Here is a 72089-nt window from a genome sequence, read left to right on the forward strand (position 1 = left end):
CAAGATTTCTACAAAATCATAGCCCCCTCCCATCTTAGGACAAGCCGCCACAGCACTTCCCCTCTTAATGACAGCTACAACATAACCCCAAACATGGCCCAGCTACAGAGAGAAGGCTGCATAAACTTATTTCCAGCACAAAGGTCCAACACCTTCCCTTAATTTTTTATCTCACATATAGAGATTATACACAAAAATGTATATTTTTATTGTCAAATAGGCTGCAGTACCCTTCTTGGCAATATTAAGAAAATAGTTTGCCACTGCTTCTTTGGAGATTCCTTTAAAAAAAGTATTGATTGAATCCTATTAGATTTCCCATGGTCCCTATCCCACTATTAATTAAGTCTAAGCCTGATTAACTATTGGTGAGATAAGGCTTGGAACTGCTACTTATACAGCAGTTTTAGGCACAGTGAGATAAAGATGAACATGATATATTTTTGGTCCTTTCAGCAACTAGCCCTGGAGATAATTATCATCCTGGAAGCTTTTTGATTAGGAAATATATGTGCTTCCCCTTTTTTTCAGTGTCTAAAAAAATAATCATGTCAGATGGGGCAAGGAGCATGGCCAGTCAATAGGACATATCTATGGCCCTAGGGTTACTAAGTCTGAGCACAAGTATAATAAAAGCTGGCATGTTATATCTATCTTAGACGCTGATGTATTGAACACAATAGGATTTTGGAACAAAATAGACAAAACAGTGTAAAATATTAAGATTTCACACAACTACATTTTGATGGCTTTCCCTTTTGTCTCTTCCTGTTCAATATGAAGCTTTAATCATTAATTGACTACAAATATTGCAACCATTTATGAATTCTAAATATTGATTCCTTTTGAAATCAATTGCAGGCCAAATAATTCCAGCTATGGTGGCTCAGTATAGTGTAGTGTAGTATTAGAAGCCAACTCTGCGAACTGCCAGGAGTTCGATCCTGACTGGCTCAAGGTCGACTCTGCATTCCATTCTTCCAAGGTCTGTAAAATAAGGACCCAGATTGTTGGGTCCTATAAAATGAGGAGCCAGATGTTGACTCTAAACCGCTTAGAGAGTGCTGTAAAGAATTATGAAGAAATATATAAGTCTAAGTGCAATTGCTATTGCTACATAAAACAATAATCATCTAAAGTTAAACATTGTAAAATTATATGAAGTTTCAAGAATTTGAAAAAATATAAGAAATACTTTGATGTTTAATAATAAACTTTTAAAAGTGTCAACATTTCTAGTGACATGTAATCTATTTTATTCCCTAAATAAGAAAAAAGGTTTTGTTATGGAATGAGGCTGTGATGACAATATACAAAGTTGTTTTATAGTAGCATTTCTCATCATGGCAGCAAACAGCCAGTATAAAACAACTTTGTATATTAACATCACAACCATATTTCATAACAAAACCTTTTTTTTTTACATCTTAATTCTTGATCACACTTTGGAAATCTTTCATGAAGTATTCCCAGTTGCTCTCAGTATATATTTGTAACATGATTTCTAATCCCTTTTTAGGTGCAAAGTGATCCTGGGTCAGTCATGACTCTCAACCCTAGGAAACCAGCATTGAAAAAGATTTCTGAAAAACCTTGCTAAGAAAACTGTGGGGGACTTGTCCAGACAGTCATTGGGAGTCAATAGTGACTCAAATGCCTGGCCATCCCCCACCTCCCATCCCAACAGGCATACTCACACTCTGAGATAATATAAAGTCCAGGTCAAGGAAAACAGATTAAAGACCAAATAAAATGTTTTAATGAATCACCTAATTTGTTTTTGGCCTTAATCCCACATGCCCTTACAATGGCACAATCATAGCTTGACAACACCAGTTGTTCTCCTTGGCTTCATAACATTAACATCATCAGCAGGAAGTCTTAAATTTTCATTAGTAGTACATGCAGTGTTTTCCCTCTTAAGCCAACATTACACCACCACTGTTACATTGTGTTAAACCTGTAATGATTTTGGAGACATTGGAGACAAAGATAATGTTTTGTGGAGGTGAAGGTGTGCACTTGTAAGCATTGGGAAGCACAGGTATCAGGCTTGACCTTAGGTCACCTGTCATTTTTTGTACTAAATGACTTTACTACAGTCATTTCTCTCCCAACTCCCAGTCTCCATCATCACTTTGTTTTCTAGGTTCCCATACCTGTCAGTTCTGTCCATATTTCTGACAGTTAACTTCTCTCCTGGCACCCCAAAAAATAAGGAAAAGCAGAGGTCTATAATTTTAATCCAGGAATAAGACTGCCTCATTTACATGAACTGTATTATTACAGTAATACCCTGAAATGTACCTTTAAGATGCAGCATCCCTGCATTTCTTCCCTCCAGAGAAGAATGAAGGCTGTTGAAATAGGTTTTGTTTGCGTGTTTGCAGTTTCCCTGTATCTGCCCATTTTAATTCTTCCTCTACCCACCCAGCAGCTATTTGGTTTTAATTATATTTTTCTATCAGTCCCAGCCAGCTGAAGAATTATATCAGGATCTGGTTTCTTCCTTCTGCAACTAATATCACCCTGGTGTTTTCCCATATCCTTCATTTTATTTTATTGGGGAGATGATCAAATAAGATGATTGGTTGTGGGGGGGGAGAAAACAATTCAAAATCCTGAAATAAATCACCACTTAGCTTTGCTGTGATAAAAAGATGAACATTCAACAACTGAAAGAAGCTGTGCTTGACAGGATAGCATGGAGAGCAATTGCCTATAAAATTGCCAAAGAGTTGGACAAGACTGAATGTTGTTGTTTTTTTTTGCTATAGTGTCCTAAATGATGGGTGGTTCTCCCACTGACAGATGTCATGCTGAAAGTGGACCAAAGCAGAACATTCCAGTCACTAATCCTATTATGACTGGCACCCTCAAATCAGGTGATTTGAGCATCATTTGGCAATGCCTAGGAACAGATACAATAAAGTACAATAGGGATTGACATCAGGGTCAGTTGTTGTTATTCTGATGTTGTTAAATGCCAGCTCAAGGGTAGATGGATAGCACTTTAACTCAATGATGGGGAGTGGCCCACAGTAAATAGTGTTTCCAGCTAAGCTCCTTGGATGTTTGCTTTGGGAAGAGAGATTTTCCTACACTTCTAATACTTGCCAATCATTATTGGAATCCCATATACATACAGTTTCTTACTGTAATGTAAACTGTGCTTAATGTTCCTTACAGACTTCATTTGCAAAAAAAAAAATATCATCAATCTATCAACTTATCTTTTCATCACAAAATATCTTTACACTCTGCCACATTTTCCCCACATCAGTTTCTCTTACACAATACAATTCTGTGTATTATCAATGTTCATTTTCTTTTCCTTCTCACTTATAATCTCTACCCTTGCTAACATCTACTGTACCTCTTAACTTCAAAGCAAGACAGACCATAGTCACACTTCCTTATATAAGGAAGATATTAAACTCTTATTTCTCTCCTTCTATAGTAGGTTTTGAATAGACCAAAATGAATCATTATATGAAAAATAAATATATCTGTGGCCAAGATAGCAAAAGAGAATTTCTTCATTTAGAGATTGGATATGTCTGAGAATCAGAAGAAGGGCATAAATAATATAGAGAATATTCTAGCAGGCTTTTCTGGTTAGGTACAGCTCTTATCTATTACAAATACACTGCTGAGCATAGAAGTCTATTAACTACCTACCCCTTCTCCCCACCCCCCTATTTGATATTTACCCACAAGACTGGGTCAAATCAATTTGCCATTGAAGGCAAGAGAGAAGATGGTACACCTCCACTATGTAGATGACTGGCATAATACATGAATTTATTTCAATATCAGTGATGGTACATTGTCCTAAATAAGAAGCTATAGTAATTTAGAGAGCATTGAAGAGAGAGTATGGTTGACACAACTGTATATTTCAACTATAGAGTCTACACTATATATTTTATTTATATTCTGTCTTCTGTCTTTCATTCAGGAGATCAAGGCAGCATACTTCTATCTTCCTTCTCTTATTTCTTTACCCACAATAATTTTCTGAGATAGTAGAGAAAGAACAATTAGCCCAAAGTCATCCATCTAGTCAGCCTCTTTGGTTGAGGGTAAACTAGAACCTAGGTGGGTGTCCCCAATCCTTTTCCAGTATTTTAACTACTATACCATGCTTTCCCTCAATTTGTGGTCCAGGTGCCATATGCAGATAATTAAGGCAAATGTAACCCCCAAATCCTTCCAGATTAAATTGTCCATTAACAGTAAACTCCAATAGTCTGTCCACTCTCTATGCCTTATACCGTTGTCTACTTTGTGAGTGAGATTTATGTGGATATGGGAACCTGATGGGAAGAATGCTTATATATCACTTTTAGACCTGTGGATCAATAGAGATATCAGGGGATGTAGATCTTTATATATGTGTTAAAACACATCACAGATAAAGAATTAAATTTCTTCTCCCCACCTAATTTTCAGATACTTCAGGGATACTAGTCCCTGTTATGCTATTTAAAGAATTAGATTATTCTCTCCAAATATTTATATTATATCTTAAAATGATGTAAGTTTTGATTGTTGCTTTGAACTGATATTTATAGCAATGTCACAATATCTTGGCTGCTTCTTCTTAGAAGGCTTTTCTCGCTTTACGGAAATGGTTTTACTATAAATGCTTTGTTTTACAATCTCTTCTTTTTTATCATATAATTATATGAATATAATTATATGGCTATGGTTATATATGAATATAATTTTATCGTTTTACTAGATTTTTCATTTGAGTTAAGATCTTATATAAGAATCTGCTTTTTATTGGAAATAATTCCTATATAATACTAGAAGGTTGGAAGTCAGTAATACCTAGAATATCTAGAAGGTTTATTGTAGGATACATGAAGAAATATGAAAAATACATTTTCAGACCTGTTACAATGACATTTTCTTTGTTATGCCAATTACACATGGCCCACAAGAAGATATATAAATAGAGATGCCTTCTTTTTCTTTTCCAAGTAACAGTTACTCCACATGTAAATTCAGTATTAACAAAACTTCAAGTTATAGATATGTCTGAAGAATATGTAGGCTACCCCAAAAAATATGAAACACCTTTTAAAAAAATATACCTATGAAAGTATTTAAGAAAATAGTGTAAAAATTGTTTCCAGGGAAAAATATTCAGCTGAAATAAAATATATGTATTAAATACATTTCTAGTACTATTATCTCACACTTTTAGCAAGCTATAATTGCTGTTATGCCTGACTACTGCTTTTAGAACAAAGAAGATAACAATATGAATTTTGCAGAAGTAGGTAATGAGAGTGAACACAATATCCACATTTATACTGTCAAATAATAACAGAATACTACAAATAAGATTTGATTGGGCAATTTCTTCCTGAAATTACATTTTATAAATCTATTCCGGTTTGTACTAAGGATAAATAAAAATACATGTATGCATCTGAAGGAGGTCTTATCATCTTATCTGAAGTCATTATGTTTTTCATTCTTTATTTCAAACTATTGTTTATCTTCCCAGTTCCAACTATTTAAATAAAAATTGAATTGGGACATGGGTGTATATGAGTTTAAGAAGACATTTTTTTCTACTGCAAAAATACTATCTTTCCATTACGTTTTCCTATGAAATGATCTTGCCCATCAATTGTACAAATAACCCTTCTATACTCTTATTGTTATGCTCCCTCTTATTTTACATAACGTTTATTTGTATTCATTATACTTATAAAATCTGAAGACCCATAGAAAAAGAAAGACTATTTTCTCAACATAGCTTTCAAGACAACAGACTGAAAATAACCTATTTTAGTTTTACCTTCAAATGTACAGAACAGAAAAATAATTTATTTTAATTACTTTGAAAAACAGGTGAAGTCAAATTATGGAAATGATTACCTAACTAAGCAATGTATGCTATATTCTTTGTCTGTCCTCATCTCTGTCCTAACTTTATCCTAACCACACCAAACATCTAATTCTAAGCCTTCATTATAGTTTTGCTTCACTGACTTTTGTGGTCTTAGAAGATTTAAGGAAACCATGTACTTGCTACTTAAGGCTGCACTTTGAGAAATGCTAATAATGATATTTGATTACCCAGTTCTGTTATGAATTAATAAGCTAATTCTTATTAATCATCTTAAAGAAAATTCAGGAATTTAAATGATGGTATTACCCCAAATTAATTTTCCCATACATTTTGTCCTTGAGATCACTTACATGTCAGGAACAACACATTCCACACATTCCACTTAAACCTGATTCCAAGGAAGAATGCTGGAAAAATCATATTGCACAAGTAAACTTCTGATTAAAAGGGAATTTCTCCAGGAAGTATATTGGGGGGGAAAATAGTATTTTAGTATAGTCCCTAGCTGCGTATCATGTCTCATGGATTTAAGCTGAGTATTGTGGAAGTCAATAGGAACAAATTGTTTTACATTCCTGCACTTTGACACAACAGTCTCATGAATGGGGAGCCATTGTTTGCCTCCTGAAAAATAGAGGTCATTTGTGCTAATTAACATGTCTAAATGGATCAGAAATTCTCTTCTACTAGAGCAAGACTTTCATTTAAAACACATTTTTCCTTCTTGGTTTATTCCTTATTTATTCCTCTGAAGGCATGCATACCTTAAGGGGTTTTATCATATAGCCACATAAATTTTCACCTACATTCTACAAACCATTACAGTTAATATTCTTCCAAAAGGGCATATGACCTAGCTGCAACCTATCTTCACAAAAATGGAACAAAGGATAATGATTTGGCTTCACAAGAAATGTGCACGCCTTATACTGAAGGTGTTTAAATAAAAAACTTTAAAGCATACAATATAATAATTTTTTAATTCTGTTGGTAGTCATTTTTGCTGCAGTTGAATATACATGGTATGTCATAAGGCTTTATTTGTCTAACAAAATGCAAAATTGTACCCTAAACCTAAGTAAGCCACATTTTAATAAAATCAAATTAAGTTGGAATCCCATATATGTTTTACATTACAGTTTTTACTTCTATTCAAAGTATATTTTGGATAAATAGTAGAAATGGAAAATGTCAAAGAAATTTATAACTATAAAAATTATAATTGTAAATGTTTTGTTTCACTGGACTTTAAAACTGCACATTACACCGCTGCCATAATTTCCTTGAATTTTCAATTAATTTAAAAAATAGTTTTGCAGTTTTTTAACTGCATCTCTTCACCTGCTGCTAAAAGATGTTTCAGAATGGAATTCTACTATGTCAAATCATTGCCTTAAAACATTATATATAAAAATAACTGCCACTATACTTACTTAGAATTTTATTAATTCTCAGTTTTTTATATTCATCCCATGGATAGTTGATATTTAATTGTTAAAAGTAAGCAGATAGCAATATGTTAATCTGCAATTCATGTCTTCCTACTGGGGAATATTTATCTACATCTGAAAATGCTTTTTAAAAATTCTTCCTTAAATTAATACAGTAAAAAGACATTTAAAATTAATAAAATTTACTTCGAAAATAAATGAATTGGATGCAGCTAGAATGGTTACTCCTGCGCACATGTCAACAGAGAAAAGCTGTGATTGTCAAGCACATTTGCCTTTGTGATTCTCAAAAAAATAACTATAAAATAAAAATCCCAGAGGCTACCACAGACCATATTTCCTTGAATTGGAACTATTCCTGAAAAGTCAAACTTTCTGATTCCATGTTGACAACTATATCATAAAAGCTAAGCTTTGACACCAACAAAACAGACATCAGTTTATGCTATGAGCAGGATAGAAAGAAGGGAGCCTAATCCATCTCCTCGCTTCCTGTTCCTGTGTCTTTGGCACAGGATTTCAAATAAGAAAACTCTTTTGAGGACCTTTGGCAAATTATAATGATAACAACAACAATAATTTAAACAAAAACCTGCCTATCCCAGGCCCTGAAGGACTGACTAGGTGGTCAAAAATGCAAAATCCAATCCAAACATCTGACTGACTGACAGAGTTTGCGACCATAATCATAGTAATATCACAAGTGTGCAGAATATTCCTCTGACCTCTGATTAAGATTTAGGAGCATGGTCTTTCTTCCAGATAAATATCTTTAGGATTACAACTGGGTTACAAACATGTGCATTCTAGAGCAAGACTCACAGAAACCGGACACCCTCACCGAACCTGTAAATAGAACACGGATCGTATTTGCAAATCAAATCGTTTTTGCTGGTCTCACTGGGGTCCCCATCACAGGAGAAATTAGCCTAAAATGTGGCTGGAACCCATTAGTGGGTTTAACGAGCAATGCCAAGCAGTCCATCAAGTTAGGACACAAGATTAACTTCTCAGGGTATGGCGTGTTCCTTGCCATTCATCAATCGCATGGCTGACCCAGGTTTAGAAAGTGGCTGTTGTGTGAATCGGCCAGCCGCACCGCACAGAAAGCCTGGGCTTAGTTGAGCTACCCTTCCCTTCCCCGTTCGCCTTCCCCTCCTGCGTCCCGGCTCTCAGCTACTCACTGACCTGTTCTTGGCGGCGGCGGCCCGGTCCCTTTGGCGCCGGTTTTTGAACCAGTTGCCCACTTGCGTGGGGGTGAGTCCTGTGGCCTGGGCCAACTCGCGCTTTTTGCTGGGGTTGGGGTAAGGGTCCTGCAGGTACCATTCGCGGAGCAGGTGCCGGGTGCGCTCCTTGAAGCAGTGCGTCTTCTGCTCGCCGTCCCAGATGGTGCGGGGCAAGGGGAACTTCTTGCGCACGCGGTACTTGTCGACGGGTCCCAGGGGCCGGCCGCGGAGCTTCTCGGCCTCCTGGTAGTGCGCCTCGAGCCAGAGCGCCTGGAGCTTGGCGTGCGACTCCTTGGGGAACTTGTGGCTTTCCAGAATGTGGTAGAGCTCGCGGTAGTTGCCGCCGTGGAAGGCCACGATGGCGCGGGCGCGGAGGACCGACTCGTTCCGGTTGAGCGCCTCGCACGCCGCCGGCGCCACCGGCAGCGACCACAGGAAGCGCCCCAGGCGCTCCACGTCGCCGCTCTCCTCCAGGGTCTCGCACACCCCGGCCACTTGCTGAGGGCTGAAGTTGAGGATCGGCAGCTGAAACATGGAGACAGACGGGCGGGCAGGGCCGGGTCGGCCGGGCGGGCTCCTGGGCCGAGTCGCCTCTTGTCCGCCGCGGTTCAGGCTACTCGAGAGCTTCGGCCCCTCAATGCCGGGCTCCTGGACTTCGGCGCCCGCCTCTTGTCCCCTTAATCTCGAGCTGCGGCGGAGCTGAGCCCGATTCTTCGGCCTTCTTCTCCCGGACCAGCGCAGAGATGCAAGGCGGCGGCGTGGCTCTCCAGCGGAGGAATCAAATGCCGGCCTCGCCTTGCTTTTTTATGCTTATTTTTAATTCTGTCCTTCCCTTCCCGCCGCGCTTCGGACGGCCGCTTGCAGAACCCTTAAGAGCAGCAGCTGCAGCGCCGCAGCCGTCGCCGTCGCACGCGTGCTGCGCTCGGGCGCTGGGAAGCAGAATGGCCCGCGCTCCGGCAGTGGCCTGAAGTTTGGGAGGGAGGGAGGAGGATAATGTGTGTGAGGAGGAGGAGAAGGAAAAGAAACGGAGGAGGAGGGAGGGAGGGAGGGAGGATGGGGAAAGCCCCCAGATGCCCCCAACCAACGACACCCCCCCCGCGCGCGCATTCTTCGCCGTCGTCGCCTTTTCTGCTTCTTATTTGCTACTATTGGCCTCGCCAGATTGGCTGCCCCTCCGTTTCCATGGAAAGGGCGCCTGCCCATCACTGTCAACCTTCTGCCAATCAACGCCTGTAAAACAAGCCAAAATGGGAGCACCGGCCGAGCTGAGAAAGAGAAAAGGATGGGTTTTCGCTCGTCCGTTCCTTCTGTTTCTCCCAGCGGCCGAGAGCGCTCCGCTAGGGAGGCGGGGGGGGGGAATTTGGGGACGAGAAGATCGCGGGGTGCGAGGTCGAACCGAAGGACGAGGAGAGGGTCTGCGGGCTGAGCAAAACGAGCGGGGCGCTGGCATGCGGACAAGAATAGTCCGGAAAGAGGAGGTGAGGACCAGAGCGGGGTTAGCCTTGCTTTCTACTACAGATCCCGTAGGAGAAGAGGTGAGAACAAGAGAGGACGAGGCCCTCAGCCAGTTAACTTGGCCGTTACAAGGGTGTAACAGTATAGGAGACCTCTAGCCCAATAGCATTCTCCAGGGTACCCTGCGATGAAAAAGTACTTTTTCATTATCTACCATTTTACACTTGCACCTGGCAGTGGCAGGAGCAGGAGCTGAATTTGAAACTCCTGCATGCCAAAGCGAGAGCTGTGTATCTGTGCCCAGGTCCATTTCCAAACATAGTGGGCACACAAACACACATCCTGAAAGTCCTGGCAATGAAACTCTTTCTCTTCATTTTCAGCTTTCCTCTCGGTCTGGAATCCCATTCTTTAACTTTAACCAAAATGCTTTAACCAAAAACTCTCTACTATCGACCTCACCCCATTCCTAAGAGGACCATAGGGGGCGTGCATAAGTGCACAAACGTGCCTACCGTTCCTGTCCTATTGTTTTTCTTTTCTTCTTCCTATATTCATATATGCTTATATCTCCTTATATTTACTCATATATGTGTTTATATATTATATAATCTTTTGTATGATACCTACATATATTGTTGTGACAAAATAAATAAATAAATAAAATTCGTACTGAATTGGGGAATAAATGGCATTGATTCTACCGCCTAGTTCTGAATGAATAGGCGTGGAATGGACTGGAAACCTATGGCGGATCGTTGGAATATTAGAGGGTCGTTTTTCCACCTGATACTGGGGAGGTAATAATTGAACACACACACACACTTGCATTTAGCCTACAGCAGGGTCCTCAGTCAAGAGTGGTTTTTTTTAATCAGTTATGGAAGTCATCAATGTAAGCCAATCTAATTCTTGCTGAACCAAAGTTAGACCTAAGATTCAATGAATGTACTGTCTTCATATTACAGAACATGAGTTACAAGTCAAGTAAAAGTCTACTGGCTATATGTGAATATATTAAACTTGGTTTGTTTAGGTTATTAAGGTTTTTGTGGTGAAAGTATAGTGTATAAACCCAGTCATCTAGTTACCTTATACTTCGATTTGTAGTGGGAACACAGAAAACGGCTAATTCGGTATCCGGGTTAACTGCATCGTGTAAATGTGCGTTGTGTAAATTTCTGATTGATGAAGCTAACCAAAAGTTGTCCAGTTACGATGTTTTAACCTTCAGATACCTTTGCCTGGATGACTGAGAGTCCTCATCGACGCTGAGATTTACTTCCAAGGGTGAGGAAGGTAGAAGCCGTCCAGGAGATTGAAATTCGCTTCCTGACCTGTTGGAGGTTTCTGACTGGATTCAATTATTAAAATCTATTTTTAAAACTGCGAAAGAATATTTGGAAGCCATCGGCTCTTTCTCTTCATCGGGCATCCAGGACCCTGCTAGCGGATCTTCCCTCCCCATTCATTTGCTTCCTTAATTTGCACCCAATCGCCAACCCGACCATTTCAGATCTCATTTTTGCGCTCCAGCAGCCACTCAGAAGAATCCGGGAAAGAAGTGAGAAGTCATTTGTAGGTCAGGACAAGCAACTTCCACAGAATTTTTTACAGCATTGAGCAGCTCTTAGTGATAAAGATTAATTTCGCCCTCTACAAATTAAGTTATTAGGTACAGTCCCTCGCTTGAAATTAACAAAAAAAACCACTACATTTCCTATAATGCTTAGGGAAGTTTTTTTTTTCCCAAAAGAAAAATAATTATCATTTCGTATTCGGTGTTTTCCTTATCTAGAGGGATGTGAGCTGCAACTTTAGGAGGAGAAGGAAGATGGTGCAGGAAAACTGCCCAAGGTGTCCGATTTATTCTAGAACACCCTCCCCCAAGCTGGTACTCGCTGGATTGGTGGTGGTTACACCCCCCCCCCCCGATTAACGGAGTTGGCCGGGACCGTGGGCTTTGTATTTCAGCACATCCTTAGGTCCTTAGGTTGCAGAAGGCTCTTCTGAAAGGCAAATCCAAGACACCTCTTTTTCCTGCCCAGAACTTTAAAGCACAGCGTTCAAAAACTAACACCCACTTTTTAATATTTGGAAAGGAATTGAATAGTAAGTAACTCAAAACAGAACCTTTAAGCAACACTTTTCCTCCATCGTTGCCTTGCTTATTATTAATCCTTAACGGTGGGAGGCAGCAATTCTCAAAAGGGATGTTCTCTTAATGGGAGACTTGGGGAGATTTCTTTCCTCATCCTGGAAGAGTTGGGAGGCCTTAGAAATGCGAATTATAAACAACCCTCGTGCAGATCATTTGGCTGGTTCCTTTTGCAGTGGGAAAAAAAAACCTCCAGCTTGAGATGCGAGGAGCGATCTCTATCCGGAGAGAGAAATCTGAGGCTGGAGGGAGGTTCTTCCGCCGCTTTTTCTTCAGTATCAAGCACACGGCGACTTTTTCCTGGGAAGATCTGGCAAATCAGGCGGCGGATACATAGCGCAGATAGTTTGGAGGTGTCGGGTCAGATTACTGCACGCCTGGCTATGCGCCGACGTTCATTCTGACGGATAAGCCTGATATTATTTTCACAGATCTACCCCGTTCACTTGCAGGGGGAAAAGCCCTCTGAGCCATTGTCATCGTTTATGCGAGACTTGCAACTAGCGGGATGGCAAGCCTTTCAGTATCGCTCATTTTCATAAACACCGTTAGGAGAGTAAGAACAAAAGTCAAGAACGAAAGGGTGCATATTGGGGGATTAACCCATACTTTGGAAAAGTCTTCGTGGAGGCAGAAGCGCCAGACCCACGCTAGGCAGTTCACTGATCCGATTCGTTTAAAACAGATGTATTTGGATTTAAAACAAACAGAGATGTCAGTCCTGGGCATGTTTATTGATTCTGTGTTAAACCTCAAACTGCGGGCAAGAAGGCTTATTCTCAGGTTCTGGTTCCATTGGACTGCAGCCTTAAAAAGATTTATTAAACGTTTTTTTTAATAGTAAACTCATGGCATCCATGGAATATTTAAAGCTGAATTTACAAGAAATAGGAAGAAACGAAACATTTTAATGGCCTTTTGCCACCTCCCACAAATTTTCATAGACTTGCAATCCTTGGGGTTAATTTAATTAAGAGATGCAGATAACTAATTCATGTTGTGTTTTATTTTGAATGGATTAGATATTGGTGATTTTCAGGAAGAATAAACAAGGGGAGACATGGAAAATATGCTGCCTATTGTAAGTTCTTCCATAAGAATTCCCACTTTGAAAATGTATATTATTCTACAAATTTTAATTAATTTCAATCCGAAATGCATTGAGAGATATCTCAGTAGAAGTGATACAATTTATTTATTTACTCTCACCTTTGGGACTGGATCCACTGAACTAGCTAAACCTTACTTACTATATATTTATCCAGGGAGTGGCTGAAAAAAACACAATAGAAAAAAAACACAATAAACTGGACTTTTAAGTAAATGAGTTTCAGACTAGGAAGAAAGCCCCCTGTAGGCAGTTTGTGTGTAATTTTACACTATATCACTTCAATCATGTTAGTCTGTTGTAGCAGAAACAAAACCTTGGTACATCTAATTCATAAAGTTTTGGCATAAGCTTTGGTAGACTATGATTTGTTTCATAAAAGGTACTGAATGTTCTCTATTAAAAGATGTAATCTATTTCTAAACACCCAGGAACAGATTAAGGCGAAACAAAACATTTGGAGGTATAGATAATTATATGTAAACATTGGCCATTCAGAAAACAGTAGCAAAGTTATCATTACATAGATTAAGACAGGTGATGATATAAAATCTTGATCATATTTACAGTATTTCAGCCTTAGGATGCAGATGTGTACATACTTACTAGGAATAAGGTCTTTCTAATATACTATACATGATAGGCATGTGCACAACTATACTATAAGGATTTCAGTACATTAATTTATATGAAAGAATAAACTCATCTTAAATATCTCCTGTTAAAATAAAGGGATCTTACCTTGAGCCAGTAATTTCAAATCCTATTTATTTATATGATATGGGGGAAATGACTGATTAATTTTTGGGAATTAGCTGTTTAGTGCCAAATTTTTTTCAATCACTATGAAAGCAACCAAAGAGGCAGTGATTGACTGAAAGACTTTCAGCTCCTGTTCAAAACGTTGCAATTTAACTATCTAGTATTTTTTTTTCAGAGCACATTTATTCATGTTTGCTCCCATTTTATATTTTAGTGGCTTTCCTGGGCAAATCTCATTCCCTACTGATCATGTTACCTAATTTGGTAATTAAATATTTGCAAGAAATCAACCAAGCTCAGAGAGTACCAAGGACCCCACCCTTACCTAGATTAAATAGACCCTAGTGGTTGCATTAAGTAATATAGTATACTAATTTTGCCTATTTCAATATAACATGACAAATTTGACTAATAACATGGTGTGAAGGCACCATTCATAAGTGCATGGACATAACACTTTCTCAAGCATGAGTGTGTGCATACATATACATATATCATCTTTAAATCAGTTTCTGCACTGGCAGCCATTTTTTTTCTTTTACTGTTCCTGGAACTGGAAGATCTTTTTCTTATACATTTGTTAAATGAAGCAGAGAAATGATTCATAGGATCTTCAGTGGACATTTATTGGGATGTTTGGTAAATGCAAGCTTTTACCTGTTGTATCACCCTTCTACACAATGCCTTGCAAATATGTTTCAGCTAGCAATTCATGAATAGCCTCATTTTCCATGAATGCCTTACAAAGAAGTAATACCAACAAGTAGGCATTGACAGAAAAAAAAACAAGACTGGTCCTATCTAGTTGTATTTGCCATCAGTATAGGATAGGATAGGTCATGGTGGGAAGAACTAAAAAAAATAGTTGACATTGTATTTCAAAGAAATGGTAGGGTTAAAGAGACTGCACTGCATGAATATGAGTTTGTTAACACCTCCCTGTGTGAGAGGAAACTGCCAGCAAACTGGAAAGGCTGCTTCCCTTTCTAGGAGGCCAATTTTGGATCTTGAAGTCCTAGGTAACTCATGGCTGCTCTTCAACCTCTCCTTTTCTGAAAGATTATCAAAGCAATGGTAATGGATCAACTGTGTTGCATCCTAGAAGAAATGTTGAAAGACTCAAAGTATATTTGGTATTAATAGATAAATGGATATGATGTGATTTTGAATCGCATGTGAGGCTACTATTGTGATATAACTCAAATCTGAAATAGAAAAGATGTTCTGCACAAATGCCTGGGCTAAATAAAGATTTATTCCTTAAATTGCCTTAGTAATATATACTTATGCTTAGCAATATATACAATATTACAACTGAAACATGTATTTACTAAACAGTTTGGCCTACACTTAGCAGTATCTTGGATACCTGTAATTTTAGTTGCTGAAAGAGATGCTATCCTTGAACAGAAGTCAGTTTTATACTTAGTATTATCTATATATTTGAGCTGATCTGTGGAAGGAATAATCGGAATATCCAATTTTGGAGGGTCAATGAGCCTAGGTATTAAAAATATGAAAATATGTTTTTAAAATAAAACTAATTCATCAGACAATATTATTTGGATCCAAAGAATATTTAGACTTTTTTTATTGGCAATGAAAGCATTATTTAACTGACATCAGTTGGTTTTGTTCTGTTATACTGTGATTTTGATCTCAATATATACTGTATGTTAATATGGTTTTGAAAAAACATTAAACATCTCAGTGTCATGTTGAACTGTATTTTTTAAATTTGGAACTTTTCATATTGTGAAGAACTTTAGCTTTACTGTATTGAGCTTAGAATACTGCAAAGATGATAGTTTTATGTAACTGGAAAGTCACTCTTCAGATTTTAAGAATGGTATTAAAGTTATGGTTTAATAATTAGCATATTCTTGGTATTTCTTTTCTTCAATAAAACAATATTTCTTATTTTTCTTATATTTTTTAAAATATTCTTGATTAATTTAACTTTTCTTGTCCTTTCTTTGAGATTCTATCAATATACAGATACAATTTTTAACAGTCTCTCCCAATAACCAGAAGGAATTTTCTAAGTCTGTTTTAAGAAATATAGCCTTGAATAGGGCCTCTGTGGCTCAGACTGGTAAGACAGTCTGTTATTAGAATAGAATAGAATAGAATAGAATAGAATAGAATAGAATAGAATTTTTATTGGCCAAGTGTGATTGGACACACAAGGAATTTGTCTTGGTGCATATGCTCTCAGTGTACATAAAAGAAAAGATACGTTCATCAAGGTACAACATTTACAACACAATTGATGGTCAATATATCAATATAAATCATAAGGATTGCCAGCAACAAGTTATAGTCATACAGTCATAAGTGGAAAGCGATTGGTGATGGGAACTATGAGACGATTAATAGTAGTGCAGATTCAGTAAATAGTTTGACAGTGTTGATGGAATTATTTGTTTAGCAGAGTGATGGCCTTCGGGAAAAAACTGTTCTTGTGTCTAGTTGTTCTGGTGTGCAGTGCTCTATAGCGTCGTTTTGAGGGTAGGAGTTGAAACAGTTTATGTCCAGGATGCAAGGGATTTTCACGGCCCACTTCTTGATTCATGCAGTATACAGGTCCTCAATGGAAGGCAGGTTGGTAGCAATTATTTTTTCTGCAGTTCTAATTATCCTCTGAAGTCTGTGTTTTTCTTGTTGGGTTGCAGAACCGAACCAGACAGTTATAGAGGTGCAAATGACAGACTCAATAATTCCTCTCTAGAACTGAATCAGCAGCTCCTTGGGCAGTTTGAGCTTATACTAAGTTGGCGCAGAAAGAACATTCTTTGTTGTCCTTTTTTAATGATGTTTTTGATGTTAGTTGTCTTAACACAGCTGCCTGCAATTACTGCAGGTTCCAGTCCCACCAGGCCCAAGGTTGACTCAGCCTTCCATCCTTCATAAGGTAGGTAACATGAGGACCCAGATTGTTGGGGGCAATAAGTTGACTTTGTATATAAATATACAAATAGGATGAAGACTATTGCTAACATAGTATAAGCCGCCCTGAGTCTTGGGAGAAGGGCGGGATATAAATGCAAATTAAAAAAAAAAAACTCCAAAAAGATTGAGTTTGGCTTATCCTTGAGTATATGCACTATTGTAGTACATATTTTAAAAATACATGTATCCCGTATATACTCAACAGATAAGCCCATTCACAGATAAACTATCCTTCAAATTTTTAATCAAAATAACATGAAACATGGATGATCCATGGACTACCTATAGTCAGACCAATTGTAAAAAAAATGAAAATTTTGAAGGTTGACTTATTCACAGGTAATGCAGTATCTTGTTTGAAAATTGGAGGCTCAGATTATCTATGGATGGGTTTATATGTGAGTATATACGGTAAATATAAGAATATATGCTATCATTATTATCAAAATAATGATTTTGATAATCATTTAATTAGTGCAATCAATATGTATCAATTCAAAGCTATTTATGATTGACCAATAAGTTGATGTTGTTTGTTAATAACATTTACAACATTGCTATTGTCATAAGCAGTTCCACAATTAATTTCCTGTATATTATTTGTAATTCATATGTGACCTTGGAAGGTAATTATCTGTCTTTCTGCTTGACTGATTCTGCTTGACTCTGTGATATTGTCAGGGTAACAGCAACACACACACACTCACACACACACACACACACACACACACACACACACACTTTATTTTTATGCTGCTTATTTACAAAGGCTCTGGACATATAACAATAAAAAATCAAACAAAAAGAATAATCTAATAACATAAAATAAACCAAATAATAACTATTAAAAAAGCAAAATATTATTGTTGAAAGAGACCAATGAATCAAATATCAATTAAGGGAGTACATGCTATTTTAGTTTCAGAAAATAATAGTTTATCACTTGGACATGCGCTGAAATAATATTAATTAGCAATCTAATTCTATATACAATGTCTGAGTAAATATGGATTATAGGTTCTGAAATGTCTGTATTTGTTCCAATTTAATTGCATAAGCAATCTGAGATGGTCTCAAATAGCAAAATAAATATGAACCAACAAAAGAACATGTAACAACTTCGGTTCTCTTATAATTGTGTACAACTTTCATTATAAAAACTAATCAAGGGTAAATGCAATAATAACAATCCTGCAAAACAATGAACGATTCATGTATGATAAACAGCATGCTTTTCCAGATTTGCTCTATTAGTTTATGTGATACACTCTCTTAAGACAATAAAATAGATTGAGCTGGCTGTGTTAGGTTTACATTCCAATTATGTAAAATTACAAATAGGCCCTGCTAATGGAATGTAGCACTGTGATAAAAGCAAAATGCACTTGTAATCCTTTTCAAAGTTACCCTGAGTTATCTCATCTTTCATTTGGTTTCCTTTTTCTCAGGCCAACAACCAAACAGTCTATATTGTATTTCATTTGGTTCTTTATAAAAAATATCCATTTACTGAGATTTATATGCTGCTCCAATCCAACAGGACTCTGAGCAGCTTTCACTCCCTTTACAGTAACTGTGTTAAAATCCAACAAAAATATAATAAAATAAAATATGTGACCAAAAACCCTGCAGGAAATGGCCTTTTAGTAATGGATCTATATTGCCTTTCCCATATGCAATGGTTTGGCACAAAATAATTTTCTAATCATGTTATTATTGAAAAGTATTTGCAATCTTTAGTTTTAATCTTCTGCCTAAATACCTAATTGTATTTTACTAATATAAATAGAATTGGCTCCAGTAGGAGAGCATTGTGGTGGAGGTGATTAATAGATTAAAAACAGATCCTCGTCCTCCCCTCCATCCTGCTCCCACCCTCCCCATATTTTAATTGGCCGAAGTATTTGGATCTTCAGAGTATTTGATGTATATGCTTTAGTTCTTGTATAGTTTTTAACTTTTTTTAGATTGTAAGCCACCCAAAGTTACCCTGTGGTAAGATATGTGGCCAATAAATTTCATAAACAAACAAACAAACAAACAAAATGTTTATAGTACTTACAGAAGATAAAGGAAGCTCCTTATGTATTGGCTATCAATGTATTTCCTTGCTGATATGTTGCACAAATTCTCCAGCAGATGGAGTATCTTGATTGCTTTTCTTTGAAAGTTCTGCATTAGGGGAAATTTGTTGGAGAACCAAGGCAATTCAGTCTGCTTCCATTGTCTCAAGAAGTGATTTATTTATTTAAAAGGCTTTTAAGCTGCTATCTTGGTTCCTAAGTGGAAAACACCTGTGGACATTTTGCTAGTAATCTAAAGAAAAGCTATATTAATTTTGGGATTTGACAATTAGACATATTTATGATTACAGAAATCTTGGATATTACCGAATTTTAGATGAAAATATTAATTTTTTAATATTTGTAACTATTGAAGAAAGTTGGAAGCTATTCTGTTTTTATTTCTGTTTGTTTTTATTCTTTTGCACTTTCCCTTCAGCTAGGTTTTCCCTTTTTTAAAGTTTTATTTATTTTTTATATTTTTTCTTTTGTAGAAAATTATTAAGATACAGTATATTTTTAAAAAAAGGCTTTTAAGCCAAGGAAAGCTGACTCTGAGTGAAGGATAATGCCCAACTTCATAAATTCAGATATAAAACAAACAGTGAAACAAAGTGATATAAATAATAATAGAACATATATATAGCAAAAGAAAAAGAACCAAAGAAACAGATAGGAATTTCATAATCAAAGGATCAAATTTTTTTAAAAAATATACCATATACCAGAGAAAGTAGTTTTAACATCCCAATCGCTGGGATCTAATGGAACTGCCACATTTCAATAGACTTTCTAAAAACTAGGAGGAAAGGAAACAGTATGATGTCCTGAGGCAAGCTAGTTCAGAGCAAATGGTCTATAACTACAACAAGCAGCTCCTGAGAGAAGGAATTAGAATTAGAATAGAATGAGCTGGAAGGGACCTTGGAGGTCTTCTAGTCTAACCACCTGGTCAAGCAGGAGAAGGAACTGGAGTGTGACCACCTAACTCAAACTAATTAGGAATGCAAATGATATTGGGAAACAACAATGTAAGTGACATATCAGTCTAAGTGCTATTGCTATTCTGAAATCCACAGTAGATCCTTTGGTTTACTGCCTGGTAACTTCAGGAAATGTGAATAATAAGAAATGCTCTAATCAGTTTTCTTGCTGCTTTTTCAAAAGGCTCCTCCCCCTTCCCCTCCTGTCAGAGCAGTTACTGAATCTTATTGGGCAAAGTCAAAGGCCCAGCAGCCAATCACACAACTGTTGCTACATCTAATCCTGAGGACCCAACTGCTCTCTTCAAAAGCTAAGAAGCCTTCAGGGATTGAAGTGAGGGCGGAAAATTGCTTCTGCTGCCCAAAATATATGGATTTCTTTCTGATTGCAGCCCTCAGTGTTTCCAATACTCCTTCCTTAAATACTTGCTTTCCCAACTACAGCTAAAACCCTCAGGGGAGAGGAAGAGGCTGGAGAAAAGCAGTTGAGCCGTCTGGTTGAGGAAAATGGCAAATAGAAGCTTGCATTTGTGGAAGTGCGATGGTTGAAGCTATTTTAAAGCTGCAAAATTGCTTCTCACATCAACTTTTTAAAATTCTGGCAGGACATTTGTTTTTATTTATAAATAAAAATAGATTATTTACTTATAAATAATTTATTATGGGGAGGGAAGTTTGTAGGATATTAGAACTGAAGTAAGAAAAAATAACTACTGCAGTACCATCTCCCCCTCAAATAATGTTTGACTAGATTAGTATGTATACAAATATTTTCCCCTTTTCAATTCTCTGTTAATTTACTTGGACAATTGAAAACAAAATTGGAGGAGAGATGAGACTAACCAGATCTCGAGTCATGTTGTTAAGGGAGAAAATATCAGGGAGCACCTTAAGCTCATGTATAAAAAAGTAAGATATGCAGACAAATAACAATCAATCTATCAGTAAAGAAGAAACAGACCTTGGAGCACAGTGTTATCTATACAAAAAATTACTATTAGTCAGAAAAATAATTACAATTTGCTGCTGTGTCATATATGCAGAAATCAACAAGCACAGCTTTTATATATTTTTTTAAGATGTGCAGATAAATCTAGTTGCTGATGCCTGTAGATCACATTATTGTCAAAAGAGCTGGTTCAAAATAAATAAGCTTAAAGGATGCTGAAACCTTTTCCCATAAGGAAAGACAGATGAGTTTAAAAAAAGATGGCTAAGTGGATAGTGAAGAGATATGATAAAAGGAAGGGTACAATCCAGTTGGTTTGTGAACCTTTAAAAAAATTTCTAGGAGGACAACATTTCAGAAGCTATTTGGCATACAGACCCATGAATGAGGACTAAACACATCCAGGCAGCAGCAAAGGACGGGGCATCTTTTTGCTCAGCACTATGCTTAGAAGAGCAAAGGGGCAGAAGGGCAGCCTCCTCAAAGGCACCTCATACTAGCCAGGCATTCATAGACTTAAGTGTGAAGTGATACAGCAGAGGAGAGGTGACCCTGTTTGTGAGAAGAATTGTCATCCACAACTTGAGGCACTGATCTTGCTTCCCCACCTGTATGGACGCTAAAAGTGATCAGTCTTGTAGGATTATTAGAGGAAGATCTGGATTAGGAATGGGGACAGAACAGAAAAAGAGGGTTATTTCCAACTGGGAATGATACTTTCTCAAAATGTGGTTGCATAAAGAAAACTCAAAATGGTTTGCCTTGGCTTCTGAGTTCTGTCAGAACAAAACTTGTAAGGTTTCAAGTGTTCTATTCATAGGTAACACTAGATATTCAGGACCAGCTTCTCCCCCCTTACTTATCACTGAAGGCAGGAACAGGAGTGTTCAGTACGCCTCTTACTGTAGGTAATCCATAGTGAATGCTACATACCATCAAAATTTTATGAAAATTTGGTAAAGTTATGTTTTGAAAATAGGTACCTATGACTTTTTTTAAAGATGCTTTTAAGTTTAGCCTGCTTTCCCTATTTGTTTTTGCCTCCTTGACAGGTTTAATCAAATAAAACCAAGTGCATTATTCTTTTTTGATGTGTCTGCTTGCAGAAAGTATAACTATTCCTTCAAAAAATGGGGTCATTATTGATGTCTCTTAATACCACAGAAAACAGCAGAAAGAAAATCATATACAGATTGTACTTACAAAGTTCAACAAGCCAACTAAATCCAACACAGTACTAACAGTCTTTTCATTTATACAATGTTAGTAATGTTAGCAATACTTACATTTCAACCAAACTAATCCAGGCAAATATACTTTTATAACACCTGCCAGAAAATTAAAGCACAACAAAGCGTTCACAAAAACCATGAATTATATCTTCCCTTCAGAAAAGCTTTTTTAAACAGCAATAATACAGCATTATTATTTATTAGATTTGTTAAGGTTGTCCAATTCCTGAAAGATTCTGGGCAGCTTACAATACTTGTAATTCGTTATTTGAAAACACAACTCCTATAAAACAGCATTTCCAACATTAAAAAAAAAAACTTAACAGGGACTTCAGAGACACCCTTACCCCAGGCTTGGATATATTAAATGGCAATATGAACTGTTGTATTCTTCTATCATGAATTTAACCCCCTCTAGGCTACGCGTTGTCTTTTTTTAAAAAAATCCTTTCAACTTAAAATATCACATTTGATAGAAAACTCTTGAGGCATGTAATTTGTTTCAAGTTAGGCACTTTGAAAAGTTGTTTGGAAGTTGAAATATTTGAAGACTGAAACATATTGAGCAACCAGCCATGAGATTCACATCTCTTTAATACAATTCAATCCAAATACTGAATATAGTTTATTACTTATTAATTTTACCTTTTGATTCACATCACAGTGGGAAAAGACTTCACTCAGAGTATGATGAATATTTTCGTAAGTCAAAACATTGTGTGCCTACATATCAGCTTACATCATGGGTTCATCCAGATGCTGCTTACATCATAAATCTTCTATTATTTTCAGAAAATGATTTAATATATTGACGAAAGGTTGGGGTATCCTAGGTACTCCAAAATTTGTTAGCATTTTTATCTTGGAAGTCTGGACCCTGCCTGTTACATCTAAATTTCAGCTTTTCAGCATCTGTATTTCTTTTAATTCTTTTTTGCACCTTTGCCAGTTTTTTGTCAATTACCCCCTCATCTTATGCTCATAAAAGTTTACATTGGGAATAATAATGGTAACAATTATTAATGAAGTTTGAATATAGGAAGTAGAATAAATGAACAAACAATGAAAAAATATTCGGGTGATTCTCTGCAATTGTGAATTTATAATTTTCTTTTCCTGCTTTTAAATTTAGATTGCAAAATGGCTGATACTCTCTTAAGCAATCTGGACAAGTTACTGCTACAATTTGGTATGTTAGAAAGTTTCATCCTAAAAATAGTCACTAAAAGAAATTCTTAATTTTATTCCAGGTGGTCAAAATTTTTGGATTATCTGAATTAATTGCACAGATGGCTCTTATATAAATCTCTTTATGAGAAGATGTGACATTACATAGAAATGTCACTAGTTAGTCTCATTAAAGTGTTTCTTGGTACAGACAATGGTTTAAGAAATTACATATGGAGTGATGTTGTTTAGAGCAGAACAGAGTTACAACTAAAGATCATTTAGATATTTGCAGGTCAGATCTGTTAGCCCTGAACTCTTCTGTCTATGGAGATTCTCAGTTACCCAGGTCATGGTTGTCCCAAAGGTGCTTTTTTGAAGAGGCAACTGGACCTTCTGGTTTTTCTTTGAAGACATTTCACTTCTCATCCAAGAAGCTTCTTCAGCTTCCTGGATGAGAAGATAAATTTCTTTCTTCAAAGAAAAACAGAAAGTCCAGTTGCTTCTTGAAAAAAAGCACCTTTGGGACAACCTGAACTCTTCTTTTACTTCTCATTTTCATTTTGCTTTCCTATTCCCATTTCTTTTATTTTAACTTCTGGGTTATTTAAATGAATGGTTACAAGGAGACACTGTAAACAAGAAAAATATTTGTAAACTGTAATAGTAAAAGTAACTTGGAGATGCAGAATTAGAGCTGGAATAAATAAGGAAAAATGCATACTATGGTTCAACTACATATAGAATCAGAGGTGGTATTCAGCAGGTTCTAACTGGTTCTGGAGAACTGGTAGCGGACATTTTGTGTAGTTCGGAGAACCGGTAAACACCACCTCTGACTGGCCCTGCCCCCATCTATTCTCTGCCTCCTGAGTCCCAGCTGATTGGGAGGGAATGGGGATTTTGCAGTTTCCTTCCCCTGGAGTGGGGTGGGGCCCACCACACCACACCAAGCCATGCCATGCCCACCGAGCCACACTTACAGAATTGGTAGTAAAATTTTTTGAATCTCATCACTGTGTAGAATGGCAATAAAAATTGACCAAACTATGATTGAAAATGAATATTTATTTTTTACATTTAAATTTGATTTATATCAATACAAAACATGTATCTATTTTCTTCAGTTTTTCAGCTTGAACAGGCATCTTACTCCAAGGAATATGAAAGACAACAGATACAGCGTGAGTATATTTTATGAATATATTAAAAAAGATGTAATATTATAGTAAAACAGCATGGTTCAATTCAAGGATTTATTTTTACTTTTACTTTTGCAGATTATCATTTTGAATATTTCATATTTATGAATATTTCATATTCTTTCTACTTTTTCCATAGCAGCTTTATTTCTGCCTCCCAATATCTTAGATCTAGTATCACTTTCGTTATTTTCTCCCTTACAATTTTCTCCCTTACCCATCTGCATCTGATATCATAATACAAATATGAAATGGTAGATATTTTATCTTTTCACAAAATAAGCTTTGTCATTTTGGTGTCACTGTGGTTGGGAACAGATGGTTATGTCTATGCTATGCCATGAAGTGTTTCTTTCAATCTTAAATTCTTTATATACCAGACATACAAAAATTTATTTTCAGTATATACTGCAAACATTTTGGAGGAAAAAAGTGAAATCTGCCACCTACATGAAGAAATAAATAAAAGTGAGGAAGCAATTCTTAACTTATGCAGACAAAATAATACCAATAAAGAGAACTGTAACATGTAAGTATATTGTATATACTTACATTTATTTAGGTCTTGGCATATTCGGGTCTTTTCGTGTAAGGTTGAGAGTATCTTGGCGACGTTTCGACGAGGTCTTACTCATCATCTTCAGGCTGGTTCTTTATTTATATTTATTTATATAAACACTTTTTACCCTTTTTCTTTTGTTTTTTTCACTGGAAAAATTCTCAAAATCACTAAAAATCAATAATAAGAATTCTATAATAACACAGGGATGTCAAATAATGCCACATGATCAATGACATCATCACAAAATAATGCAGTTATGCTATTATGTCACAGCATATGTTGCAAATAGGTAAGTCATGACATTTATGCAATGATGTCATATTTGTTGCACTCCTTAAAATTGCTTTCAGATTGCACCCAAAGGACCTGAAAATATGGAGGGTAATGTAACTCAAATCATCAAAGGGCTCGAACAATTTTCCTTTGAAGAATGTTTGCAATATTGGAGGCATAATCAGGACACAAGCAGTTAAAACTAAAAAGGGAAAATAGTAAACTGCTAACATTTAACTTGTCATTAAAAGATGTATCACACTAGAATATAGAATAAGAGAATTGGAAGGTACCTTGGAGGTCATATAGTCCAACTCCATGCTTGAGCAGGAAACCTTATATTATTTCAGACAAGTGTCTGCCTAGTCTCTTCTTAAAAGCCTCCAGCAATGGGGCACCCACAACCTCTGAAGGCAAGGAATTCCACTGGTTAATTGTTCTCATCATTAAGAAATTTCTCCTTAGTTCTAGTTTGCTTCTCTCTTGATTAGTTTCCATCCGTTTTTTCTTGTTTTGCCTTCTGGTGCTTTGGAAAATAGGTTATCCCCCTCCTCTTTGTGGCAGCCCCTTAAAAAAATTGGAACACTGCTAGTCTCCCCTAGTCTTTTGTTTCACTAGACTAGACATACCCAGTTCCCCCTTCACCTGGAGGAAACTGTCTATCTGGACCCGTTCCAGTCCGGCTTCCGGCCCGGTTACAGCACTGAGACGGCTTTGGTCGCGTTGGTGGATGATCTCTGGAGGGCCAGGGATAGGGGTTATTCCTCTGCCCTGGTCCTATTAGACCTCTCAGCGGCTTTTGATACCATCGACCATGGTATCCTGCTGCGCCGGTTGGGGGGATTGGGAGTGGGAGGCACCGTTTATCGGTGGTTCTCCTCCTATCTCTCCGACCGGCCGCAGACGGTGTTGACGGGGGGGCAGAGGTCGACCCCGCGGCGCCTCACTTGTGGGTGCCGCAGGGTCGATTCTCCCCCCTTCTGTTCAACATCTATATGAAGCCGCTGGGTGAGATCATCAGTGGCTTCGGTGTGAGGTACCAGCTGTACGCTGATGACACCCAGCTGTACTTTTCCACACCGGGCCACCCCAATGAAGCCGTCGAAGTGCTGTCCCGGTGTCTGGAGGCCGTACGGGTCTGGATGGGGAGGAACAGGCTCAAGCTCAATCCCTCCAAGACGGAGTGGCTGTGGATGCCGGCATCCCGGTACAGCCAGCTGAGTCCGCGGCTGACTGTCGGGAGCGAGTCATTGGCCCCGATGGAGAGGGTGCGCAATTTGGGCGTTCTCCTGGATGAACGGCTGTCTTTTGAAGACCATTTGACGGCCGTCTCCAGGAGAGCTTTCCACCAGGTTCGCCTGGTGTGCCAATTGCGCCCCTTTCTAGACCGGGATGCCTTGTGCACAGTCACTCACGCCCTTGTGACGTCTCGTCTGGACTACTGCAATGCTCTCTACATGGGGCTCCCCTTGAGGGGCATCCGGAGGCTACAGTTAGTCCAGAATGCAGCGGCGCGGGTGATTGAGGGAGCCCCTCGTGGCTCCCGAGTGACACCTATCCTGCGCCGGCTGCACTGGCTACCTGTGGCCTTCCGGGTGCGCTTCAAGGTGTTGGTGAATGTCTTTAAAGCGCTCCATGGCATAGGGCCGGGATACTTACGGGACCGCCTGCTGCTACCGAATACCTCTCACCGACCCGTGCGCTCTCACAGAGGGGCTCCTCAGGGTGCCATCGGCGCGACAGTGTCGTCTGGCGACACCCAGGGGAAGGGCCTTCTCTGTGGGGGCTCCCGCCCTCTGGAACGAACTCCCCCCAGGACTTCGTCAACTTCCGGACCTCCGAACCTTTCGCCGTGAGCTTAAAACCTATTTATTCATCTGCGCTGGACTGGGTTAGTGTTTTAATGGGTTTTAATGGGTTTTTAGTTCCAAATTTTAATTCTGGCCAATTTTAATAAGTTTTTTAATTGTATTTTTAATCTGTATTTATAGTATTGTATTTTTATTTGGCTGTGAACCGCCCTGAGTCCTTCGGGAGAAGGGCGGTATACAAATGTAAATAATAAATAAATAAATAAATAAATAAGTTCCTGCAACCATTCTTCATATGTTTTAGCCTCCAACCACTAATCATCCTTGTTTCTCTTCTCTGCACTGGTTCCAGAATCTCAACATCTTTTTTATATTGCGGTGACCAAGTATAAAAAAGATGTTGAGACACTGGAAAGAGTTCAGACAGAATTATATTATAGCTTTGTTATTTTGGACAATTCTTAAATTATGCTGACTCAACAAATATATAATTGTTATTATTTTAAACTTACTGATCTAGCTGGAAACCAACATATGTTATTTTGAAAAAACATGAAGAATATTTGCAGAAAGAACTTCAGAATTACCAAGAAGCAACAGAAAGAGACAAGTATGCAAAGACATGTTTTTATTAAATTAAGAGAAATAAAATTAATTAAATATATATACAATGCTACAGTGCTGAAAGACTGAATACGTATGACTGAACCAATGAAAGACAGAATTAGAATATTATTTTAAGGGGGAAAGGGATTTACAAACCCACATTATGGAAAAAGAACATTGAAATTATAGACTTACATCTTTTAGCAATAGGAATATGGTCTTTTGGCAGATTGTATTCATGATGCATAATCTGCCTTTTAGGAATATGAGAGCTGAAGAGCAATGTCCAGATATTTAAGCATTTCAACTTGATCTATTTTATATCCAGTTTGTCAGCCATATTTTGTTAAATGTTTAGAGATGGTTATATTATGAATAATTTGATGAAATATTGATAATTTTATTAATTCTATTCATTACTAAATAAAAGTAAAAATTGCAGTTGAGAACAATATAAAGTATATTTTCATGGGCAGTTACAATTAGAATGTCACATATGGTTAATAGTGATAATATATATTAGTAATAAATACAAATTGTCAGAAATATTCACAGTTAATTAAATAATAGCATATGGTGTTAATATTGTTGCAAAACATCAGTTGAACAGAGTGTATATTGTAAAATGTGATAATCTTTTGAAAATACAACTATTCACTAGTGAAAAATGACTATTTTCTGTTTTAAAAGAAAAATGTACCAGGATTATATGAATCAATATCAAGAAGTTTTCAGGCAGCACCAAGCAAAATATTTAGAAACTACAATTGCTCAAGAATATTATCGTGAAAAAAAAGAATACGAAGAAATTCAAGATCGAGTTCAACAATATTCCAAATTATTTAAGCAGAAAGAAGCTCAACTGATAGATCTTCACAGTAAAATATGCTTTTAATAATTTTAATTTTATTTATGCAGTCTTTAGACTATGAGTTAAAATAAACATAAAAGTTAAATTATTGTTTTAGAATATTTTCCCTTTATAAGTATATTCAAAATGGCATTTCCCCCTGAAATTAAAAGCAATTGATAAAGATTGCATTATCCTGAAATCTGTCATGTTATGCTTGATATGTCTGCTTTTTTAAAAAAATACTGTACTTCTTATTTGGATTAATACTGTATTTCATACATGGATTAATTAATTTCTCATATATTTTATTTCTATATATTCAGTTCATAAACATTTTCTTCTAGAACAGCTGATTTGGGTTTTTTAAAAAATTTTTCCAAAATATTATGAGGTTTGTAAGTATGTATAAATGTATCTATGCACATCTCCCAAAACTAATATGCCAAAAAAGGGAAACAGGGTATCTATAAAATGGACAAGATTGGTATAAAGTAGAATCGTTCTGAGACCAAAATCTAGGTTTAATTTCTGTTGGAAGGAATTAGCAAAATTCATATACTGAATGTGTTCAAAGTAAATTTTATCTTAATAAAGGAGGAGATGGGATAACAGTGATTGAAAAGATGTATACCTGAATACCGTGAATATCGTGTTGTTATCATGAAACAAATTCATAGAAAGTAGATTGGTAGAGGTAGTGTTCTGAATTATCTGTAGTATATTAGGAAGGAATTGTGGCTCCTGATAGCAATAGCAATAACCCTCACCCACTCATTAAAACTGCTATGTGAACAAAATCATAAATGGGTATATTAACTAATGCTACTACTATTACAATAACAACAACAATAATAATAATAGTTTCTACTACAATAGAATCAAACCACTTGGACTGTTTTCCTTCTTTGTTGTTTAATAAGATGCAGAACAGTTAAGAGATTAATTGATTACGACTTCCGCTTGGCGCCACCTTTCTCGCTGGGTGCTAATTTATGGCACTCCGCACTGGATATTGTAAAAGCCGGTGTAAATAGCTTCGAACAGCTGTTCCCGACTTAATTTTCCCTCTCTGGTTGAGAGAGCAGGGGAAAAAGCAAGGGGGGAGAGAGGTAGATTCCCCTAGGGGCTTTGTTTTTGTTATTCAAAGTCCCGAACGGTCGAATCCCTTTGAATTCCTTCTACACTCCATTATCCAGTGCGTCTCCTGCATTAGCAGGAAAAGAGGAAGGTGTCCAAGTTCTGCTAACAATTGATTTCTTTTTGTGGATTTCTATAAGCAGGCGGAAGAAGCATGAGTGAACAATTATTGGTTTGCAAATATTGTTGATTTCCTGACTTCCTCCTTTTTTAAAGAGAGAAAAATTATTTTTTTTCCCTTCTCTTAAAATGGCATTTTAGACTAACTGCAAATAGATCAGCCTTGCTGTGAAATCGAAACTGAATGGAGATTTCATCATATTGTGTTGGATTCTGGATTGTTGGATTATATTACGTTGTTTAAGTATTTCATAAGGGGATTTTCAGTAAGAACTTTGCCATGAAGGTTTTTTCAGAAGAATGGATTCGTGACTTTATACAGGATTACACAGAAAGAAAGTATTTAATTATTCAAAAATACGAACTCAAACAGGACTTAAATGCAATGGAGGAGATACAAATAAAAATGGATAAATATGAAGATATGATCCTGAATAAACAAGTTGATGTAAAGAAGTTTCCTTTAAATAGTTTGGATGAAATGTCAGAATTTGTGCTACAGGAGGCTGTCTCCCGAACTGAAAAAATTAACAGGCTTAATGCTTTTCAAGAATTCTTTCTTTGGATTGATGGAATATATGGTAGTAATTTGTGGATTTTTGAACATAAGGAACTATTAGGTAATATTGTGACTGACTTTTCAAAAGGAGAAATGAAGGAAAGACAGAGATTAATGCATCAAAAAAAATGGCAAGAGACAAAAGTACTATCCTTTGAATTATTAACAGACAAAAATATTACTGTCCCTGAAAGACAAGTGAGGAAGATCTGGAAGAAATGGGTTGATTATATGTTTTATATCTATTATAAAAGACTAGGTATTTGGATTTATACTGGGTTTTGACGAGGATGGACTAAATTTGAATAGCTACTGTAATTCTTGGTATTGAAATTTTATAATGAGTTGTATTGTATTTTGAATAGAATAATTTTGAAAGAGTTTATGTAAGAAAGACCTGGGGGAAAAATTATATGGTTATAGAAGCTATAAGGGAGATATTCTTTGAATTGGATTGGATTTTTATGTTTTAGTTGGTTTTAAATACTTTAGGATTAATTTGTTTTATTGATTTACATATTTTGTTATTCTTAATTGTTAATTTTTTAATTTTTATTTTTATTTATTTTTTTCTTGAAGGATTTTGGTTGTGTTAGGAGGAAGTCAGAGCTAGAGAGGGAAAATTGGTATAATAGTTTTGGGGGAAAATCTTCTTAGCATATGTTTGTTTTATTTTTATCTATACCTTGTGCTTCATCCGGGAAGTCAGGGGGGAGGGGGGAGAGATTAGTGAAGGGAGGGGGGTTGGGGGGGAAAGGGGAAAAAAAATTTTTTTTGTAAAACGTTTTGAATTAAAAAAAAGAGAGAGATTAATTGATTACCACTTTTTTTTCCAGGACCTGGTCCTTTCCAATCACTTTCTTCATGGGCAATTCATATGTATCCATTCAACTTTTCCCACCCTCAGCCCCCTTGTTTCTGTCATGATAGTTGCAAGCTTTTACATCGATTGAAAAGCACAAGTAGCAATAATGTATTTTTTCATTTAAGGAGCTAACTAAATTAAAATGATGAGAAGGAATTATGGACAATTTTCATATATTCAGGATATGTAATTGTAATCAAGATACCATATAGGGAAATAGGAAACGAGTTTAAAATTGGTTTAAAATGACTCTTAGTTAAATAAAAGACTATTACAATAATTAGTTATATATTATTTTTAGGACTATTAAATGTAAATTGTTATCCTTCCATACATCAGTGCATCTTAAATTTTGGGGATAGAATTTAAGGCAAATTTGACTACCTCTTAGAGCCTATGTCTAAAAATGAATTTACGGTATACCCTCTCTTCTTCATCTCTCCCCCTATATATCTGTCTAGTTTTGTTTCAATAGCTCCCCCAGTCCAGTGAATCAATTTGGAGATTTGAGGAGGGATTACACAAAAGTAGAAAAATTTGCTTTATTCCTGGATACCATTCTACCAATATAATACCAGTGTAAATTCATTCAATACGTTAATGGAATTTTCTTTCATGTTTTATTTGAAATGGAATTAATATTCATGTTAACATTACCTTGGTCCCAGATTTATAGAAGCTAGCAGAGCTTCATCTTTTCAAATGTTTTATGCAATGTTTTCTGAACTTTTGATCATTTAATATACAAATTATACCATGGCCATAAGACTGCACTGTAGCCTAATTCTCAATTTAATTTGAAATACTAGGACCAATTGTTAGAAGTCAACTTCACATAATTAAAATGCTATATGAAATTAACATGATATATTTCATGTTAGTTACAAGTTAGTAATTTTTAAATATAGATTCGAATGTGTCTTATATTGTATACTTTTTGGAGGCTAATAACAAATGATTCATCAACATGTTAATCACAAACTGGGTAAATTTGGATGGAGAATAAAATTACTCAAATTATGGAGAATCAGTTCATTGGTTTCAGATATTTAAATGAAAATGAGCTCTTCATAACTATGAGCTGAATTGTGGTCCCTTTTAGCTTTTTATTTGAATGTTAAATTGTTTGTTTGATCGGTTCCTTAACATATGAAAGTGCTTCTCTGTGGCAGAACACAAAGGAAACTCTTATTCATGAAGCAATTCTCAAACAGCAATCAGCACAACTTGTCAAAACTGCAAAAGAGCTAGAAAAGAAAATTAACTACTTCAAAGAGGCAAGTGCTTATACTGCAGTCTATGTGAACATGTTACTGCATCAGATCACATGGAAAAGTATTATTAAAGATTGGAGCATATGAAGTATTTCTGAAAGTGGGAATCTAACCTAAGCAGTGATTAATGAATAACTATATTTATAACTATAACAGAAAGGAATTTTTTTTATAAGAAATGCATTATAGGGATAAGTGAAGTCTAACACCTAGTTAATTACATTCTGCCAGGAGAAAAGTCAAAGACTATATGGTTTGTGTGTGTATACATGGAAAGTTAGACAGAAATAAGTGACTTCAGTTTAGCTGGGTGACTCACTCTAGAAGGTTGTTTTTTTGAGGAAAATAGGGGGAGGAAGATTAGGTATGTTCGCGATCTTAACTTATTTGTAAACATAATAAAGATGGAATAAAAATTCACAAATAAAACTTTTGCACAAAATAAATGAATGTTGTCTTTTAGCATCTAGACAATGTTACAGAAGATCAAAAGCATACTGAACAGATGGAAGAGGATTCTAATGTGATAGAAGAAAAAGCAAAAAATCAAGAAAGAAAGAAGGGCTTTGATGAAAGGTGGCATTTTAAAATCAAATATATCACACTAAAACATGAGTTATAAAGAGGTTACTGAATGCTGAAATTTTTCTTGTCCAGAAGCTTTCCCCCTTACAAATTTAAAGAGTATTACAAATTGTATCTGCTTTACTTAGTATTTTACGGAGAGATTTAACATAACATAACATAACATAACATCAGAGTTGGAAGGGACCTTGGAGGCCTTCTAGTCCAACCTAGTCTAGTCCAACCTAGTCTAGTCCCAGGCAGGAAACCCTACACCATCTCAGTCAGATGGTTATCCAACATTTTCTTAAACATTTCCAGTGTTGGAGCATTCACAACTTCTGAAGGCAAGTCGTTCCACTTATTAATTGTTCTAACTGTCAGGAAATTTCTCCTTAGTTCTAAGTTGCTTCTTTCTTTGATCAGTTTCCACCCATTGCTTCTTGATTTAAATACAGATTTTCAATATAATATTTACACATAAGTTGGCTAGTGCAGAAAGGTTTATACTATACTTTCCTAGTGTAAAAGTTCCCTTGCAGTGATTACCTTAGAATTGGAATGGAATCATCTTACATTGCCTAAAAATATAAAAGGGCAATTGCGTGACCCTGGTAAAAGGTATGACTTTTCTAAGAAGTTGGTGATGGCTAGATCAAATCAGTTTGGGGGAAATAAAGAATGATTCCTTATATAGTCTAAGTAACTATAGAACCTCTCTAGACAAGAAAATACCTCAACTTAAAAAGTAAATCCAGCTCCTAGATAACATGAATCCACTCTAGGAACCAAAAGTAAGTAACATATGAACCCTCAAAGAAGCAATGTGGTTTTCCATATGTTTTCTCCAATAGTCAAAGGACATTTCCACACTACTATTTTACATAGTATCTCTAATTTATATTTTATGTTCCTTCTTCTGTTCCCACTTTAAAGCATTGAAAAAAGTAGATAATACTTGAAGAAAGATTGTTAAAAGTAAACAAATAATCCTTCAAATAGTAGCATCTTCATATTATTTAGGTATAAAATATTACATTTATGTATAATTTTGCCTTTTCATTGAACAAAAACATACTGAGAGGAAAAATTTAAAAAAACCCTAACAAATTAAAGCTAAAAAGAACAACAAGCCAAAAATAAAACCAAAAGAAAAATGTGAAGACAGAATAAAAGTTGTGGAACATTGTTTATCTTTTATTTATTTATGAGTCAAATTTAGAAACTGCCCATCTGCCTCACAGAGATATTATATTATACTAATTATATTCTATAATGATGTACTTGTTTTCAAAAAGAAAAGTTTGTTAACAGTTTTAGTCAAAGGTAGGTCAATAATTTTGTAACAATTTGGTATTTTTCCGTGCTTTTCATATTTCTATTAAGCAAGTTGCTCAATAGACATTATCCAGTGAGGACATTAGATAAGATTGTGCATTTTTGTATGTCCTTATCATTTATTTCAAAGTAAAGTAAAATATGCATCTCAGGTATTCCATGTTTCTTTCATTGATTTAAAATTTTCTTTCAGCTTGTTCAAAGAGAGTCAACATTTATTGAACAAGAAAGAACAAACGTATAAACCATTAAATCTACCTAGCATTTTTCAGAAATTAGTTCAAAGTGTGCCAACTGTGAAACCACTATTTCAGATCACAGACACAGGTAACAAAATATTAAGAGATTTAGCTGTGATATTTTGAGGTGAATGAAAATAAATGTGCTACTGATGTTCATAATCTGTACTTCAGTTCATAATCTGTATATGATAACTCAGCTGTCTACAAACAGAGTTTTATAGAAAATAATTGTACCAAGTATAGTTGGGGAAACTACCTTAAAATAGTATCAAATATGAAAAAAAAATATAGAAGGAAACAAAAAATTTTGCCAAAAAAGCATTGATTAAAAGAGCCGAGGTGGTGCAGTGGTTAGAGTGCAGTACTGTAGGCTACGTCAGCTGACTGCTAGCTGCAGTTCAGCAGATCTAATCTCACTGGCTCAAGGTTGACTTAGCCTTCCATCCTTCTGAGGTGGGTAAAATGAGAACCCAGATTGTTGGAGGCAATATGCTAACTCTGTAAACCACTTAGAGAGGGTTGTGAAGCACTGTGAAGCAATATATAAATCTAAGTGCTATTGTTATTGCTATTGATACAGTATTATCAGTACTGAACTTGCAGTATATTTCTATTGATTTCTAACAGCAGCATCAGAATAAGAAACAGTATAAGTAGTCCTTGACTTATTACTACAGTAAGTAACTTGCATTGCTAAGCAAGGCAGTTGTATAGTGAGTTTTGTCCCATTTTTGTGACCCTTTTTACCACAGTTGTTATTATTATTATTATTTATTATTTTTATTTTTCAAATTTATATACCGCCCTATCTCCCTAAGGACTCAGGGCGGTTCACAGGCAGTTAAAATACATATAAATACAGATTAAAAAACAATTAAAAAACTTATTCTATTGCCCGAAATTTAAAATAGTATAAATAATAAAAACCCCTTAAAACCCATAACTTTAAAATCTAATCCAGTCCCGCGCAGATAAATAAGTGTGTTTTAAGCTCGCGACGAAAGGTTCGGAGGTCCGGAAGTTGGCGAAGTCCTGGAGGGAGGTCGTTCCAGAGGTGGGAGCCCCACAGAAGGCCCTTCCCCTGGGTGTCGCCAGACGGCACTGCCTAGCTGACGGCACCCTGAGGAGTCCCTCTCTGTGAGAGCGCACGGGTCGGTGAGAGGTATTTGGTAGCAGTAGGCGGTCCCGTAAATAGCCCGGCCCTATGCCATGGAGCGCTTTAAAGATTGTCACCAGCACCTTGAAGCACACCCGGAAGGCCACAGGTAGCCAGTGCAGTCTGCGCAGGATAGGCTCCCTCTATCACCCGCGCAGCTGCATTCTGAACTAACTGGAGCCTCTGGATGCCCCTCAAGGGGAGCCCCATGTAGAGAGCATTGCAATAATCCAGGCGAGACGTCACGAGGGCGTGAGTGACCGTGCATAAGGCATCCCGGTCTAGAAAGGGGCGCAACTGGCGCACCAGGCGAACCTGGTGGAAAGCTCTCCTGGAGACGGCCGTCAAATGATCTTCAAAAGACAGCCGTTCATCCAGGAGAACGCCCAGATTGCGCACCCTCTCCATGGGGGCCAGTGACTCGCCCCCGACAGTCAGCCGAGGACTCAGCTGACTGTACCGGGATGCCGGCATCCACAGCCACTCTGTCTTGGAAGGATTGAGCTTGAGCCTGTTTCTCCCCATCCAGACCCGTACGGCTTCCAAACACCGGGACAGCACTTCGATAGCTTCATTGGGGTGGCCCGGTGTGGAGAAGTACAGCTGGGTGTCATCAGCGTACAGCTGGTACCTCACACCGAAGCCACTGATGATCTCACCCAGCGGCTTCATATAGATGTTGAACAGAAGGGGCGAGAGAATCGACCCCTGCGGCACCCCACAAGTGAGGCGCCTCGGGGCCGACCTCTGCCCCCCTGTCAACACCGTCTGCGACCGGTCGGAGAGATAGGAGGAGAACCACCGATAAACGGTGCCGCATGTTAAATGAATCACTGCAGCTGTAAGTGAATCATGCAGTCATTAAGTGAAATCTGGTTTCCCCCAATTGTCTTCACTTGTCAGAAGCCGGATGGGAAGGTTTCAAGGCTTCTGACCTGAGACCTGCAAGAGTCATAAATACATATCAGTAGCCAAGTGCCCAATTTTTGATCATATGATCATGAGGATGTTGCAATGGTCGTAAGTGTGTAAGTCAAGGACTACTTTTACAGTCTCTGAGACTCTGGGAAGTAAATGCATACATACAAACATAGATAGAATGTTGGATATTCCATCTATGGATAATGCTGGATATTATTGCCATATGTGTACCATTTTTCCCATAGCATATATACAAGCTGTGATATTACTTACATGTGTCTTTCAATATTTATGTATACATCTGACTATTATAGAATATATTAAGATATTTCCGTGCATAATTTGATATTTTTGTTGCAGGAAGTACAGGTGTTATTATATCACTCATCCTGGAACTAGTTAGTCAAATATAACTGGCTGGATTCTGTTTTCTATGATAATGTGCCATCTTTCCCCTTCAAGGGAGAGAGACAAAGCCATGCTCTGAGAACAATGAGCTCTGTTTTGCTCAATTTCTCCTCTTATAAGAAATAAATGTCACATCCTTTGTGGGCATACCTTTCCAAGAACCTGGCATAGGTTTATTTATTTATTTATTTATTTATTTATTATTTACATTTCTATACCGCCCTTCTCCGAAGACTCAGGGCGGTTTACAGCCAAGTTAAAAAGACATATACAAAAATTAAAACACAATATTTGAAATTTAAAAATCTGAATCCATAGGCCGAATATTAAAATAACAAGTAATAAAACCACCCATTAAAAATTACCCTTAGGCCAACCCTGCTCGGTGAAACAAAAAAGGCTTGAAGGCCCAGAGGTCGGGAAGAAGGCGTAGCCCCAGAGGCAGTTCGTTCCATAGGGTAGGTGCCCCCACAGAGAAGGCTCTTCCCCTGGGGGCCGCCAGCCGACATTGTTTAGCTGACGGCACCCTGAGGAGACCCTCCCTGTGGGAGCGCACAGGTCGATGGGAGGCTATTGGCGGCAGTAGGCGGTCCCGTAAGTAACCTGGTCCCATGCCATGGAGCGCTTTAAAGGTGATCACCAACTCCTTGAATTGCACCCGGAAGACCACTGGCAACCAGTGCAGCTTGCGCAGGAGAGGTGTTATATGGAAGCTCCGAGATGCTCCCTCTATCCCCCGCGCAGCCGCATTCTGTACCAGTTGAAGTCTCCCGGTGCTCTTCAAGGGGAGCCCCATGTAGAGAGCATTGCAGTAATCCAGGCGGGAGGTAACGAGGGCATGAGTGACCGTGCATAACGAGTCCCAGTCCGGGAAGGGATGCAGCTGGCGGATCAGGCGAACCTGATAAAAAGATCCCCTGGCAACGGCCGTCAAGTGTTCTTCCAACGACAGCCATGCATCCAGGAGAATGCCTAAGCTGCGAACCAACTCCCTGGGGGCCAGTGACTCTCCCCCCACAGTCAGCGACGGAACTAGCTGACTGTACCAGGACACCGGCATCCACAGCCACTCCATCTTGGATGGGTTGAGTCGAAGTCTGTTCGTCCCCATCCAGACCCGAACGGCTTCAAGGCACCGCACATCGACAGCTTCGTTGGGGTGATCCGGGGTGGAAATGTACAGCTGAGTGTCATCAGCGTACTGCTGGCAACTCACCCCAAAACCATGGATGATCTCCCCCAACGGCTTCATATAGATGTTGAACAGATAAGCCAGATGTGTCATCACCATCTCAAACTGAACATGGACAAGATTGTTGTACTTCCAAAATCTAAATTGACACAGAATGTTTCTTAAAGTCTTTTATCAGTATAGCCATCAACATTTGTAATTTCTATTTGATGAATATTCATAGAATCCATCTGTTCTTCATGGCTGAGATTGCATAGCTGCTGGTTCATGCACTGATTTCTCTCAACTGAATAATTCTAGTAGAATCCTGGCCAGATTATATCCATATTGTTCTGTTATTCTGGGCCTCATTGAACTACTCTTAGTGCCCTCTTTTTCTAGTAGCTGTACTAGCTGGATGCTTGCAGAAGGTCAACACTAATTTGTATCAGCACAAAATTTGTAATTCCTATAGTTGATTCATTGGCTGGCAAACTGTATACAACGAGTAGTCCTTAATGGTACTACATCTACATGGAAGGAAGGAAGCAGTGGGGTACCAAAGTGGGGTTCCATCTTATGCCCAGTACCCTTAGATGATGGAATAGAAGGGGATCTCATCAAATTTTCAGATGACACTAAACTGGCAGGAATAGCCAAAACCTCAGAAGACAAGCTCATGATCCAAAAAGATCTTGACAGAATAAAGGGCTCTATCCAACAAAATGAAATTTAATGTGAAGAAAGGCAAGTTTTTACACCTGGGCAGGAAAAACCAAAGGTACAAGAACAGATTAGACGAAACCTGACTCAAAAATAGTAACTGTGAGAGGGACTAGTCTTAGTGGATGATCTCTTAAACATGAGTTAGCAGTGTGCAGCGGCAGCCAAAAAAGTTAATACAATCTTTGGTTGTATAAACAGAGGCATAGAATCAAAATCACATGAAGTATCAGCACCACTTTGTAAAGTCTTAGTAAGACCACACTTGGAATACTGCATCCAGTTTTGGTCTCCACATTACAAAAAACATGGAGAGTTTGGAAAAAGTGCAAAAAGAGCAACTAATATGATTAAAGGCCTGGAGACTAAAACACATGAAGAATGGTTGCAGGATTTGGGTTTGGCTAAACTAGAGAAAAGAAAGACTGGGGCGACATGACATCAGTATTCCTGTACCTGAGAGGCTACCACAAAGAGGAGGGGGTCAATTTATTTTCCAAAGCTCCAAAGGGCAGGGCAAGAAACAATGGATGGAAACTCCTTGGAGAAGCAACTTGGAATTAAGAAATTTCCTAACAGTGAGGACAATTAACCAGTGGAACAGTTTGCCTTCAGAAGGTGCTTTATCACTGGAGGTTTTTAAGAAGAGACTGGACAGTCATTTGTCTGAAATGGTATAGGGTTTCCTGCTTGAGCAGGGGACTGAACTAGAAGACCTCCAAGGGCCCTTCCAGCTCTATTCTGATTGATTGATTGATTGATTGATTGATTGATTGATTAATATCCTACTGCTTCAGCCTCTGCCTTGAGTCATTGCAGACACCTTCTCTCCTAAAATGTTAACAGATTTGTTTGAACCATGTTGGAATAAGGGGGAAACATTGTGTTAACATTGCTTCAGCTTAAAAAAAAAAGCCAAAATATGGCCAAAAAAGGTGTTGCCAGGACAATTTTGTGTTATGGTGGGTGCAAGTAGCGAAAACCCTTACTTAAATATTGTAATCTTTTTTACTATAAGATGACTACTACTATATGATTACCTTTTTGATGTCAATTTTATATTATCCCTACGTGAGAATCATCTGAATAATATAGAAGTCATAATCTTATATAACACAGGTACAGAAAAGGAAGAGAATCTGGCAGGACATTCAACAGTGACTAGTATGTATTTCAACCACATGGAAAATGAAAATCAGATATGCAATCAGGTATGCAAACAAAAAGCAGAATGAGTAATATGCATCCATTAGTTCAGCACAATAAAATTTATTTAAAAATAATGTGCATCTAAAGATAATTTTGCAAAAATATTTCTGTTTTCATTCTATTGGGATTCTTTTGTCTAAGTCAACACACGGTCAGTATGGGCAGATCTACAGTGTCTACTGTATGAAATCCTTTAGATTGAATGCACTTTATTTCCTTTTAAGTACAGTACAGTAAAATACACAAATGCAAAGGGAAAACAGGAAACCTACTTAAAAGATATGTTGGATCCAAGTATCCAATGTTCAATTCTTTAACACATGCTAAAAATAAAATAAATAAAAACAAACAATTAAAAATACAGGGATTTCACTACAACAGTTTTCCTTCCAACAAAAAGGGTAAGGAATGTAGTAGTAGTAAGGAATAAGAGTCGCTTGAGTATTATTTTTAGTGCTGTAGGAGAATAAATGGGTCTTCTATCAGAATTTTATACTCCTCTTAATTTGAAATATATATTGTTTTGTTTTAGAAATGTGAAAATTCAGAAACCGATATTGTAGAAACAGATTCATCTATAACAAATGATCCCAAGGAAATACCAAATAGGTAATTTATCAATCATCCTATCTTCATTAATGATATATAGTTTTTGAAAATATATAATTCTGCTTATGTAAATTAATTGTTTTCTGAATTGTTTCAGATTATTAGCTAATCAGAAGAACACACTTACTAAACAGTGCTTTAACATTGAAAATACAAAAGGTAAAAATTTACTAAAATATGCATTATATATATATATATATCGCCATTTACTATTAGCTATTTGATAAGATAAATTTTATCAGAAAAGAGACAAAAATACTTTTCTCTCCATACTATTTAGGAAGATTGGGATACTCATTACAGCTGATCTGAAACAATATAAGTGATTTCATATAAATATTATTAAATAATATTTGATTAAGTAGTTAAAATCATATTTATACATTTGTATTACTGTTTTTAATCTTAATACAGCATTAATGCAGATTTTTAAAAAAACAGTATATAAAATGTGTTTCAAAATACAAAAGCAGAACAATGAATCATTTTAAAAATGCACAATATGAATGATCAGTAAAATTACGTATAAAATAAAATTATATATTATAATTATATAATTATATAATTATATTTACTAGAGTGGCCTATGATTGTTTAGCTATTAGGTAACATACTTAGGTGACATACTTAGGAATCACCCTTCATTTTTTATGAAAAAATGAACCAAATACTGCACCCTTTACCATTATACTGCATTAATGAGTTGTAACACTGCACATATTGGAGTGAGGCAAGAAATGAATTAAGTATAAATAGCTTCTTTGGGTAAAGTGGGGTCTTCTTTTTTTCCTTCTCAATTGATCCTATAATGCTTGGCTCTTCACCTTGTTATACCCTACATCAGATGTATGTTATACCCTACATCAGATCCCCAATATCTTAAGCTGGCCATTGGAATATTTTTCATCTCACCCTCTCAGTTCATACATTCATTTTTTATTGTCGGTTTGCAAAACCCTTTCTAGGTGCTGAATTTCCCATGGGTCCACAATTTCAGGGAAATAAATCAAGTGATGGATTGTTGTTTGGTATTCTGCTCCCTGTATCTTACAATCTTTCTGACATTGATGCTAAAAGCTGACATACAGCTACATGACTGGAATATAGCAGCATGTGTTTCTCTTCTTCAATAATGTACCAGTATAATCACCAATGCTACACCGTCTTAATTTTTATAAAATATAATTTTCTGTGGTAGGAAAAAAGGCTGACTACAAACAAAAGGAAAAAAAATCAATGGATTCTGCAGTTATATCTCAAGTTAGTTTAACTTTTTGTTACGTTGTTCTATTAAATGATTTTCAATAATGTTGAAAACCAGATATATGCTGATGTTAATTGATTTGATGTTTATTGCTTTAAATTCCTTGCATTGTACTTTTTTGGAAAGCAGTTGGTTGAGAAAAACTATCTTCATGTAATATACCTGCACGGTGAGATGGGCAGCATATAAATTAAATAAATACATTTATAAAATAAATAAATAAATAAATTTATGACTTTCAACTTTCATATTATTGTTCCAGAAAGTGATAGTTGAAAATTTTAAAGAACCCTGAATATATTTGTGATAGCTATGGTTTCTTCAGATATGATATAGCAGCATTTTCCTAAACAGGATAGGCAGACAGAAATTTCTACTAAACCTGGATGTTATTCTTCAGCAAGAGATGCAGATGCTGTATCAACTCCAGGGCTAATAACTCCAGAGTCTAACATGCTTCCAAAAACCCCTGACTCTGGTGAGATGAGAACTCCATTTGAACTGTAAGCATTGTTAATTCAAAGTTTATTACTGCATCAGATTTTGTCTTTCTTCAGAATCTTTCTGATTTTTAATTTCCACTTAATATTCATACCTTCTTTTTACTAGATTTCCATCAGAAAGTGAAGGATTGCTGGCCAAGTCACCTGCTTTTTCTTTTCTTGCTGGGTTTACCTCAAAGTCACAGTCACCTGGATTTAATTTTTTTGATTTTTCTGCATTTGGAACTGACAGTTCATTGGATCAGGTATTTTTAGGTATTTTTAGGGTGATTAACCTATTCACCAGGGAAACTGATGTTTTTTTAAAGTTTTAGACTAGAATTGACAAGATTCAGATTGAAATCCTAACTTCTTGTATAAAAGAGGGAAGAATAATTATGATCAATAACTAGAGTTATGTGGAAGAAAGCCAATAAAGAGGTGCTAAAGCAGAGGTGTCAAATTTGCGGTGTTATGGCACCATCACGTGACATATCGGGACTTTTCCCCCCTTCGCTAAACTGGGCATGGGTGTGGCCAGCGCAGACACATCCTGCACGTTTGACAGCCCTGGGCTAAAGCCAAGGAATAGAGAGCAAAAGGCCTAGTTGATGGACACAGACCATGACCTGGCTTCGCTCTTGCAACTGCAGTTCTCTCCTGCCACAGTTCAGGTCACCATTTCATAATGCTCCTTACTGGATGGTACATTATCATTTTTATATTTTATTATATATGCAAGTTAACATTGCTGTTTAAGCTATGCTTATGTCCTTCATTTGACTTTATTTATATCCTGTTATTCTGTTCTGTTCAATGTGCAGTTGCAAGGATTCAATTCACTTTGTTGAGAAACTCAATAAACTCAGTTCTGATGATAGATTGATTGGTTTTGATATGGTCTCATTCTTCACCAAAGATCAAGGAGAACACATCAAAACTAATCAATTTATCAGCAGAATTCAAGAAGACGTTGCTATATGTTAAGAGAGTATTTCCTGAAGATACCATAAAAATCTTCCATCATTGCCTCACGTCCAGCTACATACAATATAACAATGAATTTTACGAGCAAAATGAGGGAATTGCCATAGGAAACCAACCTGACTCTAGTATTTGAATGCCACTTTTGTGATCTGGAGTCCTGGTAAGGAAGTCAAAAATTCCTAAAACATCTGAATAGCTTGCTCCAGAATGGACTATTGGTTGGCCTAAAAGATCAGGTGAGGAACAGATTGTCATGGAGAAAGTCTATATATGTCATTATTAAGAGTCAACATAATTTGATGGAACGTAATCAATCAACCAATCAATAGTTTAGGAAAAATATAAGAAAACAAGGGATAAGATGGAAATGTAAATTATTATTCCTGGTGCCTAGAACATCCTTAGAAAGAAATTAGAGGATGGGACCACTAATTAAGCTGAATAATTCAGGTCAGACAAAATAACCTCACATAATTAACTACGGATTTGCTTCCACAAGCTGTGCTGATCGTCTTTAATTTGTTAGAGAGGTATTAAACACATTTAAAAATGATAAGTTCTGTTACAGAGATTCTCTGACTGATGCTGTGACACCCCCCCCATGACTCCCCCCCCCCCCGTGAATAAAGCTAATGAGTTCTTTTTTGGTATTATTGAGAGTGCCAGTGGCCAGTTTAGCACTGACTATGCTCTTATCTCATTTCTTATCCTATTTACCCATACATATACCTAATGTGCCATTTTCTAATGAATTCACTTGGTCTTTTAGTCAGGTGAAAGCTGCTCTGCTGGAAATATAAATCCAATTTCTCCACACAAAGATATTGGTAAGTTTTCATGGTAGAAATATGTTGTGACTAGCTGTTGTTTATTCATAAATTATTAAAAAGCATTTATATTGAGAGCCAGACGAAGACTTTACCTTTTAAACAAAAATATTTTAAAAAGAACTCCATCCAGGAGCTAATGCCATCTCTCCCAATTTATAATATTTCTGGACAGTCCAATGTTATTAACAACAGCGTTCTCTTTTGTTTTTTTATTTTAATAATGGCTTATAATCAATATTCATATGTTATTAATATATACTGTATCAAATGTTAATTCAGAGTATTGTTCTGTTCAAGGAGATTTCTTTGGGAAAATGGATAATGAAGACTCATTTACATTTGCATTTCCAACACTTCCTTCTGCTCAGGTTTTTCAAGATGGGAAAGAAGACTTTAATTTTCCCTTTGCTTTTGGATCCTCAGAGCAATCCACTCTAAAAGGTTTTCAATCTGCCTCAGAAAACAGAAAACCATTTTCACTTTTCTGAATTTATCCTTAGCTGTGTTGTTATATTCTACATAAAACAAGAAAAAATAATAGAGAAAAAGAATGTAAATATTTTTATCCATTGTGACATGTGTTCATTAGATTCCTTCTCAGTTTTTAAATAGCTCTTTGTTAAAAGTTAAATGCATCTATTCTATTTGTTTAAGTGTGTAATGCATTTTATTGTGGGGCATACAGTGTAAGCTTCTAAACCTAAATTTGCACATTAGCCTTTTCAACAGGTTTGCTGATGTTGACAAAAGAATGAACTGTTTGTTTCTGTAATGACACCAGAAATATAAGAGCAGTTTTGATAAAGTTTTTATAGTTAATAATGGCAAAATTGTTTCCCTTTGTTCTATTGCTATATATAAGATTATATTGTCACATATATATATTTTATATATAAGCAAAATACAGTTTTCAACATTTTAAAACATGAATTCTTAGAAAATGTTATAGTGTAAAACAATTTAAATTGAAATAAAGTTTACATCACCATATTAAAACTTCACATTTTTCACATCTGGAAAGAAAGGACATTAAAATCACTTCTATGAACTGGTCTATTTTCAAGGCAACAAATATGATCCAATTAGCCAAGAGATTACGGGACAAAGAAATCAGCATATCTCTTTAATACTGAATTCATTTTAATTAGCTTATCTTTCAATCAAAGGTGTTGGAGGGAGAGGCAAAACAAATCACAAAATATGTATTGGAATATTGCAATACAAACTCTGCCCCTTATGCACTGGCATTTAATTTTACAGTGCTAGTGAAAATGGGTGATGTGAAGATGAATTGTGCTTTAACAGGTTTTAACAGTAAGAGTTGGAAGGGACATTGGAGGTCATCTAGTCCAAATCCCTGCTCATGCAGGAGACCTATACTAGGGATTCGAATTGCCGAACTGCCAACCTTTCTGATCGACAAGCTCAGCATCTTAGCCACTGAGGTACCTAGCCAGGCTTATATACCATAATGACATTTTGGGATTTGGGGGTCATTGTGATTAGGAACTAATAGAATAGAATAGTCAATTCTTTATTGACCAAGTGTGATTAGACACAAGGAATTTGTTTCCAGTGTGTAAGCTCTCAATGTACATACAACAATAGTGATAAGCAACAAAGTTATAGTTTTAAGAAGATAGGTAATAGGGAAGATGAGAATAATGATGGAAATACTGCCTTTTTAGATAGTTTGACAGTGTTGTGGGAATTAGTTGTTTAGCACAGTGATGGCATGGGGGGGGGACTGTTCTTGTGTCTAGTTGTTCTGGTGTGCAATGCTCTATAGCATCGTTTTGAGGGTAGAAGTTGAAACAGTTTATGTCCAGGATGTGAGGGGTCAGTAAATATTTTCACAGCCCACTTTTTGATTTGTGCAGTATACAGGTCCTCAATGGAAGGCAGGTTGGTAGTAATTGTTTTTTCTGCAGTTCTAATTATCCTCTGAAATCTGTGTCTGTCTTGTTGGGTTGCAGAACCAAACCAGACAGTTATAGAGGTGCAGATGACAGACTCAATAATTCCTCTGTAGAACTGTATCAGCAGCTCCTTGGGCAGTCTGAGCTTTCTGAGTTGGCGCAGAAAGAACATTCTTTGTTGTGCTTTTTTGATGACGTATATAATGTCTGTGCTCTCAGTGTGTAGCACAGGCATTAGTTCCTAATAGTTGTCTGAAAACAAATAACTGGCTGTAATTTCAAACCGAAGAAACAAACACAGATCATACTTTCATACTTATTATGTTTTCTTAATGATTTGATTTTTTTTTTAAAAAAATCTCCTGGACTATTTTTTTCTGACAGTCCACTTGCTTCACAAATTCAGGTAGACAACAAAGCTGTAGAAAACATCCATGATTTTTGATTTTTAAATGCTGCTGAAAGATAAACATTAACTAGACATAATAGCGTGCAAAGTGCATTTGCAACCAAATCTTAATAACCTAAGCAAGCCAACATTCTAACAGTAATCTTTACAGGATTACAAGTTCAACAGCATTAGCAATGTGTTTCCATTGCCAGTCTGCAAAGCACAGCAAAAAGCACAAGTAACCCACTCATCCAACCATGTAAACTCTACTGTATGTTCCCCATAGTGAAGATTAAAAAAAAAAGACTTGTCAGGCAGATTTGGTATTTAAGCATCTGCTATCAATCTTCTTCGTTTAGTCCTGTGCTTATAATTGCTTCTTTCCTTTCAACATTCCACTCCCACCAGTTTGAAAAAAATTCCCTATCACAAGTCACAGGAAAATGGCCATTTCTAGGTCAAAATATTTTTCACATCCCTAAGGGAAAAAAGCTTTCTCAGGGATTTCCACTGTCATATTTCTAGATATTCAATATGTGACAGAGCTAAGTATATATAAACCAAATCCGTGAGGCTACACTGAGTAGGTGACAGCCCCAGTGTGACCTTATCTGGAGTAGGAAACTAAAGCAGCATCAAGATTGTTTAGAACTTGAATGAAAGACATCCAGGAAATAAAAGAGTTGTAAATCAAGAAGGCAATAATAACCCCTTCTATACTGTTACTATAAAAAGTACAAATATGCGTTCATAATGTATTCTATTTAGAGGACTAGCACAAATGTCAAAACTGCATGAATGAAAATTTAAATTGTTGTTGTTAGTTGTGAAGTTGTGTCCGACCCATCGCGACCCCATGGACAATTTAAATTTAAATTCAATTTCTATTTTTAGGAAAACTGGGGACAACCTACTCATACTAGATATTAATAAAACTATTAATATTAATAAATTAATCATATTTATTTAATCATATCCACACATACATATATATACAATTTTTGTTTATTTCAAATATATAATCAATCTAAGATGAATTCTTTTCACTTTTTCTACTAGCAAAGAATGCGTTCTGGTTACAGCATTGTAATTCTTCCTGATCTTTTGGAATCCGCTGAAATCCAGTTTGATAGTGACAATAACAATGACTTGGTATCTCTAGATTTTCTACCAAATTTTAATCAGCGTGAAAGCAATTTAAACAAAAGAGGCAGTGAAAGGAAAATAAATAAATAAGGCTTAAATATTGTTCAAGACATTTGACATATTAATACTATAACTCTATGCAGTTTATTATTTATTATGATGTCAAATATATAATCTTGTCTGAACATAACTATCACAGTAGATATTGTCTCTAAAATTTGTAAGTCCCAAATGATTTATGAAGAGACACCCAGAAATCCAAAAGCTGGCTTTGCAGTTGGTTTAGTTCTTCTTCACACTCATCACAGGTATTATTTTTGACACAAAATCAATATTCTGTCAGCTCATCCATCCATATATTTGCACTGATCATCAGCAAATAATAGTTAGGCCTCATGGATAATGATGGGGACCTAGTTATAATTTTGCAGAGATCATCTATGTGCTGATGTGCATTCATACTTCCTTCTCTTTTGATATTAGTAAGGATGGAACTTCAGAGGGCACACCTGGATTTCCTCCCCCTCCCAAAAATTGAGATGTTGCCAGCTGCTTGCCTTCAAGGCTGAATGGCTCATTTAGAACCTTTTTTTTTTATCTTGGCTTCTTTTAGGGTATATCGCTTGACATCTCCAGAGTTGACACAAGTCACATGTTATCAAATCTCTGTTCCTGGTGAATAGCATTCAGTCTAATGTTCTCTGACTCACACCCAGGTTGTTTTCAGAGAGCAGTTCTGCTTCCAGACATATCACTCTGTATTCTTACATTAACATTTTGCCAGGAAATGGCTTTTGGCATAATACTCCGATTATCTTTGTTGATTTAATGTGAAGTTGATGCTCTTTTTAAAGTATTCCCAACAATTCACCTTTGGAAAGGTAATTTTATATTGTTTATATAATTTTTACTTCCTCAAATATATTTTGTCCTTTACAAAAGGGCTTAATTTCTGAAGAAGAATTTTTAAGCCTTATAGAATCAAGATCACGTGAAGTGTTAATACCACTTTATAATGCCTTGGTAAGGCCACACTTGGAATATTGCATCCAGTTTCATTTGCCACATTGTAAAAAAGATGTTGAGACTCTAGCAAGAGTGCAGAGAAGAGCAACAAAGATGATTAGGGGACTGGAGGTTAAAACATATGAAGAACGGTTGCAGGAATTTGAATATGTCGAGTTTAATGAAAAGAAAAATTAGGAGTAACATGATAGCTGTGTCCCAATATCTAAGAGATTGCCACAAAGAAGAGGGGGTCAACTTATTCTCCAAAGCACCTGAAGGCAGGACAAGAAGCAATGGATGGAAACTAATGTTGGATAACCATCTGACTGAGATGGTGTAGGGTTTCCTGCCTGGGCAGGAGGTTGGACTAGAAGGCCTCCAAGGTCCCTTCCAACTCTATTGTTATATTATATTATATTAATCAAGAGACGCAACCTAGAATTAAGGAAAAAAATTCTGACAGAACAATTAATCAGTGGAACAAATGCCTCTAGAAGTTGTGAATGCTCCAACATTAAATGTTTTTAAGAACAGATTGGACAGCCATTTGTCTGAAATGGTATAGGGCTTCCTCCCTGAGCAGGGGGTTGGAGTAGAAGACCTCCAAGGTACCTTCCAGCTCTGTTATTCTGAGCGGATTATGATTGGAGCAGTATATAGGTCCAATTCATTAATTAAGCTTCGGGGCAGTGCTGTTAAGTAACATAGCCTACAATCAGTTCTTAAGCAGATAAATGACAGGGCAGCCAAGCAGCAGGAAATGGCAGTAGTTGGATCCATACAGTGAAAGATAGGTTCTGGCAGGTGTGGATGGGGAGATTGCCCTCTCTTTTGGTTCTCTAGGCAGAAGGTAGTGGAGGAAGGTGCCCCATCTCCTGCTTAGTCGCTAGGACTTCTAGATTGGCATAGCTAGGAGGTTGTTCTGCTTACAAAGGAAAATCACAAATCGCCACCAAAATAAAAAAAAAACAAATTACCCATATCAATAAAAAAGCTTCAATCCAAAAAAAAAAATCCCTCTGGAGAAGAAACAAAAAAGGCTATGTAGTAAACTTCAAAAACCGCTACAGAAATATTTGCAACCAAATAAAAACTGAATGCACCATTTACCATACCAAGCAAGAAGACTTTCTATGCACAAATTCCAATCGTGTTTTTTATAATTTTGTGAATAATAAACTTAAAGAAACAAGATCCATCCCTCCACTAAAAGAATCTAACGGCAAAGAATGTATTGATGAAACAGTTAAAGCAAACCTCTTTAACACATTCTTTGGCTCAGTCTTTGTTAACAGTGATGGTTCATATCCAACATTCCCCATTCGTACTAATAATGAGTACAACGACTTAACACACATAGACTTCACAGAAGATAATGTTGAAAAAGCTCTTTGCAACCTGAAACCATCTTTATCTATTGGACCTGATGGACTATGTGCATACTTCTTAAAAACACTTTCAATTAATATAGCAGAACCCCTAAGCATAATCTTTGAAGCTTTCAAGACTAGTTCCCTTCCCAAACTTTGGTCTCTAGCCACAGTCATCCCTATCTTCAAAAAAGGAGATCCCAGCCTAGTTGAAAATTACAGACCAATCTCTCTATGCTGCGTCACCTGCAAAGTAATGGAATCTATCATCAACCAATCCATTACCCTCCACCTAGAAACAAGGGTAATGAAACAAACAACTTACTCTCTAATAAACAATTTGGTTTCAGAAAAAAATTATCATGTAACTTAACAACTTTTCCACTGCAAAAACATATGGACTACTAATCTCAATCAAGGCAAAGCAATAGATGCAATCTACATTGACTTCTGCAAAGCTTTTGACTCAGTAGTACATGATAAACTTCTCCTAAAACTAAAATCCTATGGCATTTCAGGACCTCTTCACAATTGGATAAATGCCTTCCTGCCTTCCCGCGGTGTGGCTCAGGCTGTAAGAAGCCTGTTATTAAACACAGCTGCCTGCAATTACTGCAGGTTCAAGCCCCACCAGGTCCAAGGTTGACTCAGCCTTCCATCCTTTATAAGGTAGGTAAAATGAGGACCCAGATTGTTGGGGGGGCAATAAGTTGACTTTGTAAATATACAAATAGAATGAGACTATTGCCTTACACACTGTAAGCCGCCCTGAGTCTTCGGAGAAGGGCGGGATATAAATGTAAACACAAAAAAAAAACAGGCAACAAGTGGTCAAAATTGGCAACGCTCTATCAAATCCTGTTCCTGTCAAAAGTGGCGTTCCCCAAGGCAGTGTTCTTGGACCAACATTCTTCATACTATACATAAATGATCTCTGTGACCTTATCTCAAATTATTGTGTTCTCTTTGCTGACGATGCAAACTATTTAACACCACCAACAATACTTCTACCCTTCAAAAAGACCTTGACTTTGTATCCGATTGGTCTAAAACTTGGCAACTCCAAATCTCAACCAGCAAATGCTCAGTCTTACATATTGGGAAAAAGAACCAAACACTAAATACAAGCTTGATGGTCATTACCTTACAGATGACCCACACCCTGTTAAAGACCTTGAAGTTTACATATCAAATGATCTAAGTGCCAAAGCCCACTGCAACGACATAGCAAAAAAGGCTCTAAGAGTTGTAAACCTAATTTTGCGTAGCTTCTTTTCCAAAAACTCTACACTACTAACCAGAGCATACAAAACATTTGCTAGATCTATTCTTGAATACAGCTCACCTGTCTGGAACCCACACCACATCTCTGACATTAATACAATTGAATGCGTCCAGAAATATTTTACAAGAAGAGTTCTCCACTCCTCTGAAAACAACAAAATACCCTATACCACCAGACTTGAAATCCTAGGATTAGAAAACTTAGAACTCCGCCGACTCCGTCAAGACCTGTGTTTAACACACAGAATCATCTATTGCAATGTCCTTCCTGTTAAAGACTACTTCAGCTTCAATTGCAATAATACAAGAGCAAACAATAGATTCAAACTTAATGTTAGCTGCTTCAATCTTGATTGCAGAAAATATGATTTTTGTAACAGAGTTGTTAACGCTTGGAACACACTGCCTGACTCTGTGGTCTCTTCTCAAACTCCCAAAAGCTTTAACCAAAAACTGTCTACCATTGACCTCACCCCATTCCTAAGAGGACTATAAGGGGCGTGCATAAGAGCACAAAAGTGCCTACCGTTCCTGTCCTAATGTTTCCTTTCATTATGTCAAATTAATACAATTATTACATATTTTTGCTCATATATATGCTTATATGATATTTTGCTGATTTGTGTATACTGTTGTGACAAAAAAAGAAGAAAAGAAAACAGGAAACCAAAAGCATAGATATGAGGAAGGAATCAATGTGCAGAAGTTTCCATGCTACACTTTTACAGTGAGGGATTTGAAACTAAAAAGATTTTAGATTTTGCTTATTCTAAAGTATATTATTTGATAGTATAAAGAAGGAGTGGAAGCTGGTGCCTACCACTGTGTCCAGTTAAAGTAATAGTATACAGTAAAAGCAAAAGCAAAAGAGAAAAAGGGAAACTCTGGGAAGAAAAAGGGAAAGGGAAGCAGGTATTTAGAAGAATTTAGAATAACAAAATTGGAAGGGATCTTGGAGATCTTCTAATCCATAACCCTGTTTAGGTAGGAAACCCTGTAGTATTTCAGACAAATGGTTATCCAACATCTTTTTAAAAACTTCCAGTGCTGAGCATTCACAACGTCTGGAGGCAAGTTGTTCCATTAATTAATTGTTCTAATTGTCAGGAAATTTCTCCTTAGTTCTAAGTTGCTTCTCTCCTTGATTAGTTTCCACCCATTGCTTCTTGTCCTGCAGAAGGTTGAGCAAAAATTGATTGGTGATTTTCTCTCTTCTTCATCCCTCCTAGTTGGGTATTTTATTACTTTTTTACCAGTAGATTAAAAGAGGACAATGAGAAAACCCGTTCCAGTGGTGATTTTTTAAAAATGGCTTCAGAGGGCAACAACCACAACCTGAGAGCATTCCTTTGATAGTATACAGTAATTGGAGTTTGCCTTCAATAAAAGAAAATCAAACAGAATAGAATAGAATTGTTTATTGGCCAAGTGTGATTGGACACACAAGGAATTTGTCTAGGTGCATATACTCTCAGTGTACATAAAAGAAAAGATACCTTCATCAAGGTACAACACTTACAACACTTAATGATAGTCATGGGGTACAGATTTAACACTTAATGATATGTGCTATGAAATGAAATTGGTTCTAGCAGTGGTTAATTCTTGCTTGAGGGGTAGGTTGTTCCCTTATCTTTAAGGAGGCTGTTGTGACTCTGGCTCCTGAGCCTGTCCTCATGGAGGAAGATGACTCTGAAAGTGATGGGGAGGAGCTGGCAAGGCCTCCCTCTCCAGGACCCTCCTTTCTGGCAACGCCTCAGGTTCCAGCTGAAGGCCAGGAAAAAGGCATGTCGGAGCACCCACTAATAGGGAGTGATGAAGATCAATCTTGGATTGATCCCAGGCAGCATCGGAGGGAGAGGCGTGCGCAGCAAAGGAAGAGGTGTGGACGGGTCAGAGATTGCTGAGTCACTGAGCCACGCCGCACAGGGGATAAAAGTGGGTGGAATTGCTCTGCAGGCTCTGTGACAGACAAAAACTGAACATCGTGAACTTCAGATATTTCTCGGAGTTAAGGCTTGAACCTCTAACTATTCTTGGAACTCTTGGTTGCCCCAGCAACGGATTGCAGCTACGCTGACTACTGGAGGTGATAAGAAACTTGGCAGGCATTTGGAGAGTAGCTGCCAGAACTTTTATCTGCCAAAGGAAACCAGGTCGGCTTGTAAGAATAAATTACTGACAGACGTCATTCATTCATGTGTTTTTCCTGGGTGAGGTGGGGGGACAGAACAGAGGCTTTGCTTTACCTGCTCTCCAAGAAATCATTGCTGAACCTCAGTATACTGTATACTGGAAATTTTTCATCTAGTATCTAACCTTCCCCTTTCGGGGAAAATGGTTATCTGGATTCCTTTTGTGTGGATTTCAGGCCCAGGTATGGGATGGAAATGGCACTGGTTCACTTTTGGATGATCTTTGGCAAGGGCAGGATAGGGCTTGTGCATCCATCCTTATCCCACTTGACCTCTTTGCAGCTTTCAGTACCATCAAACATGATATTCTTCTAAGTTGGCTTAGAGGATTGGATTTGGGTGTGGTGCTGGTTTGCCTCCTTTTCCAGGATCAATTCCAGTGAGGGTGATTGATGCAGAATGCAGGAGTAGGCAGCTATTTATGCTTCTAGAAAAAGCACATGTTACTCTCCTGCCCACGGCCCTCCCCCCTGCTCCATGAGTTGCGTTGGTTGCCACTTTGCTCCTGGGCCCAAATTCAAGGTTTTGGTTTTAACTTTTGAAGCCCTTCAAGGCATGGGAGCAAGCAAGTTCTCCTTGATTATATCTGCCCATCCCATCAGATCTGGTAGAGAAGGCACGATAAGGATCTACACTTGACAGGATCCAAGAGGTGGGCCTTCTTTGCCATTGATCCTGCCTTATGGAACATTCTTCCCATTCTTCGAAGTGAGGCTAGTTCCATCCCTGTTATTTTGGCAAATCCATTGGAGAGCCAGAGCTCCTTGCAATATTGTCTCATGCTATTCCCCTTCCCCACTAACCTTTCAGTGGAATAATGCTTGGTGGGAGGGAGGGCTGACTTAAGAATATCAGAATATCAGAGTTCTGGGATAGTGGCAATCCTGTGACTCTGTGTGTGTGTGTATATGTATATGTGCATGTAATATGTATGTGTATACACATATACACATACATACACACATGGATACGGGAATGCCACCATTTCACTATTTATACAGGTAGTCCTTGACTTATGACCACAATTGAGCCCAAAATTTATGTTGCAAAGTGAGACAGTTAAATGAGTTTTGTCCCATTTTACAACCTTTCTTGCCACAGTTGTTAAGTGAATCACTGCAATTTTTAAGTTGGTAACACAGTTGTAAAGTGAATCTGGCTTCCCCACTGACTTGCTTGTCAGAAGGTCATACAAGGTGATCACACAACCCCAGGACACTGCGACCGTCATAAATATGAACCTGTTGCCAAGCATCCGAATTCTGATCATGTGACTATGGGAATGCTACAATGGTCATAAGCATAAAAAACTGGTCATAAGTCACTTTTTTCAGTACTGTTGTAACTTTGAATGGTCACTAAACAATTGTTATAAGTCAAGGACTGCCTGTATATCTATGTGGGCATACACACATCTTATTCCTCCCACTTTCTGTCTGCTGATTAACAGCAGGAGGGACAAATAAGCAAAATAAGCAAAGGGAACTATTTTGATTTGCTCGTTCTCAATTGACAGGTCAGTTTTATTTATTTTCATGATAATATTTATATTTTAAAAGACTGACATTCTTGTTTGTAAACCAAAATTGGCTGGCAATCACTGTGCAGGGTGAAACAGAAACATTGGCAGAACTTCTTCCCTTTCCTCATTCTATGTGATTTTTAGTGATTAGCCGCCTTCCAGTGATCTGTCTGCTGGGATCTTTAGTTTCTTTTTAACCTTACAATTAACCTTAAATCAAAGAAATGAAAGTGCAATCAGAGAATGGCTGTGCCTTGCAGCATTCAGAAGGAGCCCATGGAGCATATTTCAATCAGTGGTGTTTCCTAGTTTACCACTCCGACAAAAATCATGACCAGTCAAACATATTTTATAAGAGCAGGAGATGACAGAGAATTTCTTCCATGCTGACTGTGATGGCCTTTTCGTCAAATATTGAAGTATAAGAATATTTTAGGGGCACATGTGAAATGGAGATCAGGACACCTGACACTGAATTGCATATTGCTTTATAGATAGCACCGGAGGCAAAGAAAAGTGGAATTACAATCTCTCTTTATAGACGTATGCAAATTAGAATATAAATATGATTGGGCAGAGCACCTAGGTATTTCATTGAATATAACACATAACGTGGCTAGTGAAGCCAGGTTATTGGGATGTAAAAATGAAATAATAAGTCAGGATTTCAAAGATAAAAGAAAGTTGGAAAGAAAAAAGAGGAATATTTCATTGCATAGTTTATTTCTAGGGAATTTTCTTTTCCTTTCCTTTTATCAGCATTTCTTGGCCTTCTATATATATACTTCTACATATAGTCAACTAGCAGTTTTAGTTTTCCTGAAAAAATGTATTTAGATCAGGAGCTTTTAACTGGCCCCAAAATTCTTCTTCATCTGAATCTACCTAGTGTAATATATATTAGTTATCTAATTAATATGGATTGAATAAGGTATTGCACAAAGAAGGAAAATTGCTATGTAGATTTGTTCTTGGTAATTTTATACTGTTGTTACTATAACTGAAAATTTCCCTTTATACTGCAATCCTATGCATATCTATAGGCCTTGTGGGGTTTTAAACTCAGATTTGTGAGACTACAATTGCTGCTTTATTTCTTATATGACAACAGTGGGAATGCTGATACTAAGTATATTGGGTTATTTTTTGGAGGTGAAATATAACAGTTCAGAACCCAATTCAGAACCCTAAGTTGGGACACAATGTGATACATGTTCTGTTAGGCTATTCTTTTATCTCTTTACCAATGGAATTTATAATATATTAATAATGTGAAAGAAAGGAAGTTTGTGTGAAAAGTTTTCCAATTACCAATGCCTTTTACTTTAAAAGCATCTTCAACACTTTTCAGCAGAAGTGAAGGATATACTACTGTCTGTATAATTCTTACAAATTTGTATTAAATTCACTTTCTCCAGGTGTTGTGGAAATTTATCTATGATTTAGGAATAATAGCCAAGAAGAGGCTATAGAATTTTGAGCAGCTGTGACTTAATTTAAAAAAAACACCACACAACAGAAGGTCTTTTAACACCATTTGGTTACCTGGATGGGTCATGTTTCAAGGACATAAGGGTTCTTGATGGCAATGTTTAGCATTATACATTATTGGGAATTACTTTGTCTCTGTGGTCCTATGAGCTGTTTTCACTATTAAAGCTGTGTCTTTGTTTGCTACCTAATCTTTTTTATATAGTTAAATGTATCTCTGTTTAAAAGCAAAGAGAAGCTCCTGCTCTCTCTTGCCTTCTTCAATATGTAATTTAGACAGAAATGAGGCTTTTATTTATTTATTTATTTATTTATTCGATTTTTATACCGTCCTTCTCCCGAAGGACTCAGGGCGGTGTATAGCCAAATAAAAAGCGCAATATATAAATTAAAACAAGACTAAAACAAACATATTACAAAATGGCCAAAAATTGAAAAAATTTAAAACATTTAAAATAATTTAAAAAACCCTAAAAATATAAATAACCCCAGATTAAAATTTAATTAGGCCAGTCCCGCTTGAATAAATAGATGTGTTTTCAGCTCACGGCGAAAAGTCCGAAGATCAGGCACTTGACGTAAACCAGGGGGAAGTTCGTTCCAAAGTGTAGGAGCTCCCACAGAGAAGGCCCTGCCCCTGGGGGCCGCCAGCCGACATTGTCTGGCGGACGGCACCCTGAGAAGTCCCTCTCTGTGTGAGTGTACGGGTCGGTGGGAGGCATAGGGTAACAGCAGGCGGTCCCGTAAGTACCCGGGCCCTAAGCCATGGAGCGCTTTAAAGGTGGTAACCAAAATCTTTAAGCGCACCCGAAAGACAACAGGAAGCCAGTGCAAACTGCGCAGGATTGGTGTTACATGGGAGCAACGGGTTGCTCCCACTATTACCCGCGCAGCTGCATTCTGGACTAGCTGCAGCCTCCGGGTGCACTTCAAGGGCAGCCCCATGTAGAGAGCATTGCAATAATCCAAACGGGAAATGACAAGAGCATGAGTGACCGTGCATAAGGCATCCCGGTCAAGGAAGGGGCGCAACTGGTGAACCAAGCGTACTTGGTAAAAAGCCCTCTTGGAGAAGGCCGCCAAGTGATCGTCAAACGACAGCCGCCCATCCAAGAGGACGCCCAAGTTGCGCACCCTTTCCATTGGGGCCAATAACTCGCCCCCCACAGTCAGCCGGGGCTGCAGCTGACTGTACCGGGGTGCCGGCATCCACAGCCACTCCGTCTTGGAGGGATTGAGCTTGAGTCTTGTTAAGTTCGGGAAGTAACGAGGCTGGAGACCAGGGTAGTGACAACAGCTCTTTAATATATGGTGAACCCAGCAGCAGGCTGGGGGAAAACCTCTCCTTTTATACAGTTCTACTGGCGGCTTCATCCAATCAGCAACGTGCTGATTTCCCGCCCAAATATTTAAAGGTACATACATGAATACATAACACTCCTCCCCTCCCAGAAAACACTTTGCCTCTATTTACATTTTATTTACATGTTATTTTTCGACGTAGTCACGCAAATAACCTGGGCGTCTCCTAATTCTTTCAGACCTGCGCGGTTCAGTCCTGGGTGGTGTTTTGAGCTGTTCGGAGGGTCTGTTTTCTCCTCCCAGCTCTTTCTCTGGGCCATCGGGCCCTGGATTACTTGCAGACTCTTTTTCTTGGCCATCCGGCCTCGGATTACTTTTGTAATTTTCCCTGTCGTTTTCCTCGGGAACCTGATGGCGTCGCTGGACCTCCGGGACCTCAGCTAAGTCTTGCGCCTCCCCCGGGTCATGGTCAGCTGTGGGTTCAAATAAGGAGCGGTCATGATTTGTCTCGTTTGGCTCGGGTTGTTTAGTTAATCGTCTCCTTATCTGATCTATGTGGCGCCTCCATACTCGGTTGTCTTGTAATTCGACCAAGTATGACTTTGGACCGGTTGCTTTTATGATTTGCCCTGCGAGCCAACTTGGGCCGTCCCCATAGTTGCGGGCCCACACTCGGTCGCCTATGCCCAATTCCCTTGTTTTGTCTATTTCCCCCTTGTAACCCTCTGGTGTGTAATGGGGATTCAAACGGTCAAGTGGGCACCGGAGTTTCCGTCCCATCAATAATTCGGCTGGGCTTCTGCCTGTAGCGGTGCTTGGGGTTCTGTGCTGAACGGCCAGAAATAAATCTATTTTTGTTTGCCAGTCACCTGGCTTGAGCCTGGACAATGCCTCCTTAGCGCTCCGGACGGAACGCTCTGCAAGGCCATTCGACGCAGGGTGGAAAGGCGCTGAGAGGGCATGTGGGATGCCCTCCTCTGCCAAGTATTCTTCGAACTGGGCTGCCGTGAATTGCGGGCCGTTGTCGGACACCAGAGTGTCAGGCAATCCGTGGGTTGCGAATAGGTGGCGCAGGGCTGCGATTACTGCCTCGGCCGTGGTGGATTTCATGAGTATGATCTCCAACCATTTAGAGAATGCGTCGACAACCACTAGGAAAGTTTGGCCATGGACAGGGCCAGCAAAATCAATGTGGATTCTTGACCAGGGCCCTTGGGGTTTTTCCCATTCCCTGACTGGGGCCGTTGGGGGTAGGGGTCTGGACTCTTGGCAAGCCTGGCATTTCCCTACCCTCTCAGCAATCTCTGAATCCATGAGTGGCCACCATACATAGCTTCTCGCTAGCCCCTTCATCCTGACGATCCCCGGGTGACCCTCGTGGAGGAGGTCCAGTACCTTTCCCCTTAATTTATCCGGGATTACCACACGATCACCCCATAACAGGCACCCCCCTTGAGCCGAGAGCTCATCACGTTTTTTAACAAATTCCTTAAACCGTTCGCCCGGCGCAGCGGGCCACCCTCTTTGTACCCAACCGAGTACAGTCCTTAACATAATGTCCCGGTATGATGCCCGAGCCACTTCCTTAGATGTGACTGGGCCAGAGTCCAAAGAGTCAATAAGCAGGATGGGCGTCCCCGGCGTGGGGTCTTTGATGGCCCCTGGTAGTGGCCATCTGCTTAACACGTCCGCATGCCCCACTTCTTTTCCTGGTCGATGCTGCAGCTTGTAAGAATAAGCGGCTAAGAAAATAGTCCATCGAGTCAAACGTGGCGAAAGTGCCACAGGCGTTGGGCGGTCGCCAGCCAATATCCCTAGCAGCGGTCTGTGGTCAGTCACAATTTCAAAATCCCGCCCAAAAACATATTCGTGGAATTTTTTCACCCCTGACACAATTGCTAGCGCTTCCTTATCTAATTGGCTGTAGTTCCTCTCTGGGGAGGACATCGTTCTAGAGTAAAAGGCTATAGGGGCTTCTGTGCCGTTTGGAAGCCTATGGCTGAGTACAGCCCCCACCCCGTAAGGGGAGGCATCGCAAACCAGCACTAGGGGCAATGCGTTATGATATTGGATGAGCAGGCTATCACTCGAGAGCAGGTTTTTTACTGCTTCGAAAGCCCTATTTTCCGACTTTCCCCAAGACCAAACAGTATTTTTTCCTAAAAGCTTATGCAGCGGTTCAGCAACGGTCGCTTTGTTTTTTTAAAAAACCGCGTAAAAATTCACTAGCCCCAGGAATGCCTGTAGCTCTGTTTTGTTTTTGGGCGCTGGAGCCTTTCTGATTGCCTTGACCTTGCTCTCAGTGGGGTGAATTCCTTTCTTGTCTATCCGGTAGCCCAAGAATTCGACGGATTCGACCCCTATCTGGCATTTGTTTACTTTAACCTTTAGTCCGGCTGCCCGGAAAATGCCCAGAACCTTTCTCAACCGCTCCCCCAATTCCTCTACGTTTTCTGCTGATATCAAAACATCATCGAAGTAGGGAACTACCCCTGGGAGCCCTTGCAGAAGTCGTTCCATTAAGTTTTGGAACAACCCCGGTGCCACACTCACCCCAAATTGTAATCGGGTACACTTGAATGCGCCCCTGTGAGTTACAATCGTTTGGGCTTCGGCTGTTTTGGCGTCTACGGGCAGTTGTTGGTAGGCTTGGGCCAAGTCTAACTTTGCAAAGACCTGCCCTTGCCCCAAAGAGTGCAGCAAATGTTGTACCACGGGAACCGGGTAAGCGCTTTTCTGTAAGGCTTTGTTTAGCGTCGCCTTGTAGTCAGCGCAAATTCTAATTGACCCATCTGGTTTTATTGGGGTGACGATTGGCGTCTCCCACTTTGCGTGATCGACTGGTACCAATATTCCCTGATTTATGAGCTTATCTAGCTCCTTGTCAATTTTTGGCTTAAGGGCAAAAGGGACTCTCCTCGCCTTTAGCCTAATGGGAGCTACCTGGGGGTCTAAGTTGAAGGAAATAGGGGTCCCCTTGTACTTGCCCAGGCAGTCCTTGAAGACATCTTCGAACTCGTTCAAGAGAATGTCTTTCAGGTTACAGTCACTTCTGTAGATGCCAGTCACTCCCATGCCCAGGGCACGAAACCAGTCTAGTCCCAACAAACTGGGCAGAGTCCCTTCGACGATCGTGATGGGCAGGGTCTTCTTATGTGGTCCGTACTCGACTCGGACGGAGGTGGTCCCTCGAACAGGGATGCGATTCCCTTGGTAGTCGTGGACTCGTAGCCGTTGTGCTTGCAGGTGGCGCTTCGCGACTGACGGCAGCGACTTCGCCAAAGTGTCCCAGGACATGATGGTGATCGCTGATCCCGTGTCTACTTCGAGCCGGCACCGTACTCCTTCTATTTTGGGTTTGGTGAAGATCTTCTTCTCCACTCGGGTCGAGGCGCGGCCTATGACCACAGTCGTTTGGTTTGAATCCGCGCCTTTTTTGTTTGAGCCAATCGCGGGTCGCCTTGCCGATTCCGCGCTCTGATTGGCCGATTTGAATTTTCGGCGGGAAGGTTGGGCCGCTCGACAAACTTGAGCTAGGTGCCCTTTCTTTCCGCACCGCCGACATGTTGCGTCCTTAAACTTGCAGCGTTGGCGCTGGTGTTGACCTCCGCAGCTTCCGCATTCGTCTCGGTCCCCTTTGTCGCGTTTCTCGGTTCGGCAGACCCCTTCCTCATCTTCGCCGTCGGATTCGGTCTGAACCTCCTCCTGGTGCACTGGAGTTGGCTTTGTGCTCGCCTTTGGTGGGGGAGGGCTTTGCAGGGTCTCCGCCGCTTGGGTGGACATTTCATGTGCTCTGGCTTCGTCCAGAGCGTTGGCCAGCGTTAGGTTGCTCTTTGCTAGCAGCCGTCGCCTCAAACGGATGTCTCTGACCCCTCGGATGAGTTGCTCGAGGAGCACCTCGTCTAGGTCGCGGTATCCGCAGTCCTTGGACGCTTTCCTTAGGGCGGCCATGTAGTCACTGATGGATTCGCCCTCCATCTGTCTTCGCTCTCCGAATTCAAACCGCCGCACGTATTTGGACGGCGTTGGCGCGAAATGGTTTTTTAGTAAGGTCTGCAAAGTTGGCCACGATACCGATTGTATCGGCGTTGGCTCTGCCAGGGCTTCCGCTATATCAATGACCTCCGGACCACAGTGGCTTAAGAAATAAGCCCTTTTGCGGTTATCTGGAACTCCTTGCAGTTCGTTGGCTTCTAGAAAGCTTTCGAAACGGGTCATATACGTTCCCCATTTTTCTCTAGCCGGGTCAAACGGTGCGGGCGGAGTGTAACTGGCCATCTCCGCTTTTCTGCCCTGTGTTTGCTGGGTTCGGGTCTATCGTGCTTCAGCTCAGTTCTGGTTCTCCTTAGCCTCGAGATCCCACCTTCGTCGCCAGTGTTAAGTTCGGGAAGTAACGAGGCTGGAGACCAGGGTAGTGACAACAGCTCTTTAATATATGGTGAACCCAGCAGCAGGCTGGGGGAAAACCTCTCCTTTTATACAGTTCTACTGGCGGCTTCGTCCAATCAGCAACGTGCTGATTTCCCGCCCAAATATTTAAAGGTACATACATGAATACATAACAAGTCTGTTTCTCTTTTCTTTCCTCATGTACTGTATTTCCCTTAATAATCAGCTTTCTGCTATACAGATAGATAATAAAGTTAGAAGAAAAATATCAGTGATCTGCTTTATGTTATAATATTCTGATGGCTAAGCATGTAAATGATTTGCAACCTCTAATAATGGAAGTTTAAGGAATGCAGTGAAAATATCTGACTAAGATTAAATATAATGAAGATCAACCTAATAACAACAGGTATAGCAACCATTTTTACAATTGCTTGGTAATGAAGATAAACGGTGGACAATTCCTGACTTTTATGATTGACTATCAACAGTAAAGAAACCAACAGTCAAGAAATATGCCACAGAGTATCATTTGGTAGAGTAGCAATGAAGCCCTTGAAAAAGGTATATTCAAATGCCATGATGTCTTACAAAGATCAGAATCAGGCAGGCAATGGTTTTCCCTGTCACACTCTATGGAAGTGAAAGTTGAACCTTGAGGAAGCAGAACAAAAAGAATATCAACAATTTTGAACTTTGGTGTTGGAGAAGACTCCTGAGAATATCAAAGGACAAAGAAAACAAATAAAGCAATCACAGAACAATCAACCCAGAGTTTCAGTAGAGGAGTAAATGGTTAAAGTTCAAGTTAACATATTTTGGTCCACTATGCCAAGATCTGCCTTTCTTGAAATTGTTGGGAAAATGGAAGGAAAAAGAAGAAGAAAACCACCAGCAACAAGATGGAAGGGTTTTGGTCCATTGGTTGGAAAATCTGAATGAACAGATTAGGAGAGAAAAATCTAAGTCACTAAGATTTGATACCAACTTGATGGCACATAATCAGTCACATTTTCTACATTCCTATTGCATTGCCTCATCAGTGGATGTTTTCCTGTGGGATAGTGATATATCAAAGGGAGACAGCAGAAAGCTAGAGAAAACCAATTGCCAAAAATAGCATGCCGAAGCTTTATTATATACCAGTTATTACAAAAAGCAATACACATTACTCAAAAAGAGTATATAGAAAATCTTTGATTTATGACCAGGATTGCAGCCAGAATTTCCATTCCTAAACAAAGTAGTTGTTACATAAGTCATGCTTGATTTTGCTCTTAAGCAAATCACTGCAGTTGTAAAGTGAAACATGGGGTTTTTAACAAATCTGGCTTTTCCCATTGGCTTTGTTTGGCAGAAGCTGGCTGGGAAGGTAGCAGATGAAGATCACACGATCCCTGGATCCTGCAGCCATCATAAATACATGCCAGTTGCCAAGTGCTCAAATTCTGATCACGTGATATGGAGATGCTGCGAAAGCCATAAGTCACCTTTTCCAGTGCCACTGTAACTTTAAACAGTCACTGAACGACTGGATATACGTCAGGGACTACTTGTGTACAGATACAAAATAAAATAAAGCAATATTCCCAATCTGTGCTAAATTAATTAGTTTTTTCGGTGAAGAGTGCATGTTCTATTGGGATAGTTGGAAACCCTGGACTATAAATTCACTATAGCACTTTCTCCTCATCTGACATGTCACAACAATTACCACTAACATAGTATGAACTTTAAGTGCCAACTTATGAAAGGCAGCACAGCAGAACATGTTCCCTCGAATCCCAATGAAACCATGCATTGGGTTAATAAACCATACCTTCTGAGGTCTAATTCAATTTCTTCTCCCCAAGATGATTGATTACTATCCAGTAGGGTCAAGGAGGCAAAAATCTCTCATTAAAAATCAGTTTGGATCAGAATTGTACATGGCATAACTTCATATAAACCACAAGAGAAACGAGTCCAAATGTCAAATGTCACAAAGGCAGATGCATTTGGAGGTGCTTGTAGTATAGATCATAAGAATTTAACTTTTAAGGCTTCAAGAGACTATAAAACTTGGTAAATACAAATCTGCTAACTATAAAGAAGGGGACATATCATTTTATGTTTATAGATGTTTAGTTCTATGAACAAATAATTGTCATTAACCAGGATATCTGAAAATCAAAACGAAACAGTTCATCGGGAGTTGCAACCCCACCCAGGAGTCACATAGATATTAGCAGTAGTAACGTATCATAATATTTTATGATGGCAGTTTTGTTTGTTTCTCTTAAAGTTGGCATAAGAAAAAGTGGAGTGTGAAAGTAAGTTCAAGTAAGCAGAATTATACCAGGTCAGTTTGTTACCAAAATATGAAACAAGCAGAAACTGTTGTTCTCCCTGATGGTGGATATTTTTGGTGAAACTACAATTGAGTCAGTTTGGTAAAGTGGTGAAGGTAACAGGATAGAAACTAGGAGATCTTGAGAAAATGACAAACCACAATAAAACTGCAGGGATTAGTACAGGTGGCCCCCAGAAGTCAAAACTGACCCACAGGCGCACACAAAACAACTGAGCTGTCTGGTGAGAAAAATGTTTATTTTATTTTATTTTATTTATTTATTTATTTCATCAAGCATGTATTTTATGACAGATACAAGTGTAAACATAATTATAAATACATGAAAAGGATATGAATAAAAGAAAACATTAGGACAGGGACGGTAGGCACGCTGGTGCGCTTATGCATGCCCTTTACAGACCTCTTAGGAATGAGGTGAGGTCTACAGAAGACAGTCTAAGGTTAAAGTTTTAGGGATTTGGGAAAGAAACCACAGAGTCAGGTAATGCATTCCAGGCGTTGACAATTCTTTTATTGAAGTCGTATTTTCTGCAGTCTAGTTTGGATCGGTTTACCATGAGTTTATATCTATTGTGTGCTTTTGTATTGTTTTGGTTGAAGCTGAAGTAGTCATTGGCTGGTAGGACATTGTAGCAGATGGTTTTATGTACTTTGCTTAGGTCAGACCAAAGATGGCAAAGTTCTAAGCCCAAAATTTCGAGTCTGGTATTTTGCTGCAAGCACAGGAGTGGAGTATTCTTCTTGTGAAATATCTCTGGACTCATTCGATTATATTAATGTCTGATATACAGTGCGGGTTCCAGATAGATGAGCTGTATTCAAGAATTGATCTGGCAAAAGTTTTGTATGCCCTAGTTTGCAGTTCAATATTACTGGAGAAGAAGCTATGCAAGATTAGGTTAACAACTCTTAATGCTTTTTTTAGCAATGTTGTTACAGTGGGCTCTGGCACTTAGATAATTTGAGATGAGTACTCAAGGACTTTGACAGAGTGAGGATCGTCTGTTAGGTCGTATCTGTCCAGTTTTTATTTTGTGTTCTGATTTTTTTTGCCAATGTGTAAACAGAACATTTGTTGGTTGAGATTTGGAGTTGCCAATTGTTTGACCATTCTGACACCTAGTTGAGGTCTTTTTGTAGAGTAGCAGCATTTTCAGTGGTGTTGAATAGTTTTACATCATCCGCAAAGAGAACGCAGTTGCTTATAATATGATCGTAAATGTCATTTATATAAAGTATAAAGAGTGTGGGTCCTAAAACACTGCCTTGGGGGACACGCTAACAGGTGCAGGGTTTGATTAATTAATTAATTATCCCGATCTTGTCCATCTCTCCTCTCCATTCCCAATCATGGCCATTTTCACATGGATGGCTGCTAAAAATCTGGACAAGTTAATTATCTTTTCTGTACACATTTAATAGTTCATTTCCTGTTAGAATCCACATCTGACTATTTGTCATAAGAGAGGAGTATAATGCCAAAGAGGCAGGATAAGTGTAGCAGTTTAGGCCATGGGTGAAAAGTACAATTTCTGAAAAATATAAATAGAAAAAGGCACATCAGGGAGTTGACTCCTAGTTTTCAACTTAGAAAGGAATTTTTTTCCTTTTGTTTTCTTACTTCAGTAACAAAAGGGAACATTTAAAATGCCATTGCTTGTCCCTTGCATCTTGACTTGTACAGTTCATTCCACTCTGCTGTATGCCCAGAACCACAAAATGCAATAGGGAGGTACTGTATTTTTGAGCATCTATGAAAAATGATGCTCTGTAAACAAACCAGGAAGCAAACCAATTGGAGCTTTGCAGAATATTTTCTTGGGTGAAAAATGGGTCCGCAAGATCATTGAAAGCTGAAAGATGTTTATGCCACTCTTGGATGCTCACTTGGCCCTGTGGACCAGAAGAGTTGGGTTCAAAGGTTGAGAAAACTTGAAGTGACATCAAGACATATTTAAACCCATCACACAAATGACCTAGGCATATTCTGACACTCAGAAGAGTTTTTAACTAGCTGTAAAGGCAACTCTAGCCATGCTATAGTGAAAAGAGCATGCGTGCAAAGATACATGTGTATGTGTATGTATGTGTGTGTGTGTATATACATGTAAACTGTTATAAGTTGCAATGGGCAGTGAAAGTGTCCAGTTGTGTTTCCAGTGTTTAACATGCTTCAGTGTGGGGCAATGCGTGCTGAGAGGAGGGGAGAGAATGTGGCCTCAATAAGGCAAAATTTTAAAAAGAACATCCTTTTCATTCAATCTCAATTAGAAACAAATGTTTTCTCTGGCGTGCTTTTCTTTCCCCCTTTCAGAGCTTCGTGCGAGGCTCTTTTGTGGTTTCCAAAGAAAAGGAGCAAGCGGTCAATAGGAGGGGAGGGCCGCGTACAGTGGATTTCTGTTTCCTGCAAGCCAGCAGCATAATGCATTGTGTCAGGGAAAGAGGCCAACATCCGGAGGAGGAGATCTAGGAATTAAACAGCGCAGCAGGGGAAGGAGACTTGTTGCTAGGTGACTGGTGGCTGCTGCATGTCCCTCTACCGCAACGAAGCCGGAGGTTGGTTCTTCTTTTGTGCTTGTGATTGCAGACTCCTGTGACCTTGCCTTTCAGTCAGCACCCATAATTAATTCTGCTCAGAGGACATCTTTCCATTTATTTGCCTTTCACCGAGGTTCAGAGAGTCCCAGGTCAGTTGCTGCTGCTATTGAATCAGGAGCCTCCAAGAAATACATTTCAGCTGGCCATCAACTGGGTACCAGTGAGAGACAGGGTTTTTCAACTTTGGCAACTTTAAGAAATGTGGACTTCAACTCCCAGAGTTCCCTGGCCAGTAGTGTTTTGCAGCCTTCACGATTCTAAGATGCGTGGACTTCAAACTCCCACACTGATCCATGCATCTTAAAGTCGCCAGGATTGAAAAACTGGCTCAATTTTCCCTCTTCTTCATGCTTCTGCCACTGTCTTCAAGTGGCAATCTTTGTCTTTTCATTCTTTCAAAGACCCTGCCATCTTGGTTCATTTTGTGTTTAGAGAAGCAGCTCCTATGAATATTTGTTCCTTTTGTAACTTAAATACTAGGCTGAACAAAGAGTGTTCCCTCTTCTCTTTCTCCATAACCAACAAACAAAGATGGGTTCCTCTTCCCCCTCCCCCCAAAATATTAGCTTCAAAATTGGAGGGCTGTAGTAAGAAAGTTAAGTTTTAAGTTAAGTAAGTTAAGTTTTAAGTTAAGTGAGAATACACTAATGCTAGTGTATAGACCAGGTTTATTTACCTCTCTTTGGGAAAGGGAGAGGTTTCATTTCTGGATCATGTTCATTTTTGGCAACTTTGTACTAAGATTTCTTGCTTTCAAGGCAAGTGTGCTGATTGGGTCTTCTCCCTTAGTCTAGTCTAGCTCAGTCTATTCTGTTTTTTAAAGCCTCTGGAACAGTGGTGGGTTTCACTTACCTTTGCTACCGGTTTGTTCGCACATGCGCAGAGCGTATTTAATGACGTCTGGGTGGGTGGGCGGAGCCTCTCACCACCACTGCTACCGGTTCACCCAAACCGGGGCGAACCAATAGCAACCCACCACTGCTCTGGAATATAATAGCCTCAGGACTTGAACTATTTTGCTCCTTTAGGGAAACCGATTGTATCCCAGATCTTATACAAGTCAAAATGTCTAAGATGAGCAAGCTACTTTGGCTAGAGAAGTAGAAATAGTTGCCAACCCTTCACTGGCTGGTCTTTTAATTGGACTCTGAAATATAGTTGTTCTAGTCCAATCAATAAATGCTTTCTAAGAAATATAATGACTATGAGAAAAGTTTAAGGGCATTTTTAGACTATAAACAATTGTATTCAATTTATTTGAGTGCTTAAAGGACTGCGTAGGTGTCTCTGAAATGGTATCACAAAGGAAAACAAAGATTTACTTAAAATGTATCTGGATAGCTGGAAATCAGGCAAACATTGCTGTAAAATAGAAATACAATGTTTCCCAACTTACTGGAGAAGATTTAATAGATGAATTGTGTTCCTGTTTAGTTTGCTATCCTGATGACACTCAACTTTAAGAATACTTTGCACTCTATCTTCTTACATTTCTTTAATTTTAACCAACGTTCAATTTGAGGATACCTTCAAACAGAGAAATGTTCAAAGTGACATGGCTTTTGAATGTACGCCTTCACCATAAATTCAAGAGTGGTTATATTGGGGTTAGGGCCCAGACTTGTAATACTTAACCCTCAGAAATCTGATTTAACTTCCCTTTCTTTCCATGGGGAAATTAAACAGCAGTTCATTCAATAGATCTTTGCTCGAGTTTCTATTTTTGTCTTCATTAAGCAAGTAACAAAGAATCCATACTTGAGTTTTTGACATCTACCACCCAGTTTGCAAATATTTAGTTTCTGACAAGTTGCTGGAGAGAGTAGTGGTCATTCAGCTATAAGCACACAAGGAAGATGTCAATTATCTAGACTCATTTCAGATTAGCTTCATGCCTGGATAGAGTTATAGATTCCTCTAAGGCTGGAGACAAGTATCTAATGGATGGTCAGACTGTAATTGGGGACTCAGTAGGCATATCAGGCAGTTCCTGGGATTAATGATCTAGACTTGGAACAGATGGGTGTTGACTCGGATTCTACCTGATACTAACCTTGAGTGGGTGCCAACCCCACAAATACAATGGCAATTAAAAAATTGAACATGGAGATCTCTATTACTTCTCAGAGAAAAGGCTTTAAACTCCTCTAATTGGTCAAAGCTAGCAGCATCCACCAGACCTTGCTCCTGGTTTAGACAAAAAATATTCTGTTGTTTTGGTTTCACATTCTTCCAACTCCTTATTTTACATTCTGCTCTTTGACTTTCCCTTGGATTAGTTCTTCTGGACTTCATCAGTTCAAGACTACAACAAGCATTTTTGTTTCGCCCTTCTTCAACCATTATATTTTATGGCTTGGAAAAATTAAACAATAACAATGATTAACTGCATGCACAACTCTGCCTAATTTACCATCCTCTGTCTCTCTGTTAGCTCTTTCTTAGCTACTGCTTTCACTAATTTATGAATAAGGTAATGGAGCCTAGGCTTTGAACAGGACAGAGACAGCAGTCATGGTTGACTTGCTATGAAGACTTTCAGTAGGAGAGATACATAAGACATCCTATTGTATTGACTCACCTGCTTTTCTCAGCAGTGATCATGCTGGAAGGGTCCAGTGGGTTAGGAACAGGAGGTATTGTGTTCCAATAGTTCTATTCCTATGTGTAGTATCATTAGCAAAAATAACAGTTAGGAAATTTCTGTTTGGGCCTATGGAGTTGTGTTATGGAATCACATATAGACCTATTCTATTCACAGCATGAAGCAGTGAGGTTGTCATCAAGATCAATCACATCATTGGTGTGCGGTATCATCAGTAGGCTGATGGCAATGAGTTTCTTTCTTTTCTGTCTGAATCAGAGAAGTCTGTACAGGTGCTAGATAGGCAACCTGAGACTATGATGAGTTGGATGAAGGTCAACATACTGAAGCTAAATGCATATAAAATAGATATACTAGGGAAGGACACTTCTCAAGCATGGAAAATTTGGAAACTAGTCTGGATTGAATGGGGTAGCACTTCTTCTAAAGGAATAGGTGCATAGGTTGAATTCAATGTATCACCAAAGATACTTCAATGACAAGGGCTATGTTCAAGTTAGTTGGAAAAAGTTTAAACTCAGTGTCCATGTCCTAATGTCCCCTTGATTGGATAGCTGTAGTGCATTTTACATAGAGATAGCTTTGAAGTTGGTGTGTAAGCTACAAGCGGTACAATACAATTCAATGAAAGAGGCAGCTAAGTGGGATCACATAACTCTTTCCTGGAAGTGCTGCATCTTCATCCTACCAAGACAAATTTACAGTGTGCCATTTGCTTATGACTTCCTTAACAACTCAGGGCTTGGGTACTTTAAAATCTCTGCCCCATGGCATTCAAATCTGTTGAGAAAACTTTGCTCATGATCCCACTCATGGATTTGGTTCACAACACAGTGGCCAGAAATAGGGCCTCTTAGTGACAGTGACCCAGTTACAGAAATTCCTGGGAACTGTTTGGCTGATCCCACTCTATCTTCTTCCAGAACACAATTGAAGTCATGTCTATTTACCCACACATTAAAGGGCCAACAACTATTCCAAATCAAAATGCCTTTCAGCTTTTCTCTTAGTTATCTTGCTCTTCTATTTTTTTTAAAAAAAGCTTTATTTTCATGTTTGAGGTTCATTTTCTCTCATCACTCTGTTGTATTTATTTGGAACCTCCTCCCCTCAGCTTTAGGCTTTAGTAATAAACTGCCCTAGCCTGTCCTGGAGAAAGACTATAAAAATAAAATATATAAATAATGTATTATTTATAATATATAATAATAAAGCTTCTGGATTGTCTTTGGTGCTGTTTATAAAGTTCATACCTTTCATTTTACATTGTTTTATTGCAGTCGGTTTAACAGTAGTAGTTATATATTCTGGTGATCACATTTCTGGGGCAGAAGGGCAAATTCAGATGAATACACAATAAAACCGCTATAGAGATGCATGTTCAAACACAAGTCTTCCAAATATAATTTATTCACTATAGCTGCATTTGATTCCCCAGTTTGAAAGATTGCTGGCTTCTTAAATATGACTTCTTTCTTGATCCCAACTAGTTCTCTGCTAGGGAGATTTAGCTGACATTCATTTTTCGCCAGTTTTGCTAAAAAGGTTAATAGTTCAAGGAGTGAAGTTATAGCAAACAGAATTTCCCATTGCTAATCCTCTGTCTTGAAAAGCCAGGCCTTTTGTGTTGACAACTAAGTGAGATGTAATGAGACTCTAGTACATTCTTAAAGCTTGTTTCATTCACTCCCCTGTGAATGCAGCCAAGTAAAATTATAACCTATAGGAGTTTTTCCATGGCTCTCTCATAAGGAGGTTTCCTGACACCAATTAAAAAGATTATGTCATCAGCTGAAAAGAAAAGCCATAACTTTTGTGTGATAAAAGTTGTGATTAATCAAGACACAGTCACAGGGCCCAACACAATACTGGGTGACTTTTGCAAAATTAAGCTCAGAGCTCAGTTCCTAATTAACTGTTTTCAGTGAAAGGATGAGTAATTTCAGGCAATGGGTCACAACATTAAGGT

At 38.3% G+C, this 72089-nt stretch overlaps 2 protein-coding genes across 2 annotated transcripts in view; one reads left to right on the top strand and one right to left on the bottom strand.

Annotated features, from left to right (window-relative positions):
- Window positions 1-9876, bottom strand: part of SIX6 (SIX homeobox 6) — a 10582-nt gene extending 706 nt beyond the window's left edge. Inside the window, exons 1-2 of the mRNA XM_058170635.1 lie at window positions 9867-9876; window positions 8515-9094 (exon numbers count right to left, since the gene is read on the bottom strand). Of these exons, the coding sequence (XP_058026618.1) occupies window positions 8515-9086 (572 nt within the window). The 5' untranslated portion in view covers window positions 9087-9094; window positions 9867-9876. The remainder of the gene's footprint in view (window positions 1-8514; window positions 9095-9866) is intronic.
- A 2797-nt stretch (window positions 9877-12673) lies between these two features.
- C1H14orf39 (chromosome 1 C14orf39 homolog) lies at window positions 12674-45035 on the top strand. The gene is made up of 18 exons (XM_058162693.1): window positions 12674-12928; window positions 21803-21890; window positions 23347-23403; window positions 24509-24565; window positions 24986-25112; window positions 27750-27839; window positions 28526-28713; window positions 31341-31383; window positions 32526-32646; window positions 33107-33219; window positions 34739-34882; window positions 40290-40377; window positions 40908-40984; window positions 41082-41143; window positions 42649-42751; window positions 42858-42996; window positions 44487-44544; window positions 44845-45035. Exons 1-18 carry the CDS (start codon window positions 12674-12676, stop codon window positions 45033-45035), a joined length of 2001 nt encoding a protein of 666 aa, XP_058018676.1.
- The last annotated feature ends 27054 nt before the right edge of the window (window positions 45036-72089 follow it).

The sequence above is a fragment of the Ahaetulla prasina genome, chromosome 1 (assembly GCF_028640845.1).
Source record: "Ahaetulla prasina isolate Xishuangbanna chromosome 1, ASM2864084v1, whole genome shotgun sequence".
Taxonomy (NCBI): domain Eukaryota; kingdom Metazoa; phylum Chordata; class Lepidosauria; order Squamata; family Colubridae; genus Ahaetulla; species Ahaetulla prasina.

Bases quoted from the DNA above. Each gene is read 5' to 3' on its own strand.
- C1H14orf39 (XM_058162693.1), top strand. From the start codon at position 12,674: ATGGCAAGCCTTTCAGTATCGCTCATTTTCATAAACACCGTTAGGAGA. The intron at 12,929-21,802 runs GCAAGAAGGCTT...TTCTATTCATAG, and splicing joins TGTTAAACCTCAAACTGCGG to GTAACACTAGATATTCAGGA. The intron at 32,647-33,106 runs GCAAGTGCTTAT...GTTGTCTTTTAG, and splicing joins AAATTAACTACTTCAAAGAG to CATCTAGACAATGTTACAGA.